Source organism: Talpa occidentalis, unplaced genomic scaffold (assembly GCF_014898055.3).
Source record: "Talpa occidentalis isolate TD23 unplaced genomic scaffold, MPIMG_talOcc4v2.1, whole genome shotgun sequence".
Classification (NCBI taxonomy): domain Eukaryota; kingdom Metazoa; phylum Chordata; class Mammalia; order Eulipotyphla; family Talpidae; genus Talpa; species Talpa occidentalis.
In genome coordinates this window covers 6355644-6427732 of record NW_026555331.1, presented here as the reverse complement: position 1 = coordinate 6427732, position 72089 = coordinate 6355644, and positions in this window count along the sequence as shown.

Sequence of the window (72089 nt, the reverse complement as noted above, 5' to 3'; positions counted from 1 at the left end):
TCTTCTCGCTGTGTGAGCTCAGAATCAGGTCAAGTAATGAACAGCCCTGTAAATGGGGCTTTTCCAGGGAGTTGCCAGACAGGGAAAGTGTGTAATGTGATAGGGATTGAACTTTCTGAAGAGATGCAAATCTGATTTGTCCTCTCCAGTGTCTTCTAGGCTGCTTGTTTTCACAGTTATAGAGACTGCAAGACAGCTGGTTTTCAAGGTTTCTGTGGAGAGGAGTGGAAATAGGGCAAGTTAAGACATCACAGAGTTCCAGATTCTTCCTGAGATTCAGCTAGTTTTTGCCTCAAATAAATGCTCCTTGGTTGTTGCAAGAAACTCGTTAGATTCTAGAGTTCTGAAAAATTTATTTTGACAATTTTTGCCAGTGTTCTTATTGCCTTTGGGGGGATATATTTTCAGAGGCCCTTTCGCTGCTGTCCTGGGACTCTGTCTCTTACTGATTGTTTTCTGCATAATGGTCCAGGAGAGTATTTTCTAAATTGTATATGATGCTTAAAGGTGTTTCATAGAACAAGGATTCTATGCTCAATAAAGTCTGCAAAACAATATAGAAGGCACTTTATTTTCATCTCCAGGGCCACATTCTTCTGCCCTCCTTGGTTTCAGACAGCCTTGGAGCAGAGGCCCACACCTGTGCTGGGGCGGGCTGGGCCTCCCTCCTGCTCCTGCAACAAGATCTCAGGTCTAGCCTCTGCTTCTCTGTCTCATGGCTTCCTCTAACCTGCAGCAGACCCTTGTCTTGTGTGCAGGTGTCCAGGGTGAGCAAATTCATGCTTTTGGGGTTAACTCTCAACCAATAGGAGGGGGGACCCTGCACAGATCAATCGCCCGGCAACCTTGGTGGTAACTAGCTCAGTAGCTTTTCATTGGCTGTGGCTTCTTCCCTGTCTCACCAGGCCATCGCTCTTGCTTCCTGTCAATCTATTTGGGAAAATCGATGTCTCAGACTTTGCTCTTTGGAAATGAAAAGAAGACGCTGTGGCTTTAGGAAAAGTTGACCAGTTATTTATGATGATTCTCAGGGATTTTTATCCACCATTTCAGATTATCATTGGTTAAGAGAAAGTTCTGGTATACTCTTAGCCATTGAACCCTTACAGATTATCTTCTTGAGGGCATGTGTTCCACGTAATATGTACAAATAAAAATGTTGTTTAAACAAATACAAATATCTGGTTGAGCTTAGAAGTCACTTAATGAGAGGTCAGTTTCATTCAGCAAAAGACATCTGGTCTTCAGAGGATACAGTGCTTTTGGGGGTGGACAAAAATATCATTACAGCACAATAAAGCTTTATAACAAGCTTGATAACACACATGCTCACGTGATAACCGAGGCATCTTGATTGGCAAGGCTCAGTCTGATACAGAGCTGATAGGTCTCTCCAGCAGATAATTCATAGTTTCTATTTTCTTTATTTTTTACATGATGAAAAATGCACACTTTCTGCTCTACAGCACAACAATGTAACTGTGACTTAGCTGATTTCATGTACTAAATGGCTCCATACTCAGCAATCAAAAAAGATAAACACATGCAGTTTGCAGCAACATGGATGGAGCTAGAAGGGATCATGCTCAGCGAAATAAGCCACAAATAAAAAGAAAAATACCGGGTGGTCTCACTCATAGCAGGAATCTAGAAAACCTAAATAAGAGACCAGGAAAAAGACTAATCAATACAAAGTAAAAATCAAAATCAACAAGCAACTATAAACCAGAGACACACTACGGGGGTGTGGGGGTGGGTCGAGGGAGGGGCGCAGTAAGGAAGGACTAGAGTCAAAATAAGGGGCGGGGGGTGCAATTGTTTGGGGAATATAACCAAAACGAAAATGCATACATTGTGCAAAGATGAAAAAAGATGTAAGAATTATATAAAATAAAATATTTAAATAAAATAAAATAAAATAAATGGCTCCATGTTTTAGTCCTTAAAATATTCCACTTTGGAGACATTGGATTGTGTTGGGATGTTGGCTTGTGAGCACGTGGGCTTTATGGGTGTGGCGATGACTTCTTGTTCAGCATTTCATGTTTTGGGGGGATCCTTTCCTCCCCCATCATTTCAATGCATCCAGGTGACAGGAACGGTTCTGTGTTTTTCGGCCACTTGGAGACATTTCCATTTTGGCAACACAGGAGGAGCTTGCGCCGGAGGTGAGCATGTCAGCCTGAGGCTGGGCGGCCGTTTGCCTGCCGTGTGGAGAGCGCTTGGCTAGAGTACAAAATAAAGCAGCCAGCCAAGAGACGACCGTAAGTGGACAGAAAGACGAAGCACTGCTGTCATTATGGAGCCCTTCTGTATAGCTGCGCCCGAGGCAGCTCTGTCCCAGGACTTGCAAGTTACATGAGTCAGTGAATTATCTTTATCTTTATTGCAACTTGCTGAGCTGGTTGGTCTTGGAATTCTGTCACTTGTAGCCACAATTCTTTGTTTCAGAAACTTTTTTTTTTTAATTTATTTATTTATACAAGAACTGGGGTACAGTCAGAAGGACAGGAGGGTGAGAGAATTCACCAGAGACAGAGTGGGGAGCAGAAAAGGTAGACGAACCGAAGACAATGCTGAGGGGAGCAGCAGGCAAGACATGAGAGGTCTGCTGTGCCATGTGGGTGTCTCCCTGGCTGGCCGGGACTCGAACCCGCGCTGCAGAGGCTGCGGACAGCTTCAGCACTCAACCCGTGCGCCCTCAGGGAGGCCCTTTTTTGGGAACTCTTTTTAAATGTGGTAACACTGGTTTATAACACTGCATGTGATTTAGGGGTACAGGTTCACAACCCTTCTGATGTGTGCTACCACCCCACACTCACCACCTGGCTACCAGAGCTCCGTTCATCCCCTACCACGGTCCACTGGGCCCTGTCCCCTCCTTCCAGGGGCCTCAATTCTGCTGTCAGATTTCTAGGATCTGTCTTGGTTAAGATGCCTTGTGTCTCTATGTCCTACATGTCAGTGAAATCATCAGTGTTTGTTTTTCAACTCGTGTTTATTTTGCTTAGCATAATCCCCTCCAGTTCCATCTGTGTCATTGCAAATGGAAAATTGTTCTGGTTTATTTTTGTAGTTGTGTGGTGTTCTGTTGTGTGTGCGGAGCACATCTGTAATCGGAAAGGCATAGGGAGTGCTGTGCCTTCCCCGCCCCCCACCCCTGTCTTGGAGAAAGGGTGTGCCGTGGAGCTAGTCACTAGGTCTTACCAAATGTTGTTATCAGGACAGTTTTTGAGAGAACTGTCCTGGCCAAGGCAAGAGGATGTGTTTTGAGCCAATCAAATATGGGATTAAAATCTTAGAAATATTGTTTTCCAGCTCTATATTATTGAGCACATTTCATCATCTCTTTGACCTGTGTCCTCCATGTAATGTGTGAATTACACCTCTTAACTTTTGTAGTTACTTTGACAAACACAGATCATTTGCTTTGCAAATGAATAGCTAATTGTTATGGATAGTGAATGCCTCTTGAGTTTTACCTGCTCCATGAAAACAATCTCTTAATAAATTCCTCCAAAGATTTTTAAGTTGTAAATAAACAAATGGAGCAAAACTCAAAACACTCAACCTCAGATTCTTTCTCTGCTGGTTGGAGGTCTAGCAAGTGAAGATGACAAGACATTGGTCCTTGGATATATATGATACTGTTTCCGTTTTTGCTCTCAATATCACCATCACAACAAACCGAGTAGTGAATGTTCATATGCATCAACCTGTAAATTTATGAACTTAAAAAATCGAGTAATTTCTCTCATTTGTAAGAGTTTTGAGGAACACTGTTTTTCTTCCAAAAATAAGGGGAGAAAGAAGAAAATATATACCTTCATCACTCCCACATTCCGTTGATAGTCCTCCACAGAATTTAAAGCAGATCTGATTATTCATTAAGCAAGAGCCATGAGACTGTTTGTGTATGACTGTCCACCCGGCTTTTATATTCCCTTTCCCATTTAACACAGCCTGGACACCCCCCTGAGGACCCACCTCGATGCAGGAGCCTCCTGAAAAGCTAACTTCCTCCTGCCAGTCCCTTGAAGGCCCTCCTTTGGCAACGCTAAAAAAGGGAAGTACGTGCAGGACCCCAGCCCCATTTTGGCCCAGCTCCCGTGATGGTTGGTCTGCCGTTGGAAGGCGACCAGTGGAGAGTGGAAACCTCGTGACACATCACAGGTGCTTCTCAGCAAGGAAGAACTACTGGTTCCCTGAAGGGAACGTACTTGTAAAGGAAGAAAATGTCCTAAAAGTGACACAGAAAAAATTTGAAAGACATCTTATTTTTAAAATTAATCTATTTTTTAAAAATTATGCTTATCGAGGGAATGTTGATTTACCACACTGCGTGTGTTCTGGGGTATAAAGCACCAGCAATCCTTCATCACAGTTCATTGGAGCCCCACACCCCATCACCTCCCTTCTCTCCTCTGGTGGCCTCAAATTTGCAGTCAGATTCCTAGGGTTTGTTTTTTCTATTCCTTTGCTCTGTAGCCCACATTTGAGTGAATCCACATGGTATTTGTCTTTTCTCCTGATTTATTTCGCTCAGTATAATCTCTTTCAGTTCCATGCATATTGACACACAAGGCAAGACTTCATCTTTTTTATAGCTGAGCAGTATTCCACATCTTCTTAATCCACTCATGTGTCATTGGGCAGTTAGGTTGTCTCTATATAACTTGGTTATTGTTGCGATGGACATAGGAGTACATACATCCCTTAGAATTAGTGCTTTCGTACCTTTGGGTAGAAGATACTGGATTATGCAGTAGATCTATTTTTAAATGTTTTGAGAAAATTTCATGCTGCTGAAAGAGGTTTTAATTTAGAAACGTAAGGTTAGACATTTTGAAAGCAAGGGTATTTTAATTACAGTGAATCATGATTAGGTTATAGTTAGAAATAGGATCACCTTTTCTATGGAGTCTCTCATCTATTAAACATGTTTATAATAATGGAACTTAAAATGTTTATAATAATGGTCTGAGAAATGTAATGACATTACATAATTAATTTATTATTTATTTATTTTTAATTCTTATTTATTTTTTGCACAGAGGAATTGGGGTGCAGGCCAGATGCAAAGGGTGAAAGGATTCACCAGACACAGAGTAGGGAGCAAAACAGGCAGATCTACTGAAATACATTGCTGAAGGGAGCAGTGGGTGAGACAGGAGAGGTCTGCTGTGCCGTGTGGGTCAGCTCCCTGGCCAGGGATCAAACTCAGGCTGTAAGGGTGATAGTGCTGAGACTGAACAACTAGGCCACCAGGGAGGCCCCACATAATGAATTTAGAATAGTAACTGCTATATATTAAATGATCAATAAATATTAGTTTCTATTTTTAATTTTCAGAGTGTACAAAGAGATAACATATTTATTTTGCTTTTCAAAACTTTATTACATGAAATTCATTCAGTAATTTCATTTAATATATATTTATTGGTCCATATGCAGTATATTCACGTGTAAATATTTAAGGTAGGTCAGTGACAAAACATGAAATCTCTAGTAGAGCTACCATTCCTGCTGGACTGCTTAAGCATTACTAACCTTGGCTTGCTTCTCTCTTTCCTCTCTACCTTTTAATAAAGAGTATAAAGAGTAGGATGAGGCTCTAGAACAGAATTGGGCCAACCACAGTCACAAGGCCACATTCCTTCCTAGCCCCCACTGGTTTCTGGAGGTCCGGTTTCGCTGGAATACATTCCTGCACATTCATTTACTTACAAAGGCAGATCTAAGTAGTCGAGGCAGAGATCAGGAGACCCACAGCTGAGATTACTTTGTGTTAGAAGAGTTGACCCTTATTAATGTAGAGTGTCACGTTTTCTAAACATTTTCTAAAGACTCTGGAGGGAGTATTCAACCCCTACCCAGAGAACGAAGGAAAGATTAACAAAAGACAAGGCATTTGAGCTGGGTGCTAAAGGGTGAACAGGACTTTCCTGGGGGACTATGGGGTGAACCATGTGGGGATGCAAGGAGGCACTTGCTGGCACATGCAGGCATCTGGCAAAGTGCTCTGGAGACAGAGCTGTTTGTGGAGGCACTGGGCATCCTTGGGCATCAGCACAGGGGGGCAGATGAAGGAGCAGTGCCAGGGTGGGGGGCCTTGCAGGTTGTTCATAGGCCCATGTGCGGGTGCAGGCAGGAGCTTGCATAGTTGGGCATTGACAGACAATGAGTCCAGAAAGCTGGTGTGGAAGGTGGGTGCAGTGCCCAAGCAGGTGAACCCTGCCACACCCAGTGGCTGCTGACTGTCTTGCTGCCTCAGAATATGGCGTTTCTTATAAAGCCTGTGACACTGCCAGGTGCTATTTCAGCTCCAACCTCTGTGGTTTGTATGGCTAGAATAAAAACGCAAGGTTTTGAAGACCTGGATTTGGGATTTGATTTCCTCATCCTCTTTGGCCTCTTGTGCTTTTGTTCTAGCCAAGAAGCCCTCCTTGAAGTTAGCAGAAAGTTTGGGTTCTTGGTGTGACATAGTTCAGACCCTTAGACATTCTATTTTTTAATAGATGGGCATGGTTGAGTTTTTGTAAATGAAAAAAAAAATCAATAAGTCTTTGATATCAAGACTTTGCTTTTCTTTTTTTTTTTTTTTGGTACTTTTTTTTTTTGGTCAGGAGTGAAAGTCATTCTGTACCAAAGAAAAATGATGTCCACAGATGAAATATGTTTTCACTGATGTTTTTTGATCAGCTCAATGCATACCAAGTGCTTCCAGGGACTTGGATCTTGCTGGAGCTGGGGCAGGCAAGTGGAAACCGAATTTGCGCATCTGCTGGCATTTTTGTAGACTCTGTGATTATTTTAAGGCACCTATTGGAAGTCAAAGTTTTCATGGTTTATTAAATTTAGAAACAGAGCTTGCCAGATAAATGGAGAAGCTCATCTGGAGGGCAGGGACTATATTCCCAGTCCTGGTCCATGCCAATTATTACAGACCTTTGGTGTCAGATCCTGACGGGTGATCCATCATGTCACCACTTGAAAACCTTTGATAGGTCTTCACTGCCTGCAGGGAAAAATTCAGATTTTTTAGACTGCCCTTCATGATGCAATGCAAGTGGCATCAACCAAAAGCTCTTGACTGGGAATTGAAGGGCTTGGGTTCATGGTCTAACTAATAGGCCTTCTTGCTCTGAATGGATCCCCAAGCCTCCCTGGCATTCAGAACCTCCATAAAGCAACTTTTCAGGCAAGATGATCTCTAAATTCTCTTTTCATTTTTTTGAAGTTTCTTTATCTGGAATTTTTAAATGTGTCCTCCAACCAATATTTACTAGATGTCTGGAATATGCCAGGAAATTACAATATGTTATTCCTTTTGCTCTTCTCATAATCCTAAGAAATATTTGCATGTTAGGAAAGTAGGGACCCAAGGTCACACAGCTGGGACAACTGTGACAGATGGAGCAAGGGTGCAGGTGATGGTGGCACACTCTTCTGCACAGCCTGGTGCCCAGTGCAGTGTTATAACTTGATGCCACTTAATCAAATGGAGGCCAAAAGGTCTTAATGCTGCAATGAGGGGGACATTGCTGTCTTCATTCAGGAAGCGCAGGAAGTTTGCAGTTTTATTTATTTTTGAAGATATATAAAAATGAATCTTTCAGGACAGTTGGCCTAGTGGAAATCATCTTGCTTTAGGCACAATAGGATGGATATTTTATCTGAGTTTTGCGTGCTTTGTTCATGTTGAGTAAGTGAGTGTATGATCTACTATTATATTCACTAGGATTCACTAGACTCTAAGTTAGGATTCAGAACCATGGATACCATTTTTATCTCCATCTCTAACTTATTATTATAATATTTATTATCACCTTGGTTCAATGGAATAAAATTCTAGGATGTCAGTTTTCTCATAAGTGAAACGAGATGGTTAGGGAGCAGATGATTCTCATGGTCTGATTCTATGAAACAACGGGAATACTGTATTAGTAAAAGTTATAAATATTGGACCTGAAAGACTCAGAGGTTAATATTTTGATTATCTGGAGTAACTGTTCAGCCTGAATAGTCTGGAGGCTAAGAAAATCATCAATTAACTTCAAAGCAAAAATGAGTCAAGTTCCAGCGGAAACAGGTTTAAATTCTCCTCACTTAAAACATTTCTATTCCATCAATTAAGGGGCTGGCTCTTCTATTTTCAAATTCTCTTTTTATTGGCATCCCCCTCAGCCTCTTAAATATGCCTTCATCTTTGAAATGATGCTATATTCCAGCCTGTGCTCCAACTCATCCAGTGCTGCTCATCCCCTTATCAGTCTATTCTGGCCATTCCTGGCTCTTGTGCACCTGTCATTAAGAGCGAAACCTGAAGCCTTTACCATGTCATTGAATTGCACTTTCAATATTGCCTCTGTTGACGACTCCAGTGAACACTTTCTGGACTTCTTCCTGGCCCTTGGCAGTGCAACTTCCTCCTTGAAGTGCCTATCCCCTTTGCTTCGATGTCCCCGTTCTCACAATCCCCGGCTGTATTTCATTGTACTCCTCAGGTCCAATATGTGTGTCTACCTCTGCTGCCCATTTCTCAGTATATCTCAGCATCCTTAGGTCTTCCCATTCTCGAGTGCTCCACCTGGATCGTCATGCATTTTCCCAAAGTCCAGTTAGCTCACCAACATCTGAACTTCAGATGTTTATCCAATCACCTCCGGCACGAGTAACTAACACCATGTATGATTTAAGTAGACATCACTCCACTGCCTCCAAGCCTCCTCTTTCTCTCCTGCCCATCTTAGGGAATTGACCTTTATTCATTCAGTTATCTGAGCCAAAATGGAGGCATCATTTTTGGTGTTAATAGTAACGTTAAGATTACTTAATAGTTTACCATGTGCCTGGCACTAATCTAAATCTTTGCATGATCATCTATTTAAAAGTAACAACAACAATCATGAGATTTGTGTTATTTGTATTTGATGTGCTATAACCCACTGCTAATTCTTCTCATGTATCATTCTTTGACATTTATGTCCCTGCCTGGAAAATGAAAGGATGGGGCTAAAAACTGCTATTGTTCCACTGTCATATAGTGCTCAGCTCTGGCTTCCAGGGTGGAATTCGAAACACTTGGTTTGAGAGTACCTGATAGTCCCTCTCTGTGCACTTGTGATGTTCTGCACTGAACCCCACCACTGTTATGCAGCCCCGATGAGGTGCAGGAGCCTGTCCTGCTCTTGCATCATTTACTCCCAATATTGAGCACAATACCTTGTATGTTCTCCAGAAACGTTTGTTAAACAAATAAATACATTCTTTTGTAAAGTTTCTTACAAGTGGATGGTTGGCTTGAACCCAGCCTATTCACATTGGAAAGCAATTACCCATTAGCTTCTATAGTCATATGTACAACCTTAAATTTGCACTCCTATTTATACAATGAAGAGGGACTATTGTACATATGTACCAGGAGATGTGTTGAGGAATGCTCACAGCAGCACTTGAATTCCTGCTAGAAGAGGTAGATGAAGACCCATGGAATAGTCACACATGGAATATTAGACAGCAGTGAAAATGAGTGAACCACACACAAAATAGAGCCAAATCTCAATACCATAATATTTAGTTAAAAAAGAAAGACTAGAAGACAACATGTAGTGAGATATCCTTTTTACAGAGTTGATATAAGCAACAATAAGTAATGCATAGTTTAGATAAAAGTACTTGTGTATAGATAGTTGAGTATGTGATAAAACTTTTTGAAAGTCTGAAAAACCCCAAATGTAGAGTCATTATTATTTTCTTACTTGTTTGGGCAAGAGAGCAAGGAAATGGAGGAAAAGAGTCTTTCTGATTAAGTTAATGGTAATATTCTTCCTCCTGAATTGGGCGACAGATATACAAATGTTCTTTACTGATAAAATCATAATAAAAGAAAGGAAGGCATGGAGCATGGGTGACAGTGTTTGTGGAGCCAAAATTCATCTCCTTTTGTGTGCTTTATGTCCATAAAACAAACAACACAAAAATAAAATCCTGATTTATATCTCCCTATACCCACAAGACATTGTTTCATTTCCCCTGACTCACATCAAGATTGTGTTAGGATTTAGAAAGGGATGTAAGGAATCAAAATGATAGGTGAAGAGAATGAAATGGATATTTCAGAGGAAAACATTTCTATCTATCTATCTATCTATCTATCTATCTATCTATCTATATCCATCCATCCATCCATCCATCCATCCATCCATCCATCCATCCATCCATCCATCCCTTGATCATTCCATGTGATCATTTATCCATCATTTCCCCACCCATCCCTGCACCCATCCACCCAGTGCCTCTTGACCTTTTACTCTCAGGTAAATAATGGGTTTAAAACTTGTTGATAAACTGTTTGGGGGAAGACCCCCCGCCCTTTCATCTTAGGCCTCTCCAGACTACGTCACCTTTGGAGTTACACACTTGCTCATCATAGAAAAGGAATACACACTTAGCCAGCAATGCAACTTTAGCCATTTTCTTTCTAAATGGGACATTAGGGAGGCTGTCATGCACCCCGTACATTCCGAAGGTGAGGTCCGGACGAGGCAATGAGCCCGCCTGTGCTCACATAGTAAATCCAGGCAGATCCTGGAAGCAGTACCTGTTTCTCTAGCCTGTTTTCTGCTTGTCCGCACGTCCTACTCACATATGGAGCTCTTCAAACACATTTCTGCCTGGGCCCACTGCCAGGGGGTGTGACCTCATAGGTCCAGAGTGAGACTTGGGCTGAGCACCTGGAACGAGTCTCCCAGGTGATCTGACATTCATCACAGCCGCCTCTCCAGCAGCAGCCTTCCCTGCCAGGCTCCTGTGGGTGCGTAATCCGCAGGTGACAAGGCCACATTGTTTCTGGTTCTGATGTGAGCACCCAGGAAGGAGTCTCCCCAGCTCCCCAAGACCTGGCAGGAGCCACGAGAGGCTGAAGAGCTATTGAAGTCACAGGAGAAGAGAATGGATATGACAGAGTCAAGCAGAAAAGCTGAGTTTCCCTTGCACATCATGCCCTTTTGAAGACATGACTTGCTCTTGACCTTTGTGCTGTGTTCTGGTAATTTAAAAAGAGAGACACTTCATCAATCTTCCACACTTCAGCCCTGGGATGGGAACTCTGAAGAGTCTGGTGTATTGAGAACAAACTATCAATATATCAGCGAGCTCTCTCCTGCCTGCCTTCCTTTCTTCCTTCCTTCGTTCTTCTCTCCTCTCTCCTTTTCCTCTCTCCCCACTTCCTTCCAGCTCATCATCAATCACCACTGACCGAGCACCCATGGTATTCTGGGAGAGAGCAATGCATACAGAGAGCTGAAAAAAAAAAAAAATGATCTGTATTTGAAGAAGTTCTTACATGTGCATAAATTGAGAACAAATTTGTGGGAATGTCTTGCCAGAGAACAGAGATGGCCAAGGAGCTTGGGTATGATTCCAAGGCAGGTTGCTATTTATGTATTCACATAATCCCTCATTTGTGTAAAATTCCCAAAATTCAGATTCTTTTTCTTACAGCAGTCTCTAAAATTGTATAAGCTTTTGGCTTTGCACAGCTGTGACCTGGCTGTGCCCACACTATCTGTTTCCACCATTCTTTTCCTGCCCGCCCGGTGCAGGTACTTGACACAGGTGACAACAGTGCATGCCCAGAGCACAGGAAGCAGCAAGGGGCTGGTGGGGCCAGAGGGTCCATGCTGGGGCACTGGGCTAGTGTATCGCCAACTTGAGAATCATCACATGTGTTCATATGTTCAGTGCTCTGAGAAATAGAGGCACCTGGGCAATTTTGTTAAAACCTGCATTTCTGGACTTAATTAATCCAGATTTAGGAAACAATTTCTTTCCTTTTTGTTATAAAACCTATTAACATTCCCAGGTAGCTGGAGGAGCATGGAGCTTAGAAATACACTGGCCTGGCTTAGCAGATAGTGGCGTTTGTGTTGACGCAGTGACTGTCTCTGATTCGAGGCCTGGTCAGATCCTGATCTAGATGCTGGAGCTCCAATGGCAAGCGGAAACATACATGGAGCTCATACAAAAGTCAGACTTGTTAGATGATTCGTTATTAACTGTGATACACACTGGACAATAAAAGCACAAAAAGAGCTAGGGAGACCCTTACACAGAGGCCCAGGAAAACATCCTTGGAAGGGCAAAAAAGATGTGAGATCAGAAAATTAGTAAGGGGTGAGTGAAATAGACTGGGGAGCAGCCACCCGAGAATTTCAGGCAGTAGGAAACGCATTGCAGCACCCCCATGGTGGAGACAGGCCAGAATTGAGGAACTAAAGAAGCAGATTGAGAAATTCCTCATTCCACTCTTTTCTGAGTCCTACAGTCTCCTGGATGTCTTATTTTTCTCCAGTATCACAAGGATGATATATTGAATATGTATTACCTCTGTGTTCTGCTGGATGATATTCCCATGTTGCTGACCTGAAGGCATTCCAGATCTGTGGAGGTGCGTTGTTTCCATGCCAACAGCATTGGGTCTACAAGACAAGTGCCATGTGCCCCTTTGGGAAGCCGAGGTGCATGATTTCCTCTTCACACCTTAGAAGCAGAAACTTCTCTGAGTTTATCACTTGTATTTCCATGGAAGAGTACAGAGTATTGCTTTTCTTCCTTTATTTTTTATAAAAATGATGATATGCATTAAAAACAAAAAAAAAGTCATGGAAATTCTTTTAAGGAAGGAATGTCGTATGTGAGAGAATCTACACAAAAACACCCTTGGCGTATAGAAGGTTCTCTTAATAAATTAACTTGTGGGATTACATGCCCATGGGACATTTGGATTTGAGGTGTCAGTGAGCCCTCCTGTCTTTGCCCCGAATGGATGCCAATGCTTTTGTTACTCTGTGCCCCTCGATGTGATTGGCATGTCCATACATCATTCTTTTATAGACAGTCCCTTGCTCAGCACCAATCTCGACACCTAAAGTCAGAGAAACCTTCCCATGTCTGCATCAGGCCTGCAGAATATTGCTGCCCACCGAGACCATGAGAGTGCAGGTGATTTACGTAAAATGTGACCTAAGTGCTCATCAATGTGTGATTGATATGCACACATGACAGAATATTACTCAGCTGTAAAAAGGTGAAACCTTGACACTCTCAATGAGTGAAATCAGACAGTGAAAGACAAATGCCGTATGAGTGCACTCATATGTGGACGATATAGACACAGCAAATGAATGAGTAAAACAAAACAAAAACAAATCCTGAGATTGATAAAAAAAAAAAAGTGGTGCGTACTGGAGGGGAATTGGCGGAAGGTGAGTGGGACAGGGAGTGGGGTCAGTTGGATGGCAGTGGGTGGAAGCTAGACCTTTAGTGGGGCTCATGGTGTGGTCCACGCGTTTACTGAGATGTGCAGCTGTCCCCTTGAAATTTAGTCTTGTAAACCAATGATTCTTCAATGTGAAGAGATTCCCAACATTTACAGGAAAAAACAGTGATTCCAGGGACATTAGCAAGGGGGGAGTGAAGACTGGAAAGCTATTGTTGAGTCCGTGGAAACTGAGGCGCTGGACCGGCTAGGATGGGCATTTCTGAGTCACCCCCACACTCTTTCCACTGGTGAGGTGCTCAGGTGTTCAGCCACCATCTCTGCCTCCTTCCTTGAAGAGAACCACTTTCCGAGCTGGTGTCCAAACAGCATCCTGGGTGTTCAGGAGACCCTCTGGGCAGAGGTGGGTTCTGAGCAGATGTGAGGGCTCACCAGGGGCATCCGCCACAGATTGCGTCCACGTGAACCTGACTTTGTTCCTGGTAAACAAGATGGCATCCTCAGAAATGGCACAAAAGGGGAGCAAATTGGCTGTGCATCTTGGACAGAAGTTGTTTAGGGAAAAGCGAGGCCCATCTCCTGAGGAGGCCATGACAGTCCAAGCCGAAGCAAGTCTCCACATTTAATCGCGGGGAGCAAGGCAGCCTGCTGGTGTTTCAGCTCCTTTTTATTTCCCAGGGTGATGCTACATTATTTTTTTTTTCAGGCTAATAAGTATCAAGAAAATGTAAGAATTATTTTTCTTGTCCTTTTATTTTAAAGTTGTGCTAACATTCTTTGACTTGTTCTCGCATTGTAACAAGACCTCCTTGGACTAGGGACGGGGAAATCAGTGGAGAAGGGCACTTGGGACAAGAGTCGGACAGGAGAGGCATTTTGCAGTTTAATCAGAGAGGGGAATGCACATTGTTTTTCAGACAGAAAGTATTGCATACGCTGAACATATCACAGCCGTAGCCAAGCTGGAGCTAGAGAGTGAGGTCTCCCAAATGCTGCTTCTTAGGAGCAGGGGCGATTTGTTTGGGGCTCTCTGCAAATTAGATTGGGAATTGATTATTATCAACTGACATTAACCTGGGCAGAGAGGCCTGGCTCTTTTTCTAGGAAATATGCTTCCTGGAGGTTTAAAATCGCTTAGAATATTAGGGGAAAAAAACAAAACCAGAAACAGGTGTAATGGTGAGCATGTCAACAATTATCTTTGACTTCATACTATGAATCATATCCAATGTCATTTTTCTGACAAGCTTCATGACCATCACTAAAATAAGGTTGTTTCCTGCATTGGAAAGAGCAGGGCCCTGAGGTCAGATCAAACCACTTGCAATTTCACCCACACTGCTAAGGTGCTTCTGGGTGCTGAGGGCTGAGGGAAACGAAGCTGGTGTGCAGAAGTGGGCATCCCTGGCCCTGCCTCCGGAGGTCACAGTGTAGAAGGACGATGGCAGTGATGGGGCACAAGGAGTTGGCATCCGCAGTAGTCTTCTACTGCCTGTGGTGGATGGAAGCAGGCCTTGCCTGATTCTTCATGGGAATTGCTGAAGACATACCTACGGCAAGATTGGTAAGAAGGGACAATTTAGACCCAGCTTCAGTAGGGTTTGCAATGACTCACGTGCCCGGATGTTTGTGATTTCGATGGCGGGGTGCGAAAAGCTCAGGTTAGGAGCATCGATGGAAGAGAGCATGAGTTCTATGCCTCATCACATTTGGGTCACCATGGAGCATTCTTGCAGAGATTCCCATATATGGTACCTGAGCAGAAAGTGATTCACTAAAATAAGGAGATGACGGGGTGTAAGAAGGCAGGCAGAGCAAGCGCATCCTGGGATGTATCATCGGAACACTTTCTTTCTGATGTGTTCACATTCTGCGCATTATCCTGCTTTTCACAGGCTGCTTTATTTATTCCCCATGACACTTCAGTGTGTCCCAGTGCTAGCCCCAGTTTACAGACAGGGAAGCAGAGACCTGGGGTGGTTGTGTGGGCGGCCAAGGTGTCACACCTGTCGGCAGGAAGAGTGGCTGCATCCGTGCCTTCTCCCTCCTGTGGTCTCGCCTCACTGAGGAATATGACATTCAAACGCCAGCGAGATGACACACAAACCTGATCTCGGAGACAGTCGTTTAGACGTGTAGCCGCGGCGGGTGTCCTAAGGCTTCACCCACAGTTGAAGGCGGCGGCCCTCTCCCAGCTACTGATCACGGGAGAGGGGAGAGCCCAGGAGGGGTGGGTTCTTCCAGAACCACCCACCACAGACATCACTGCTAGAAAGGTGAATGACTGTCAGAGAGAAAGCAGAAGTGTTGCTCCAGTGATTTTCCCTCTTAGAAATTAGAGTGAAATTTCTTCCCATCCTGGGAAATATAAGAATCGGAAAAGCTAGTAACCTCTTGATGAACCCGGGTCTGACGGATTCTTGGGTCCATTTTTATTATTCTGCAGTAGAGGGTAGCTGTCGCAACTTCGACATGAAACAACAAAACGAGACGGGATGGTGGTACAATAATCACAGGGTGTTATGGAGGCGCCAAGGGAATGCTGTTGGCCCAAACTGGGGAGGTTTCAGGAATTGATATCTGGGTTTTGTTTATTGATTGATTTAATCTTGGTTTTGGAGTTTATTAGGAAGTATTCTTGGGATAACAGCAGGGAAAGGAGAAAGCAAGTTGGGTTGGAAGAGCGAGCCGCTGAGCTCCGCGGTGGCCTGTCGGACACCCCAGTCCGCCCTCAGGGCCTCTCTGCAGTTACAGTGGCCCTCGGGCTGCCCCACATGCTGCTGGGGGCTGTACCTGGACGTGCTTCTTCCATCTGCCACTGGAGGTGGGATATTTAGAAAAGCACTACCTTGAGAACAGAGGATTTCTGTGTCTCAGGCAATCTCTGAAGAGCAGCGCACTCTGGAAGGAAATCTGGGGCAACTGTCCGTGTGCTGAACAACTGTCCGTGTGTCCTCAGCAGTTTTGTTCAAAAGGCACCTCACTGTTATTGGAAGAAAGACAAAGGCATTTCCAGCACAGGGAAGAGCACATCTCAGAGGTGATGGAAAGCGTACGACAGGCTAGAGGCTCCGTGGCCAGCGTGACTGACGCAGGGTGCAGGGGCAGGTGGGGTGAGCCTGGCCGGCGGAGCTGAGGCTGGGGTGGGGAGAAGCGGGTCTTGTTCAGGGCCTGGTGGCATTCGCCATGCTGGGAGACTCAGGCTCACCTCCAGGGACCAGGCCTGTGAAGCTGACGCCTTGCTACTCTCACTGATGGCCTTTCGCGGCTCGCACCTCGCCTTGGATGGAGCTGCCGTGTGCCCTGTCCAGACTGCAGCAGGGGTGGCCGTCCTCCCTGGCAGTCCACCTCCTCGGCCTCCATGCCCTTCCTGGGAGCTTCCTTACATCTGCCTTTCTGGACTGAGGGCTTCTTTTCAGGTTGCTGGACAGAGGCTATGACCCACTCCTTTTCTAGAAGCAAAGAGCCAGTCTGGGTCTGTGCCCATTCTGGGCCACAGCGCCCATGCTAGATCACACCTCCATTCTGGGTCACCGGTGCCTTGTGTTTGATGGCAAGAGAACACGACTCTCGCTTTCAGGTTCATGTGTAACCATCACGTGCTAAATAACATTTACGTGTTAACAAAAAATAAACTTCCTCTTCCTCCAAACCGCTCCCATTTGCGGAGCGCTCGGCCATTCCAGTGCAGAGAAGAAACTGGCAGGGACCAGCCCTTGCGAGGGAGCTGCGCCCTGCGGAACAGCACGAGGACAAGCCCTTCATCCTCTGTGGCCTCCTGGTTTCCAGAGAGGTGGAGGCGTTTGCAGACAGGGCAGAGCTGGGAGCACGCAAGGAGCCTGCCGGTGTCTGGACTGGCCCCACGGGCCCCAGAGCGCAGGGAGAACTGTCCCTGCAGACACTGGCGCCCCACACCCTGGTCATTCTAGCCTGAATAATGTCTAATTACACATTTCCATGGTTACTTTCAGAGACAGCAAGGAGTTCTCCAGCCCCCTAAAACATCACAAAGACGCGAGGAAGCATGTCGAAGAGACAGCAAAACAAAACCACACAATTACCATATTCAGGCAAATAATCAGAGGCGAAATTGGCAATGGAGGCATATTATCTCTCGCTAATTATCATCTTAAATGATGAAAACCTCCAAATGAATGGTGCTTTCTCCACCCCTGTGCGGCACACAGAGCTCCTTTTCCGAACTCCAGGAACTAAGGGCCTAATTATTTGCACTTAATAGCTCAGCCCCGACTCCTTGGCACCAGTCCCGTTTGTGGCTCCAAATGGGGGGCCGCGTTTGTCGCAGAAAGTGCAGTGGTTAAAAATAAAGCCCTTGCTCCCCGGGCCTCGCCTTCCCGCTCCTAGCTGAAGGCCCACTGTATTTAGGAACCGCCCAGTGAACAGCCAGCGCTTGGCTTCCTTCTGCCCAGCCCCCCCGGAGCGCCCTGCCTGCGCGGCCATTCCTGCCAGAGTCGAGCGCCAGGCGCTCAGGGCACCTCACCTGGGCGCGCGGGGCTTGTCCTGCTCCTCTGCCAGGCCTCCCCACAGGAGCTGTAAATAAACACTCTGGGACTAAGTACCAAGTACCCGGTACTAATCTCTTACTCAAGTACCACCTTCGGCCTTCTCACAGGACCCGGGGTTGTTAGTTCAGTGGAAATGAGCTGCGCTTTGCTTTCCTCTGTCCCCAATTCAGGGGACCCCAGGGCAAGGCTCGGCCACTGTCGTGGAGAGCGCGGCGCTGGGGGTGGCTTCACCGAGGCGCCTGGAACAAGTTCTGGGTTCTGAGAGCTCGTGGTCACGTAGAGGATTCACAATGGGGGGCAGAGACAGACTGACTGCTGCTGCTGGGGGCAGGTCAAGGTCACCTTCCTGAGCATCGCGCAGTAGCCTGGCCCTTTCCGACGTCCACTGTCCACTGCAGGACAATCAGGTCTGGCTTTCAGAGACAAGAGACGGAACTGCTGCTGTTGAGTGCTACGGGGGGAGCCCCGCCGCCGAGCACCTCAGTGTCTCCAGGCTCTGCCCAGTCTCCCCAGCCTGGGCTCCCCACAGCACGCATGCCATGCAAGCTCCCGCCTTCGCCCCACGCCCCCTCCTGCAGGCTGTGTCTGGGGAGCCCTGGACCATCCTCCAGGCCGCTCAGGCAGCATGTTGCCGGGGAAGGAAAATTGGCCTGAGAGAAACCTCGCCTTCAGTGCTGACTCAGCCATCACCAGCCCCGCAAAGGGACTTACTCCCTGGAGCTTGTTTTCTCATGGATGAAGACAGGGTGGTGACTGCTCCCCAAGGAGCCGAGGCAGCCAGTGCGTGGACTCCCAGATGGGGCACGGGGCAACGTGGCGGTCATTTTCCTGCTGCCTTCGTGGGATCAAACTGAATGAATTAGACTAAGAAGACATTCAAGGACTTGCTTTTGCATTTGAACAAGAAAGAAATCCTGCCAGTTGCAATGGGGTGGATGACCTTGCGGACATCACGCTCAGCGAGGCAAGGCAGACTGAGGACTACGGGATGATATCACTTCAATGTGGAACGGAAGAAAGCCAGGGTTACAGGAGCAGACAGCAAAATGGTGGTACCTGGAGAAGGGCGGGGTGGGGTTAAGATGGCCTCTAAGTGGTTAGTCCTACAGATCTAAAGCACAGCCAGGTGGACAGAGACAACAATATTGTCTCGTAATCATCAAATTTGCTGAGAGAGTAGATTTTAGTTATTCGAACCACACACAAGAATGGCGTGAAAGGGGACAGGTGCTCACCAGGCTACAACAGTGACATTGAAATGGCAGATGGATCAACATGTTGCACAGCTTAGATTACACCATGCTTTATGTCAAATGGATTTCAATTCAGAAAGGGTCTCCCCAGTAGTGCAGCAGGTTGAGCGCAGCGCTGTGAAGCTGTCCGAAGCCTCTGCAGTGCGGGTTCAATTCCTGGCCAGCCGGAGAGATTCCCACATGGCGCGGCAGACCTCTCCTGTCTCCTCTGCTGCTCCCCTCAGCAGTGTATTTCATCAGTCTGCCTGTTCTGTTCCCCACTCTGTCTCTGGTGAATCCTCTCACCTGCCCGCTCCTCTGACCTGTACCCCAGTTCTTGTATAAAAATGAGTTAATCTACAAAAAAAAAACAAGGAAAACCAAGAACACATCGAGGAAAGAAACATGCAAGGAACACAAGTTACAGGTTCCACCAACAAGACCTCAGCCTCCTTCTGTAGGCCCAGTCACAAGCCAGCGTCTGCGGAAAGGCAGGGCTGCGGGGCCTGAGTGTCAGCTGAGGAGTGGATTGTGCAGTAGGGAGACCCCAGGCCGCAGGGCAGTGGGCATCCCACACTTGCTGCCGTGTGTGTGGGCAGCTGGAGGGCAGGGGCTCACCTGTGATGGTCCAGCGAGTAGCATGGTGAGTGAATGAGCAAATGATTGCCCGATATTCTGGCATCCCTCCCGACGACTAGTCTAAATAAGTGGTTAATAAATGATTATTGCGTGTCAGAGTTAATGAAGGAAAAAGCTTTGCATTACACATGATAGGCAGTGCATGATGTGGAGAAAAATGCAGGAGATCTGGTGTCAGATGGAATTGGGTTTTATCTTAGATGTGCCTCTCATTTCTTCTCTGAGGAAACTTCAGGATGCCAAACATTGGTATCTACCCAAGACTTGGAATGGCAGGGATCAAGGGGTCACACAGCAAAATGCACTCTGTCTGTCTGTCTGTCTGTCTCTCTCTGCATATGAGTGGCTCAGAATGGGTTTCTGGTATGCCACAATCCCCTCCACTCCCTATTGTAATTCTCTGCAGGGAGTAGATGCTCAACTAAATTCTCATAGAACTTTCTGGAGGAGACCCTGCTTGAGGTGGGTTCAAGAGGATGAGTAGCTGTTGACTGGAAGTTAATGAGGACGAGGGAACCAAGATTCTGAGCTCATGGTTCATTTGGAGCAAAGAGAGATGGTGCTGGTAAGATAAAGGCCAAGCAGAGCAGGGAGGGTGGGTTGAAGGTGCAAGGACAATTGCAGATGCTGGCGGGAATGTAGGTGCAGCTGGAACATGACATTTGAAGTGGTCTTGACTCAGGTCAGGTAAAATGAAATCATTTCCCGAGACCTGGCATTCTACTGAAGGCAGTGCCTCAGCCCCTGGGGAGCAGTGGATGCAGAGCTTGTATTCCCTGGGCCCATGGTGCCCTGGGAACAGACAGACAAGGGGCAGAAAATGCCACGGTGGCGTGGGGTGAATGCTGTCAGGGTGAGTACAGGCGCGGCCAGTACAGCAAAACTCGCCACCGCCTGGATGTGCTCCCGTGGGCCCACCGTGTCACCCACGGAGCAACCCCGCTCCGCTCGGCTGGAGCCTGCCCCACCGCTCAGGACATGGCAGACAAATTGCCAATAATGGGCCAAATGCCAACCATGGTGGCTGTGTCCCACGCGTTGCTTTGGGTGTGGAATCTCTCTTGCTGGCTTCATGGCCCTGGAGAGGCAAGCTCACGCCTGTGGTTGCAGAGCTATGGGGAAGGGTGGGCAGGGTCCAGAGCAGGTCTCTGCCCGGCCCACCATGCCCAGGCCTCCCTGCCTTTTTACCTTCCATCTCCCTGTGCCCCCTGACATGCCGCCAGGCCGTTGCTTAGCAACCTCTCCCTGAGCCTGTGCATCCTGGCACAAATTGCTGCTATGCACAGGGAATGCTTTCTCCCGCTCCCCTCCTGCGTTTTAAGCAGAGCCATCCGAAAATAGGGCATTTTTTTCCTACTCTTTTTTTTTTTTTTTTTTTTTGACAGACAACTTCTGTGTAAATGTTGAAATCTGTGTTGTCTGTCAGGAGCAGTCCCTCTGAAAACTTCGCCGGAGAATGTATATTTAGTAGCGGGTGACAAAGAGGAAGACATTGAGTTGTCAATTATTCTGGTGAGTTAATGCAAAAGTGGGGTTTAAATCAAGCGGTTTAGGAAAATGAAAAGGGAAGCGAGACAGGCTGAGCACAGGGCCTCGCCTCTGGCGCCGCGGGGCTCGCTGTGTCTAACCCCGTCTGTTGCCAAGGGTGCCCACGGTGTCCTCCTAACCTCTGGGCACCCTGCCACGTCCAGGCTGCTCCATCGGGGTTCACGCTGCATCCTTGCCGGGAAAGACGCTGCATCCACAAGCAGAACGGCCGGAATTGGGATCCAACTGGAGAGGTTTTTTTTAAGCCCCTGTACTGCTGCGCGCATTGTTAAATCATCAGAGTGCTGAGTGAGCTGCCCTCCCCTAGACCCGCCAGTCCCCTGCAGACTCATTCTCAAGACCCTCAGGCCCGCTGATCCGCTCTGCCCCCTGCCCTGCCTGTGCGGGGGGGGTGGGTGGGTGGGGGGTGGGGGTTGAGGGGGGTGTGGGGGTGGCGGGGAGAGGGCTCTGGTCTCATCACATGCTCTCCTCGGGCCTGCCTGCTGCAGGATGCTGCCTCCTGCCCCGCAGTGCTGGTCTCAGCCAGGGCGGTGCTGCCCCTGGGGGCATTTGGCAGCGTTTGAGCTACTCTCGGGGCTGGCAGCTGGGGACTGGGTGCCCCTGGCTTCACCGAATGCTGCGAGACACAGGACCACCCCCCCACCCCCCGCAAAGAGCGGTCCGGGCCCCAGTGGCAGCCCCGGGAGGTTGGGAGCCCATGTTCAGTGACACCCGAGGGAACCGCGGGCTGAGCTGCCCTGACTCTTCCAGTCACGCGTGCTCGGCTGCAGAGTTTCCCTTCCTAGCTTCAAAGTACTAAGACTTTACGCTGTCCTGACTGCTTGGGGGGTGGGCCACTTGGCGCTGGATTTGCTCTGGATGTTTGCTCTGGATATCCTCTTGCCCGGATTCCTGAGTAGTTGTGATGGGACAATAAGAAGTAGATTCATTTTTGAGCGAGAAATGGCTGGAGATGTAGAGGCAGGACCACGGCTTTCCCATATCTGCGGCCATCACTCCCACTCACAGCGCCCCCATACCCTCCAGTCTAGTCCATCAAGTCCCCACCCCCCTCTCAGGGAGCCAGCCGGCCAGGTGTGGGGGTGAAAGCACAGGTGTCCTCCGTGGAAGCCGACGGAAGGGCAGGGCTTGGGGTGGCCTGTTAGGAGGCGCCGGAGTCCTGAGCTGAGGGCGTGTGGCCCAGAGGGAGGGTCCAGGGTGGGATCCCCAGGCCCCGGTCCTGGCATGGCAGGTGGGGGAGGAGAAACAACCCTCCAAAGGGGCGTGTCAAGGTGGTGGTTCTCGCTTCTTTGAGGAGAGAGTGAAGCCAGGAGGGCGACATGCACTGGGAAGAGGAATCGGCTTTTCCTCCCTGGTTTTCTCAGCTTCCCCAGTCCTGGTTCTGGAAGCCGCCGGCTCTGTTGTCCATGAGCCTTCCCACCTGCTGCCCACGCTGCCCGATTCCTGGCGTGTTCCTTCCTGCTGTGACCCTCTCTGGGAAGCCTGCCCCCTCCTCCTCTGCCTGCAGCCCCAAACCCCTGCCCACTGACCCCACTGGCCTCAGGAGGGGGTCCTCACAGCAGCTCTCCTCAAGGGCCATGCCCACCTCCTCACTGGACATCAGTCCAGCTCTGGCCCAACCTGGACATGGGTCCATGTCCACGGGCAGGAAAGAGGCCAACCTGCCCACTAATACCAGCTCAAGGCCTGCTGACCAGCGAGGAAAGCCTCCTAGCAGTGTCCCCTCTCTTACCACTGGGTGTGGGATTCAGTTATGAAAGCTTGAAGGGGGCCTCCCTTTGTGCCCTAGAGTATTACCTGAGTCTATCCTGAAACCATGACAATCACCTTGGTGAGGTGGGAGGCACACTGGACACTAGTGCAGAATGGAGAACTCTGCTAGTGTAGAGTGTTCGCGGTCCATCTGGTGGTGGAATGCTACCAGCTTACCTGATGTGGGAAGAGCAAAACTTCCTTTTAATGATGCTATGTTTCAGATGATGCGTTTCAGAAAGAGTATGAGTCGCTTCACTTGATTCAGTTGATTATGATTTTTAAAAATCTTAAAAGATAATAGTTGCATTTCCTGTGTTGGGGTCCTCTTCCCTTTGGTGATTGTTATATTTTGACCTCCTGAAATTTTTGCACATGCTGAGCAAACCCCGAGAGAAATAAATTGAGCTGAACGCCCTGGTCTGCTCGCTCTAGCTCTGCTTGAGGCAGGGAGCAGAGCAGAGACGATGATTTATTGGATGCTGGCTAGAATGGACCTTGCAAGGTCTCTACCCCACATCCTCTCTGGGAGCTGCTTACTCGCCCTTAATGACGTCCCTGAGAACGGCGACCCCCGCCGCTGGCCACACACACCCTCACCAGCCCCTCAGAGCCAGGTCTGCTTTGGATGATTGTGATTCTTGGAATAATTGTCTTTAAACGGGGCCCTGGTCCACCTTCATCTCCGTTCATAGCCTGATCTAAATTACCCCTGTGAATCCCAGAGATGCTTTCAATTTCTCTTCATGAGAATGACTCAAGGATCAGAAGTGGTTGCCTTGCTTCTTTGCTTTTCTTTCTTTCTTTCTTTTTTTTTTTTAAAGATTTATTGATTTGTTTATGTAAGAGCTGGGATACAGTCAGAGGCGCGGGAGGGTGAGAGGATTCGCCAGAGACAGAGCAGGGAGCAGAACAGGCAGCAGGACGGAAAGCACTGCTTGGGGAGCAGCGGGGAAACAGGAGAGGTCTGCCGTGCTATGTCTCCCTGGCCGGCCGGGAATAGAACCCGTGCTGCAGAGGCTGTGGGCAGCTTCACAGCGCGGCACTCAACCCGCTGCGCCACCGGGGAGAGCCGCTTCTTTGCTTTTCTAGGGTAATCAGCCAGACCCCAGGAAGGTACTTGGATGAATCAGGCTGATGCCCTTCTCCAGGCTGGTGCTTCCTTCCCATGGTGACCTGTTTCCTTTCCTGGGGCCCTGTGGTCCTGGGGTAGCTCCTTGGGCCACAACTTCTTAGCCTTGAGCCCTTTGGTCTGCCTAGGCCCTTGCTTCCTCCATGGTGACCTCTCCCCAGGTGCCTGTCTGTCCACCCATGTTGGCCCAAGGCTCCTGATGCTCATTTGTTCGCTTGATCAAGGCGTAGACCTATAGACTGACTTAGTTCAGGGTGCCCAGGCTCTCTGAGGTGAGACCTGTGCGGGGGTGGCTGAAGAAGGACGTGCTTTGAGGAGAACCACCGAGAAGCAGGTCCAACAGGGAGGCTGGCAGGGCTATAGCCAGGACCTCGGGCAGCTCTGGCGTGTGATTGACACTGCCGGGAGCTTGTCCACTGTCCACCTGGACACTGGGCAGCGCCTGGTAATGAGTGGCTCCCAGCCCAGAAATTTCCAGCTCTCAGTTTCCCCAGAAGAGGAAGCACCAAGGAGAGTCTTTTGAACAAAGTTTTGGGGAGTTCCTTTTGGAGAGAAGCAGAAAGGGGTTGGGCACTGCACTGCTGGCCTCTGCCACTGTAACCTACGTGGCCAGTGCCTGAGTTTCCTACCCTCTTATCTTCCCCCACCCTCCTGACCACTGCTGAGTGAAGGGGTCCAGCCAAGTTCTCCCCTGCTGCCTCCTGGGTCCAGCTGAGCGGATGTCACGGCCATCGGAGCATGTGCCAGTGCAGACGGGGTGTGGCCAGAGTGGGTGCTTGTTGAGAGCTTGAGCATGGAAGAGAAGAACAGCTCACTGTTGCCCCCACCACCACTCCTGGAGACCCCCACCCCACTCCCAACTTGCCTAGGACCAGACTTGCTAGTCCACACCTGACTTTGAGAATGTTCTCCCCTACCCCCCCAACCCCACAACGATCTTTAAGGCGAGCCATGGCACAGCCTCATCTGTCACCTCTGCTGTTTCATAACCGCGCGACGCGGTGTCCTTCCGGAGCTAACCTACATTCCGCCCGCTGCCACTTACGAAGCCTGTTCCCTCTCTCGTGGCGCCGGGCTCGTCAAGGGAAGATGAATGCCCTGCTCCCAACCACCCCTCCCTTCTTACAAAGTCACCCTCTGCCGTTACGGTTTGTTAGCTAGACGGTTCTGCAGAACCACGCTTGACTGGGGGGTCTTTCCTAAACACAACGGAATCTCAGATTTTTAGGCTGCCAGAGTTAGGACGGTGGCCCAGGGCCCAATCCAGATGGCTGGTGTCCATCCAGACACAGGCTTGAAGGGCCAGCTTCCCCGCGGTGCCTGGCAAGGCACTCAGGCTGCCGGACATTAGAGGCGTGCGGAACCTGGATACTGAGCCTGAAGCCAGACAGTAAACCTGTCCTTCCACACTTGTCAACAGCCGCACCACCCAGCACGCCCAGGGTCTGTGTGCACTCTAGAGTTTCCATGGAAGCTTAGAAGTTGTCCTATGGTTTGCTATGCGAGCTGGGTCCTGCCTCAGTTCAAGGACAGTCTCTTTCTCGACTCCACAAGTTCCTCTCTCACCAGAGTCCTTGGATCGAGGTTGGCTTTTCCTCCCTCATGAGAGCTCCGTGCACCAGACCAGCCAGGCTGTGCTGCAGGAACCATCCCCACAGCCCCGGAGCTTGCACGCTGGTCGACAGAGAGGACTCTACTCCCGGGGTCCTCTGGGGCCAGGCCAGGGGGACAGCCACCATCACAGATGCTGCCACCCGTCAGAGGAAAGGGTGGCTGGGATGACCTGCATGCGCGAGTCCTAAACCTTGTGATGACAGGTGACAGGTGCCGCTTCTGCTCACCCTTCATGGCCAGTGCATGTCCCGCGGGCTTGTCTAGCCCCACCAGGGTGGGCATAGCAAACCCACTACCCATTTACAAGCAAAGAACCTGCAATGGTGATTTTTGTTAAAGATTTCATTTATTTATGCATAGAAGAACTGGGGTGTAAGCCAGACGTACGGGGGTGAGAGGATTCACCAGAGACAGAGTGGGGAACAGAACAGGCAGATCTACTGAAATGCACTGCTGAGGGGAGCAGCAGGGCGACAGGAGAGGTCTGCTGCGCCCTGTGGGTCAGCTCCCTGGCTGGGGCTCAAACTCAGGCCAATAGCATTGACAGGGCTGAGACTTAACCGCTAGGCCACCAGGAAAGCCCACAATAGAGATTTTCATCTCATCAACACTTTTTCTCTTTCCAGAGAGGGAAAAGTTCCATAAACGATCAGTTAAAACAAGGGGACTAGCCAAGCACATGTGCTAATTCACTCAGTTTGAAGAGGAGCCAATGATGACCCGGGTTGGAGCAGTGATTTCTCCAAGAAGACACAGGCAGGGAGTCAGCGGCCCTGGCGATCCCAGATCTCTGGCTTATTTGTTCTTCCTTGTTGGGTCACAGTGTCACGAGACACATCGTGTTGCTGGTGTGGCCCCCATCCACTTCTGTTGCTGAATCAATAAGGTTGCTAACACTTTTAGCCTGGATGCTTGGGGCATGAGGTTGGAACTCAGTTCAATAACCTCTGGGTTTGTAAAATGGAAATGAGAGGAGTCTTCCACATGGGAGCGTGTGTCTGCATGTAAGCAGCAATGCTGCCTGCGCCTGTCAATCCCCAGCCTCGGGGGCACCTGGGGGAACCAAGCGCCTGCTGACAGGGCAGCACAGCACTGGGCACTGACCGTTGAACGTGGTCGTCAGACTGGACGGCAGCAGCATTTGGGATCATCACAGGAATTTCACAGGGAGGCTCAGTAGCCACAATTCATAGATGCAAGTATGAATGACCACAAAGATTCACTTACTCGTCGAGACAGCAGCACTGAGATCAGACAGAGTGTCATAGCATCTACGGAATCACTGCCCATTCGTGGTCATGTCATCAGTTAATAACGTTTTGGTGAGGAGAAGCTACAGGATGGGTCCCGGTGTCCCAAGCCAGACAGCTAGGGTGTGTAGCAGGAGACACTCCCACTGTGTGAGTGCCCTCCGTGAGGGTCACGTGGGGACGAAGTCACCAAAGGATGCATTTCTCAGAATGTACCTCTGTCTACATAGTGCTGGGTAGAAGATACCAGATTGCAATAATTCTGTCCATTTATTGCAGTTTTTGATCAGTCCTCCCCAGTGGGGACACGCTTACCCCATGGGGCAGGAGCCAGGCCTGCCTTGTCACCACCACGTCACAGCTCCTAGCCCTGGCCTGCCATATTATGGGTCTCCCACAAACAGGACCCTCTAATTAGTAGAGATCTGGGCTTCCTGGAACCCAGGCAGAGAGGTATCCTTAAGTTTCTCCCCTGGTTTAGTCACTTTATTTTCGTAGTTGGGTTTTATCCTCTGCTGTCTGCTTCCTTCTATAAGCCCCATCATTCCTTTGTCATTTCTGCAGACGGAATATCTTAATTTCAGTATTTTTACATCTCTCCCTTGCTCTTGCCCTCTTACTCTATCTGTCCCTACTTAGCTGGTGTTTGCTCTTTCTGTTCTAATGATGAGGCTATAGAAGGACCTGGTCTAAAGCTCACACCAGAACAGGGGCCCATTTCTGAGTGTTTAATTCTGAAGTCGGAATGCACCCCTGAACTGCATAACACAGCCCCATCTTTGATGTGGTGTCATGCAGTCTCATTTAGTATCTGCTCATTAATGCCCGAAATTCCCTTTAATTATTCCATCCATCCCATTTCAATTTATAATCTAACTGTGGAATGTAATAATTGGGTTTTAGGATATGCAGGCCTGACTGCAAATTGATGTCGCCTATAATATGCATTGGGTCTGGGCTGTCCCGAGACTTATCAATTTAGCAGCAATATTAACAATGAGCACACTTGTCAAGGGGGTCCTGATATCTGCTAGGTGCCAGGCACTGTGCTGCTTCTTCCAGAAGGAAACCCCAAATTGTCAGGGGAGAAGGCACATGCACAGAAAATCATTGTGTTGGGGTAACAAAGATAACGGTAGATGCATGTGTGGGGGCAGTGGAAGCCTGGACAAGGACCCATAATTCAGTCTCGTTGGGTGTGAGGTAAGCTCAGAGTGGCCCCCAACCATCCTCACCTTCTGGGATGCATGCCTGTGTCTCATGTCCCCCCAAGCAAACCATGACTTCCTTCTCCCCAGTAGGAAACAGCCAAGGTGACCCGCACTGCCTGATGACATTACTTGAGTGCGGCGAGGACACAGCGTAAAGGTTATGGGGTTTGTGTTTGGCGTGGGGTAGCATGGGACTTTGGAGGAGTGCCAGCTGTCAGACAGGGCGGTCTGGAAGGGCTCTCAAAGCTGGTGGAGGGACAGGATTGGTGGTTGGAGCTTGTGGAAGTGCTGAGGGGGGCAATGCTCCAGACACAGGGGCAGCTGTGCCCCCTGCGGAAGGGAGAGGGAACAGAAGTGCAGGGAGTGGGGAAGGACCCCACCAGCTTGCCCAGATATTTGAAGAGGGGGCCGCAGGAAGAGGAGCAGGAGGCTCTGACAGCACTGGGAGCAGAGCAAGGGCTCAGCACGCAGTCCGAAGCCACTGGGAGGCTTTGGGGCAACTCAGGTGGGGGACGAAGGTGCACAGCGCTTACTACCATGAGCTTCGTGGATCTGTCTCAGCTGTCTCATCAGAGGCGACCCCAGATGACAGGTGGCAAGGACAGGTGTGGAATCCTGGCTGATAACCGTGGATATCCTTCCGCTCCAGCAGGTCGGGATGCAGGGCCGGTCAGCACTTCCGATGGACATCCCGACGGACAGCAGCAGCAGCTGACCCTGACGATAACCAGCCTGTGGTTTCCCTTCCTGCTTTAACCAACATGCACATGTGCTTCCCTTACCCCAGCGAGGCTCCCCCACTGCTGCCCTATCACATGACCTCCCTGCTCCCGCGCTGCCCTGCCCTTTGGGGACCACAGTATTTTTCAGTCTAGAGCTATTTTTGTGTCTTGCCAGTTAGTTTTCTTTGGTTGCCCATATTCCACAAGTGAGTGAAAACACCTCGTCATCCTCTTCCACTCTCTGACTTACTGAGCTCCATCACCCCAAGATTCATCTATTTTTGTCCCCAAAGGCTAGATTTTGTCATTTTTAACAGCTGAGCCCATTTCGTGGAAGCTAAATCCCACAACCTCTTTACCCAGTCGGGTTTCCTTCTCCGCACAGGACACAGCAAATTTCAACTCGTGCCCTGGCAGAGGGGCTTCCTGGAATGTGCTTGGGTTGCTTCCCAGTGGCCACAGTGACCGCTGGCTCTGCTGACTTCAAGTGACAGATAGCGGACAGCTGCCTGCTGCGCTTCCCTGTCTGGCGGACAGGACCATCCCGCTGCTGGGGTCCTCGGAACGGCCTTCCGCTGGCCTCAGCCTGTGCAAGCCGGGGAGCCGGCTCCGTCCGAAGGCGGCCTGCGTCCCAGCTGGCCCAGATGCAGCTTCCTCAGGCGGGTAATAAAGCAGACTCAGCAGGACAATTTAGAAGGACATTTGTCTGCTTCCAGGAGCCTGGGAAAGAGCCCAGAGAAGTGATGATTCCTGTTAGATGCAGCCTCTCCCTGTGTTTGCTTTCGCAAGTGCTGCTGGTTTCCTTTTGTGCAGCCGCCTGCAGGGCGTTCTCTGTCCCCCTCCCAGCAGAATGGCCATGATTTGCTGAGCCGTTGACCTGATGCAGTGATGTCGGGGGCCACCGGCAGAAAATGTTTTTTTTTGCCTCCTCTAAATAGACTGGGTTCTGACCTCGATCAGAAAAAAAAAAAAAAAAAAAATCAGCGCGTTCCCTTACATTTGCATCTGGCCGCTCACCTCTCTGACACCACCTTTTCATTCCCTCAACTCCCAGCTAACTATTTACTCTTTGCCTCCCTGAGGCCTTCGCACTTGCTGTTCCTCCTTCTCAGGATGCGCTTCCCTGTGATTCTTGCATGAAGGAGCCCTGTCCTCTCTTGTCTTGCCGGATTTCACCTCTCTACTTGTGCTCAGGACATGTTCCCTGACAGGTGTGCTGTGGCTGCATCACGGTGCCCGGGTATGTGGCCAAAAGTCCTTGTGGATGTTTCCGTGAGGGTGTTTTGTTTTTCCTGTGGATGAAATTAACATTTACATCTGTGGACTCCAGTAAAGCAGATTGCCTTCCATAATGTGGGTGGGCCTCATCTAATCACTTGAATGTCTTAATGAAACAAAGGCTGACCTCTCCCACGCAGGGTCGGGGAGGTGTAGATTTTGTCATCAGATGACCATCAGATTTGAAATATAACCTGGGGTCTCCCCTGGATCTCCAACTGGCCTACAAATTTTGAATTTGCCAGTCTCCACATTGCGTGAGCCAATTCCTAAACTCAACCTCTCCTTGCCTCTGTTACCTGTATATAAGTGTGTAGACATGTGATGTGCATATGCTGGTTCTTTCTTTTTTTCTGGAGAACTCTGATCATCACACTCATGATGCTGCTTATGTTCTGGGCTGGTTTTCCTTCCTGAACTGGTTTCTTGGTTCTATCACTGCCCTGTTTCCATGAATAGCCCTTTGGGAATCCGCTTGTACAGAAATCAGCTTGCGCACCCATGTTGGCATTTCTCTAGGACACCCAGGCAGACGTGGAGCCGTCTGGCACGCCTGTTTTCACTTTGAATGTCATCTATCCTGCGCTCTGCAAAGCTGAAGTTCCCTCAGTGTGTATGAGCACCAAAAATAATAGAAATATGCATGAAGAGGGGCATCACTGTATGGCTGGGACTTGCCCTTCTCAAAAAAGATAGCACTGTGGATAGAGACAAAGTTCTGCATGATGATACTGTGAAGGGAAATTAAGGAAATTAATTCGCACAGCTAAAGCGGGTGTAAGATCCACACAACTGCAAACTGACTCAATCTATATACACATTTCTAAAAAAGGTTAGACTGACCCCTGACACTCAGGGTCATCTTGGCTGAAGAGAACAATGCGGATAGGAAAGGCTTCTGGTTATGTTTGAAATTAGCAAGTACAATGCTGTATTTATGTATCCCATGTGTAGTTAAAGTGAATAAAAATGAATTTAATGGAAATAAAAAATTAGACAGACAGGAGTTCCAGACAAAGTTCTGCCGCATCTATATAAATATCTGTGCCATTAATAAAACTGTCTCCAATGGATATTTTATCATCTATAGCTCAGAAGTAATGATACCCATTTTCTGAGCTCTGTAGGCTAAACAAGGTGATAGCAAACATTTATTGAACTATTGGTTTGTTTAATTCCCTCTATGCCCGCCTCCCCAATTTTTCCCTTCCCTCCCAATCCCTCCCACCTCCCTTCATGGAACTTTTAGTGAACAAGAGAAAAACAAATTAAAGGTATAATCACTACATTAAAACAAAGAGAAAGGTCTTAAATGTCACCACAACAAGAAAATTTCTAATTATGTGCTTAGACACAAGAAAGTTTCATAAACTATAATTGAACTATAATTTCTCTTTCCTTTGTTTTCTTGTGCTGCTGATGTCCTAAGAAACTGGTGCCTGATCTATTGTAAGATTTACACTTATGTTTCCTTCTAAAACTTTTATATTTTTAGCTTTTACCTTTCATTCTGTGATTTTTGTCAGGTTCATCTTTATCTAGGGTGTGAGGTAAGATTTCCCTTCATCCCTTTGTATGTGACTCCAGAGTGACATCAGCATCCTTTGTTGAAAAGTATTCTCCCCCACTGCCTGGTCTTGGCACCCTTCAGGAGGACACGCATCTTCCGATTGGATTAAGTACCGAAAATTCACCAAGCTGTCTTCAGTCTAATCCTTATGAAAAACATCCAAGTCCTTACCATTGTCTCTATTTTATTTATTTATTTTTATTTTTTTGTATAGAGGCATGTTTTATTTATTTATTTATTTGTTTGTTTGTTTTGTTTATACAAGCACTGGGTACAGTCAGAAGCGCGGGAGGGTGAGAGAATTCACCAGAGCCAGAGCGGGCAGCAGAGCAGGCAGAAGGACCGAAGGACACTGCTGAGGGGAGCAGCGGGCGGCAGGAGAGGTCTGCGCGCCATGTGGGACCCTCCTCCGGTGGCCGGGGAGCAGTCGGGGATTGAACCGGCGCCGCAGAGGCCCCTGGCAGCTTCGCAACCCAGCGCTCAACCGCTGCACCACCGGGGAGGGCCACCATTGTCTCTATTTTATAGCTAAAGAAAAAGAAGCTAGAAAAGGTGAAGAAACTTGCCCTAATATCGCATGGTTAATTAGAGAGAGGCCAGAGATGAAAACTCAGCTCTCCTGATTCCTGCTTCGTTGTTATGAGTTACATCCATCTGGATCGATGACGATTTTATTGTAAACCATTCTGCATTATTTAAAATGTAGAGGAATTATTTTAAATGGATGGAGAAACTCTATCAAATTTCCTACAGCCCTTGAGAGTTGAAACTACATTTTCAGTTTCCACATAATAATAAAGCTAAGAAGACTGTTTCATATATGAACTCATCTTGTCCTCATCACCACCTTATGGAGCGATGCTTCCATTGCCCCATTTGCATAGCCTGGGAGCTATTGCCATCGTTAGTTAACCATCCTGTGTCTTAGCTTCCTGAGGCTACACCCACAAACGTACCCTTCTCTTGTGGACATGCCAGAGGATTAAAAAGGTAACACATGTAAGACTCCTAGGTGCCTAGTGCTTGGTACAAGCCCAGAAAGTGCCCTCTTTGCTCCCCATTCTCAATGCCCAGAACTGAGTCCAGTTAGCAGCAGGCATTTATGAGTGTGGTTCTTGAAAGAAGAAATTTAGCTGGACCAGTCCACTCTGCGGGCTGGGAGGCAGGGCTGAGCATACTTAGACTGGCTGGCCAGCCTGCAAGGTGATGGGCCGGCTCACAGGCCCACCCTGACAGCCTGGACTGCAGCCAGGAGTGCTGGTTCAGTGCAGATGATGGGCAGCTGTCTGCTGAGGCAGAATTTCTGGAAGGAAAAAGAGATGTACCCAGAACTTTCCATTTTTGACAATCATGCTAGTAAATCTTAGGCAAAGTGGAGTTCAAGAGCTGCTGCATTTTTCTTATTTAATTCCCACTGAAGTCCCACAAGGGAGAGTGAGGGATCTTACCTTGCAGGATTAGAAAAGACAACTAATAATGAGCTGCCCGAGGCCAGGTGGCCGCTGGGGGGGGGGGGGGTCAGGACACCTGCATGCTCCCAGGGCAGCTGCCCTACTCTGCTTATACTTGACTTGCTCAGGGTCCCTGTGTTCAGCTCTCAGACTTAGAAACTTAGAAGACGTATAAAAATGGTTCCTGAACTCATAGTGGCTAGAATGTAATTGGGGACATTAGAGGCATATCCCAGAAAGGGGAACAAAGAATCTGGGGTGTTAGCACAAATTCACAGATAAGGGATGTGGATAAGGACTTAAAAGAGTCTGCAAGAAGGAGAGCTGATGTGGGCTACACTGGAGAAAATGCCAAGGAGAAAGAAGGATTTCACATTGATTCCCTGGAATGAGTCAGATTGTCATAAATAAGTGGGGGGAAGTAGGGGATCCTGTGGAAGGAACCACCTGGACAAAGATATGGGGGCAGAACCTGGAAGCCAGTGTGAGCACCTCCAGCCTGGGCCACATCGGTCACACAGCTGGCAGGCAGTAATGACTTGGGCCTGGCTTATTAAGCACATTTGAAAATTGGGTGAATTGCTTGATTTGGTAAAAAATTACATGGTACATTTAATCAGGCCTCCTTTAAGGAACAAATGTCATTAAACACCACTTAATTAGCTGCCCCTGCAGCCTGACTGGGTGAAAATTATATCCTTGATAAACTACAAAACATTTCTAAGGTCAAATATGGAGAATAAAAATACCACTGGATGCCCTCGGGTAATAGGTCCATAAAAGCTTGCCTCATTTTCATTCATTGAAAAGATTCATTCTGGGTTGCAACTAATCAGAACTTGATGGGCTTTCTTCGGGGCACAATCTTAAGACCCAGGATGTTGGTCTTTATGCTAAAGGATTGAAAAATAAAAGAGTCAGCAAAACAGACATATACACATTCAATAACACACTTGTTTATCAACCTGCTGATTTGTCATGGGAATAAAAATGTCTACTTGCTCTATTAACCCAGGATTCTGTGTATATTACAGCAATCTGAGGTCTGGATAGGTCCAGCACAAAGAAAGCAAATAACAGAGTATTTAAGAGACGAGTGGACAGAGCTAGTCTCTATGACATTAAAGAATTCTATATGATACATAATATTCACACAAACAAATTCACATCTCATACGAGCACAGATGAAAGAATGCCTGGAAACTAAAATCACCCTTGTCACCAGCAACACTGGATCAGGAAGCCAGGTGTTATCGTTATCACCTGTCCATGCCTCCGAGAGCCTTCCTTTCATCATCCCCTGCGCCCCCACCATATTGGTAATATGGCCCTGATTGCTTGGGGTGAGACTGATTTTCCAGGGCTGGATTTTTCCTGCCAGGTTTCCCTCACTCGACAATCTGGGAGCTCAACCTTGTTGCTGTGTGCGCTGTGGTTTCCTCTAACAGACAGCCCTTCTGTGCCCCCTGGGGGAGGGTGCCACCATTTTTTTTACATCTATCTTTGGTTCATAGGTGTTCGGAGCTACTGTGGGTGATGCTGCTATGCAAATAGCAACTCAAAATGGATAAAAGCCTTGGATGTAAGACCTGAAACCATAAAATACATAGAAGAAAACAGGCAGGACAGTCCATGAAATAAACGCCAGAAATACCTTTGAGGACTCATCTCGGGAAGCAAGGGGAAAAAAAGGAGAATATAAACAGCTGGGACTATATAAAACTAAAAAGCTTCTGTACAGCCAAAGGGCCAGTCACAAAAATGAGGAGCCACCCTACTGAATGGGAGGACATGCTTGTACACCCAACATCTCGTAAGGGACTGCTATCAAAGATCTACAAGGAGCTCACATGACTCAACAGAAACAAATTAAGCAACCCAATCAAAAAAATAGGCAGAAAGCTAAATAGACACTTCTTCAAAGAAGAAATTCAAATGGACAAGCGTGTGAAAAAAATGTCCATAATCATGTTTTATCAGAGAAATGCATATCAAATACACGATGAGATACCACCTCACATCAGTGAGAATGGTGCATATTAAAAAAAAAAAAACAAAAAAAAAACAGAAGCAAGAAGTGCTGGTGGGAATGTGGAGCTAAGAACCCTCTTACACTGCTGGCAGGAATGTAAACTGGTCCAGCCAGCATGGAAAGCTGAGCGGAGGTTCCTCAGAACCCTAAAAATGGGTTTGCATATGACCCAGCTATTCCACTCCTAGGAATCTACCCAAAGAATACAAAAATACCAATTTGAAAGGAAACCTGCACTCCTGTGTTTATTGCAGCACTATTTACAATAGCCAAGATCTGGAAACATCCTAAATGCCCCCAGACAGATGAATGGATCATGGCTGAGCACACACACACACGTGTCGCTGCTGTGTATTTGCCCCTGTTGCCTTGTGAGATAAATCCACATCTGTCTATGTCTGTAGTTATAGAGGTAATAAATGTAAAGGACATTAATAAATATCAAAACCAAATATTTTACATACTTATATGCTGTCGTGCATACATCTCTGTACATAAACTTGTATCTATATATTTAAGACCTGTCTGTGTTATTCCTTTAGACCCTTAACTCCCGCCTGCAGAGACTTCTGGCTTGTGGGTCCCTTTGTCCCAGGGCTATTGAACTGCCTGGCACAGAGAGGTACCCACATGTGTTTGTTCAACAAAGAAGTGAGTCCTGAGCTCAGGTGCCCTGGATTCTTCTTAGTTTTGCAATTTCTCCCTCTCTCTGATGGGGACAGCCTGCAAGAGGAGGGAGCTGGTGGGGACGCTTAGCTCTCTCTCAAGGAGATGACAGAGGCTCCCCGGCCTCCTGTACTGTGTGGGGTAGCCGATCCTTGTTTTTCATCAGACTTCTTATAAAAGACAGTGTCTACTTAACCTAGATTGGGATTCTGACAAGCCATCGCCCCAACAGAGAAAGCCTTCTAATTGCAATCAGCAAAACCAAGCCATAATTAAATGCTCGCAAATTGTTGTGTTAGTGGAAAACACATTTCCCATCTCTGGCTGATCGTGGGTCCCCACCCCAGTGGCACAGAGGCCAAATCCCACACCACCAGCTTTTGAGAAAGGAAAGAGTTTAAAGCAAGATCACGTGACAGAGAGAGGCTGAGCTCTCGGATCAGTCTCCCTGAAGATGGGGCTTTGGGCCTCATTTATTGGCTTGAAGAACAAATACAGGAAATGCAAGTTGGTAGAGTCTGGCTGCTTTCTGCAGAATCACGGTGTAACTCAAATCTGGGTTCAGAAGTGCATCAGACCAGCCACCCCTCACTTCTGAACATCAGCCCTCTCTCCACAAGGCAGGCGCCTTAGCTCCATCCTCCGGGGCTGTTTTCAGCCCAGGAAACCAGAGGCCCCCCAGGCAGTGCTGAACTTTCTGTGGGCCTGAGCTCGGAACCACAGCTGTCAACTTCCTCAAGCCTGGGCTTTGTCTCCTTGTTTCCGCCCCATTGCTGCAAGCCTGCTCTGCCGCTCTCACAGAATAAGCAGGACCAGGTCGAGACCATCCCCAGCACCTCGGTGTCCTCTTTTCTGCTCAACACTTTCTCAGCCAACATCCCTGCCCCACCCCTACTGGGCATGCTCCCTCCTTTCACTTCGTTTTTAAGTGTGGCCTACATATACTCTGTACATTGAAGATACCGTGCTGCGCATCTGATGCACGCTGGTCAGCGTGGACACGGTTTCTCCTCTAAAAACTGATGGGTAGATTTCCAATTGCTTCATTTATTGGCTTTCCCTTCCCTGCTTATACAACGGAGATGTAAGAATCAGACAAAGCTGCTCTGCGGGTTAGATCACAAAACACCGTTGCGGTGGGCCCTGGGGTCTCCGGGAATGGCTGTCCCCCCACCACCTTCAGGCGAGGCTGGGCCAATCTCCAGTCTCCTCGGTGGTGGCACATGTGGGTGGCGCAAACATCCGTGGAGGTGTGACGTCGTGCCTTACGTCATACACAGCTTTGCACACTAACGTTGATCTGAATTAAAAAATACTAAAAGAAAAACAAAACCAAAAAATGAAGTAAAACAATGAAATAGACGGATGAGTGACAGAAAGGAAGAGGGACGGACTGTGCCTGAGGGCTTCACTGCATGTCTGCCGGGAGAAAGAAAGGGTCGTGTCCTCGCAGGAATGGAGAGGCCGCCATCCCCGGCTGTGCCTTCTCCCCTGACCCATCAGTCCTGGCCCGGCAGAAGTTGGTTCAGAGGATGACGATTTAGCCCCAGTTAAGCTCCAGGGCCCCCAGGCCCAGCGGGTGCCGCTGCTGGACCACGCTGCTCCTGATGGCTTTAGTCTCAAGCATTTACATCCTTGGCTCCCTGGGTGATGAGAGATTTGAATGAATAAAGTTCCATTTGAAATAGACTTTTTAAAAATTATTTTCTTTTTCCCTCCTCTTTTTCCAGCGAGGCGAGCTATGTGGAGTGTTTATAACTAATCCTCACGCCTCTCGCTCACTGAACATTTGTTGAAGTTTTGTTGTTTTTTTTTTTCCCGCCTCTATTGTCCATGGGGACGAATATGAGGATCTGAGATTTAAGCAAGCTCGGCTCTGGGCGTGGGAGGAGGGGACAGTGACTTTTGCTGTGGGATTGGGGGGGTGTTCTGAATCAAACCCTGCCCCCAAAACATCTCCTTTGGGAGAATCAAGTGCCTGAGAATCTGCACTAGAAAGTTCTACTCTGTAGAGTTGTAAGCAGAGGGAACTAGTGTCTGGGCAAATGTGAAGGAGATGAACAGGCGCAGATTCTCAGAGCCTGGCATGGAGATTGAGGTGATGACACCCAGATGGTCTGCGCCTCAGTGGGGTGATGCAACCAGGGTCACAATGAGGCAGATGTGGGTGCTGACTGAGGGTGACAATGACAGTAAGACAGACAGTGATGGTGGTAGTGTTGGTGATGGGGTGGGATGAGGGCAGGGGTGTTGGCAGACATGGTCCTTGTGGTATGAAGGGCAGGGCCTGGGAAGCAGCTGGTACTGCCCCAGCAAGGGCGGCCAGAGCCCGTGCAGTCCGCCCGTGATCAGTCACAGCTCAGCGGCATCCGTCAAATGGGCATGAGAGCCGCACTCCTAGGCTGCCTTTCACATTCAGCAGGCTTTGTTTTCGCAGTAACACTGCTCGTATTACAGCACCATCACCACACCGGCACCAGTGTCACCTCTACCACCGTCACTCCCATTGTCACTGCTACCATCCCCACCACTAACACACCGACACCGCATTGCTGCCATCACCACCACACTCACACCACCGCGGACTGTGATCACCACCACACTCACACCAGTTCACCCCACCCACAGCCACACTGCCCTGGGGAGACGCGGCCTGGCCCGTCCTGGACGCCTGCGCCATGGTGCTCCTACGAGGAGCTGCCTGGATCCTCGGGCTCTGCCCTACTCCCCACAGTCATGCAGATCTGCCTCCTGGATTCCCTTTCTTCCGACTCACTCACTTCCCCACGGTCTCTCCTTACCTCCCCCGTTCCCACTGGGAAATTCATGTTCTCAGCCAAGGCAAAAGAATAGAAAACTTGCTCTTCAGGAGATGAAACTCAACAGGGAGAGATTCCGTCTCCCTCCCCCGTGCTCTCAGCGGCACCACCTCTTTCTTGAAATAATTCACATGGAGAGAAATCGCGCTCCATTTTATTCAATGTTTGGCCCCCGGAACAGCAAATCGGCAGCAGCCAAAGGCTCAATGGGCACCGACTTGGCCGGAGCTGCCGAGTCAGGCGTCGGCCTCCTGTGCTCACACAGCTCTGCGGAGGGGCCGAGCCCCGAAGCCACCCGGTGCCCGACGGCAGATGAGGGGATCAGGAGAGGGGGTTCACATGCCAAATCACATGTTGCTCAGCTCCTGTGAAGGATGAAATCCTGCCATTTGCCATAACAAAGGTGGAACTGGGGGATGATGCCAAGGGGAAGAAGACAAGGAAGAAAGAGAAATGCTGCGAGGGTTCAGCAGATGTAGAATATAAAGCAACGAAACAAAGGAACTGACGAAACTAAACCAAGACAAACCTTAAAAATCTGACTGCATTTGTTGTTGCTTGTTTTTTTAATATGTGCCATTCTCACTGGTGTGAGCTGGTGTCTCATTATAGTTTTGATTTGCATTTCCCTGATTGCAAGTGATGTTGAACATTTTTTCATATGCCTGTTGGCCATTTGCATTTCCTCTTCGGAGAAGTTTCTTTTTAGCTCTTCTGCCCATTTTTGGACTGGATTATTTTCTTTGTTTTTGTTGAGCTGTTGGTGAGGATGTGGAGAAAAAGGAACTCTCCTGCACTGTTGGTGGGAGTGCAAACTGGTCCAACCACTATGGAGAGTTGTGTGGAGATTTCTGGACCTACTAAACATAGAGCTTCCATAGGATCCAGCAATTCCACTCCTAGGTATTTACCCAAAGGACACAGAATCATTAATTCCAAAGGGCACCTGCACCCCTATGTTTATAGCAGCACTGTTGACAATAGCTAAGCTTTGGAAACAGCCCAAATGCCCCAAAATAGATGACTGGATCAAGAAGATGTGGTCCATATACACCATGGAATATTACTCAGCATTCAAAAAAGATAAACACATGCAATTTGCAGCAACATGGATGGCGCTGGAAGGGATCATGCTCAGAGAAATAAGCCAGAAAGAAAAAGAAAAATACCGGATGGTCTCACTCACAGCAGGAATCTAGAAAACTTAAATAAGGGACCAAGAAAAAGAATAACTGTAAGAAAGAAAAAATCAAAATCAACAAACAACTATGAACCAGGGACACTCTATAGGGTGTGGGGGGCGGGGAAAGGAGGTATTGGGGTCAAAATAAGGGGGTTGCAATTGTATGGGGAATATAAAAATAAAATTAAAAAAAAAATCTGACTGCAGAACTGAGGCTGCCACAAGAAAGGGCCTACGGGAGGGCGTAGGGGGTTGGGCCCAAGGACTAAGTGGAGGGTTATTGCTGATGGGTGTGGTGTGGGAACACACATCTGAAGAGTGTGAACCTGCCCCTTTGAGTCATAACAGGTGTCGTGAACCAATGTGACCCCAGTAAGATATAAATAACATCTGATGAAGAGGAAGACTTTTGAGACATTACTGTCTATTGAAGTAAATAAAACAGGAAATAATACTGTAATAAAACACCCTGCATTTGAACCTGATTCTTTGGGGAGTCTTGATAAAAATTTGGGAAACACAACTCCAGCTCCTAATTGGTGGCTTTGGGGGGGGTAAATGGTGAGAATACCTAAAAGAAACTCAGAGGGCACCTGTGTGCTTTATTTGGGAGTCCATGGGGTACAATGAGACCCTGAACATCCTCCCCCAAAGCCTGGGTGATCTCTGTTCCTCACAGGTCTCTTCCCCTCATGTCCAGGCCCAGAAGCTGCTTGTGCCCGGAATCTAGGCTCGTGGCCAGTGTGGGCAGAGAACCCCCACCCCCACGCAGCCCAGGAGCCTGGGCTTCAAGTTCCAGCAGACACTACACTGAGGTTCACAGATAGCAGCATCAGCAGCTGCTCAGCAACATCCCTCCATCTGTCCCCTCCTTCGCCATCCTGGCTATTTTCTCCCTGGTTGAATCACCGCCTCATATTATTTTGACTATTATTGCTTATGGCTTCTTCCCAGGAGAAGGTTATGATAAACCTTTTTCATCTGTCACTGTGTTCCCAGCTTTCTCACATAGAAGGTACTTAATAATAACACAGAGAATAAATAAATGTAAGTGAATTGAGGTCCTAAAAATGAACATAATTTATTTTTTATTTATTATTGCCAATTGTCAAAGTCAAAAGATAAGGAATTATCTGCCAGGCACTGTCTAGGCACTCGATCCCTGCAATGTTCTATGGGATTTATCAGTCCTGTGTTTCCATAGCGATAGCTGTCCCAGTGACAGAGCCTGTAGAAGGTCTTTCCACAATAATATGTTTCTATCCTTGCCAGACCCACGATTGGGTCTTTAGGCACTTACCCGATTTTTTAGATACAGGGAAATTTGGGTAGAGTGAAGAGACTTTAGAGACCGATGTGGAAGGGAAACATTCAAAAAGTTGTTTTCCATCTCCACATTTTTGTAGCACCATTTGCAAATAATTGCTGTGCGAATGATCCACAGAAATCTTACCGTTTCATTAAAACAGAGCTGAGAAACTACACAAAAGTCATTTTGAGGAAAAACTAGTTCTTATTTTTTCCTTTTCCTTGCAAATAATCACAGTGACTCAAAACAGGTTGGGTAATCTACTTCCGATTCCCCTGTGTTCTCGAAGCACCAGCCACACATTTCCGTGATTATGGATGTGAATTTGCACTTTTCACTAACTCAGACTGTCTTCCCCAGGGCAGCCTCAATTAATGAAGTTTTACTCGACTTGTCGCGTCGGGGCGAATTTATCCACTGGAAAATTAACAGAAAGACAACCTGGGGCTTCTGAGGAGTAATTAATGTGCTTGGAATTGCTCTGCAGCGCTAATTGCCCATTATAAAGCGTCCGGTCTGCGACTTTCCTGCCGGGCCGCCGCAGGCCGTCCAGGGTGCGGGCAGGGCGGGCGGGCTGGTATCGCCTGTGAATAACTCTGTTTCCCAGGCAGACACTTCCATGCCAGGGCCGCTGATTTATCTCCCCATTGCCAGGTTGAAGTCAGCTGTGGATTTAGGGCTGATTTATTTTGGCTGTGCTAATATGAGCCACGTCACTGGCCCGATGATTAAGCATTTGTGGTTGGCCATAAATTACTCTCGTTCTTTGCTCTAGATAATAACGGATTATTTCTCACCACTTCTGAGTGTGAATTATGGAGGACGGTTACTTCTTTAATCTCCAGCTCATCTCAGCCTGGAAGGCTTGTGCGGCCGGGTCTCTGCAGCCACTGCTTGGCAGAGGAGGAAGGCGTGAACTGCTGCTTCCCAAAGGGTATCTGGGTGCTCCCCTCTGGTGGGAAGGGAAAACCGGGTGGTGTCACCAGTTTGGAAGCTGGTGCATAAACACATGTGTATATAGAGTATGTGTGCATGTGCAATTGCATGTTACACGTGTGTGTATACATCATATGCATATGCATGTAGATCATAGGTGTGTGTATTTAGTGTGTATGTACACATAACGTGTATATAATGTACATGTGTATAGAGCATGTGTGTATGTATACGTCATGTGTGTACATATATAACATGTGTATATATGTAGATTATATGTTTTCATGTAATGTGTCTCTATAACATGCATATGCTATATATATATGTATTTATACACACATGCATAAATATACATTATTCAATGGCTCTTGATTATCCTAGCTGGGACTTCCTCTGGAATCTTTAGTTGTGGGGAGCATAAAAGATCCTTATTTTTTGTAATTAATATGATCTGATGATCATTGTCAATCACCACTGTTGGACCCTGACTCTTCCATACACTGTATGAAGTCTTTTTTTTAAAGATTTATTTATTCATGTATACAAGAACTGGGGTACAGGCCAGAGGTGTGGGGAGTGAGGGGATTCACCAGAGACAGAGTAGGGAGCAGAAAAGGTGGATCTACTGAAATACACTGCTGAGGGGAGCAGTGGCGAGACAGGAGAGGTCTGCTGCGCCATGTGGGTAGCTCCCTGGCCAGCTGGGGATTGAACTCGTGCGGATATCTTCATAGGTTGCGTCCCAATCCCTTGCGCCACCAGGGAGGCCCTGAAGTCTTTCCAAAGACCAGCTAACCTTGTCCTTAGACTGTCAAAGTTACTATTTTTTTAAATCATTTCCATTTCACAGATGAGGATGATAATGATGGGGTGCACAGACTGTTAAGGCCATGTGGAGGGTTGTGTATGACAGTCAGGCCCTCTGAGCTCACTGGGCCCAGAGGTTCCTCCCGCTGGAAGCTGATGAGCTTTCAGAGCTCCTTGGAAAGTCCCTAGTGCCTCAGATTTTAATGACCTTGATGTTTTGCACAGGTGAGGAAATGAATCTTCAGAGAAACGAATAAAAACAAATATTAGCAAGTTAGAGAGACTGAGACGTAGGCAAACAGGGCCTCACACGTGGGAGGGCTAGGCGACATCAGGCATGACCTGGTCTCAGCCATGTAAGCCCAATGAGCTTGGAGGGAAAGAAGATGTGCTGACATCCCTGGAGTTCTGATTGTGTGATTGGCCTTCAGGCTTGGTTGGATCCAGGGGCATCACAGGGACACCCTTTTCTTGGCTCCATCTTGTCATGGAACTAGAGCTGGTGGTGCCAGAGAAGGGGTGTAACGCTTTCTTCTCCAGCCCTGTATTGTCCCTCCGGATGATCTTGATATCTTACTTAGCTCAACTTTTCAACTCACAATCAAACAGCATCCTTGTGTAGAGGGAAGAGTGAGCTCTGGGTTGTCAGGCATTGAGGCCCAAGGTGAAGGAAGGACCACAGGAGAAAAATCAGATTTGACAAGAAAAGAAAGTGTGTGTTCTGGAAGGAGGCTGAGAATAAAAAGGAGAGAGGAATGTGTGCAAGGGAAAGATAACCTTGAAAGTTTCCCCTAAGACCTAGCGTCACTTGCTTGGAAGAGGTGACATTTCCACAAGTGGTTTGGTTTTTGTTGTTAATGTCTGTGTTAGTGGCATCCCCACCTGATGGATGTGGTGCAGCTGAAGGTAGTGGCACAGGAATAAGGACCTTGATCTAAACTGGAGCATTTTTCCTCTTGCAAAGAAAGTGAAATGCTAAGTGGACATCAAGGCCATGGTTCATGTCCGAGGACCGGAAAATTCATGAGACCACAGGATGGTATTGATGGGCCTGAAGCAGATCCAGGGCTGAAGACAAGGCAGAAAAGTAAAACAAAAAGACAAATCTGCAAGTGTTTTGTTAATGCTGAGCACTTTGCCGATATGTGAGATTGTACCTCTGACAGGTCAGTGATGGGGGTCACTGACTAGGCGGGGAGCCAGCCTTCCACAGCAGTGGGACAGATTGTCAAGGAGCTTTCAGGGAGGATTCCAATATGCATGCAATCCACGTGAGCGGGAGTGACCTCAGCAGACAGCCCATTCCTCGTATCACAAGTCACCTCCTGGAAGCTTCCCAACAGGCCTCCCTCTTTCCTGGGTGCCTCCTTCTGGGTGGGGCCAAAGTCAGAGTTGTCTACATCAGGGAGGCTTTAGGCCAGTAGCGTGATGGAGGACAGGCAGCAGGGCCGACATCTCCTAAGCTGACCTCGGGCAGGCAGAAGTCAAGCATGCATGTGGGACACGAAGCTGGAATCTTGCAGCAGCCATGATGCGCAGAGGTCCACTGTCCAGTGGGAGGTGGAGTTTGGAAGGAGAAATGTAAAAATGGAGGCTGTTTAGATGGTTGTGAATTCAGCTGCGTGGGAATGGTTAGGAGGGTCCCATTAAAGAGTGGAGGAATGGACTCCCTGCAGATACTACTAACTACCGAGGTAAACGGAGCAAGAAACAAGAAGGAGCAGCTGGAAGACAGGCGGGAAACACCAGCTTTTAGTACAAGAGCTGAGTGGCCCCTCGTCCAAGGCTTAGCATAGTGTATTATTATCACTATTATTTTACTGGTCAAAATTACTGTCATAATAAAAGATGCACCTTATAAATTTTATCAGTGCTCTTAACTACTATTATTAAAGGTCTACTCTGTTATAATTTGTATTAGCCCCTGAAGACTAGGTTTTCACCTTTGCTGATTTCTTCAGTTTCTAGCTTAAATTCCCAACAGTCAGCTGGTGGAGTAACATAAGCCACTAAACTCTTACATGCTCTAGGCACTGCCCAGAGGGAATAGGCCGTTTCTTTCAATGATTTATTAATAGGAAATAATGTTCTTTTCCCTTCTCCTGTAGCACCGCAGCTCTGCTTAGCCTTGGCCACGGTCCTTCCTGCCGCTGTCGCGATTACCGTTGGCTCGTGCGATCGTGGTGGGGGGCCGGGACAAAGGCAGACACAGAAACAGACTCATGTTGGCTTTGGGGAAGGTGCTTCTTACTCAAGAGAACAGTGTCGTGAAGGAAAGGCTGGTGTGAGAGCTCTGGCTGCCGGCAGCCCTACAGTGGGCTACGTCTGGTTAATTCCAAGTCCGCAGATTTTAACGTGTGAAGGCTGATTTGACCACTGGTCTCTGGCTACTTACAACTGGAAGGAATGATTCCCTTTTGTACTGGGACATTCATGGTCATTTCACTTGGAAGACTTTTTTAAAATAGGGCAAATTAGGATTTTGACTGAATGTTAACTGGGTGGTCTCTGCGCAGGTGACCGAGCAAGATGCAGGCACCAAAGCTAGAGAACCACTTAGCACCGTCCTGCCTCTCCTGGGCTCAGTGTATTTCAGTGTTCATGTTCATGCTTCATTTATTTTTTAAAAAATATTTTATTTATTTCTACAAGAACAGGGGTACAGGCCAGATGCGTGAAGGGTGAGAGGATTCACCAGAGACAGAGCAGGGAGCAGAACAGGCGGACTGACTGAAACACACTGCTGGGGGGAGCGGTGGGCACACAGGAGAGATCTGCTCGCCATGTGGGATTCTCGCCGGTTAGGATCGAACCCGCGCTGCAGAGGCTGCGGACAACTTCACGGTGCAGCGCTCAACCGCCTGCGCAACCAGGGAGGCCCATCATGTTCGTGTTTTAAAGATTATTGGACACGTATTTTGTGACTTGAAACCAGCATACACAGAGAACAAAATTTTTATTTTAAGCAAATAATTATTAATTGGGATGTTCCTCTGTGGTGGTGCTAGTCACCGGTTTATAGCGCGCGGCTGAGAACCAGCTCTGGCACTCCCTCACCGGCAGACATCGAGAGTGTCAGATAAAGCAAATGGCTTAGTGAAAATAAGAAAAGATTTCCAGGTTTCACATTCCTGACTCTGAATCTGGGAAGTTTGTGCTCCCAGGTCCCGGCCCCTGAGGGCTTGGCTGAAGCCTTTCCACACTGCTGTGAGCTCTCAGTTGGCGCTGAGCCTCCTTGAGAATCCACCGATACTTCTGCCCTCACACTAGTTTCACGGCCACATGGCTGCAGAAGTTGCTGAGCTCCCTTGAAGGATCCCAGAGGACCCCCTTCGCCAGAGGAGAGGCAGCCTTTGCTGTAAAGGTCCCAGGCCACGGGGTATTAGAGAATCAAGTCTGAAAACACATTCTTGTAACTTGAAAAATAAATTCTTGTCTGCCAACTAGAAACAGTCTACTAATGTGCCACATCCCACATGCATTTGGATTTAATTTGTTTGCTTTTTCTCCGTGATTGCTCTTTAATTATTGCAATGTTGAAACAACTCACTCTGTCTCCAAAAATATGCTACAGTAGGTGGGGAAAAGCTGAGGGGGTAAAGAACAGGCGGCCCAGAATCTTGGGTACCATCTGCCCCAGCATTGTGTCGACACTCATGTGTGTGTGTGTGTGTGTGTGTGTGTGTGTGTGTGCGTGCTGGGGGTATGTGTGACTTTTGTGCAGTGACTTTATTCCTCACAGCCTCACCTTCCAAAAGGTAGATGACGGTCCAAAGGTGACTTCCTGGCTGTCAATTTATGGTCTTTTAAAAAATAGCAGTGCCATATTTACAAAGATACGATGGATTAATTTGAAATCAATTAAGGTGGTTAGAATGTGTCAGCATAGGCAGGAAAATTCAATTCTGCTTTGTCCCAAATCGAGACAAAGTGACTGAGTGTGGTGTCTCCTATCCTTGCTTCTCCTCCTGTTCTCTTGAGATGATGAAAGTGTGAAGCCCTGAGCTTCGGCAGACTCGGAGGGCTTTGTTAACGCTGTGAGGACGTTTCATAGACCGGGATGCATTCACTCTGTCTTTCCCAGCTGTGACAACAATGACAAACGGCAAGTATAATAGTGGGCGAAATGGCTACACATTTGTATGAATGGTATTTCCCACCCATTTTTATTGGGCAACTGGAGTCTCACACAAATTGTCATTTATTTTGTCAAAGTTCTACAGCTTGGAGACGAGCTTGCGTCTTCTGGATGATCCAGCCATTGGCCCCAGGGGGAGATTCCTTTCCTCGCCTACTGGGCTGCTGGCACCGGGGTCTGAAGTGATTGAATTACAGCTGTAGTTTAACTTTTAATGGGAACCTCTTACTCCTGATGAAGCACCTCTCCTATGGTAACTAGATGCTCTAGACTAACAGAGCCTTGTGTTTCGGGGACAGGTACATGACCCATCAATGAGAGAGATGGTGAGGAGAACTATTCTATTTCTACCCCTTGGATCCTGGATCCATGTTCTCTACAAATATGTGATGGTTGCCTCAGATTGCATACCCATGTTCCAGATGTCTGGCGGCCTAATAAAGTACCCATTTATCCTCTCACCATTCTCTAGGTAAGAAGTCTGGGTGGACACAGCTGGGCTCTGCTTAGGGCTGGGATCCAGATGTGTGCAGGCTGTGCTCTTAACCGAAAACACTGCTGAGGGGAGCAGTGGGCCAGACAGGAGAGGTCTGCAGTGCCATGTGGGAATCTCCCTGGCCGGCTGGGAATCGAACCCACGCTGCAAACACTGTGGACATCTTCACAGCACTGTGCTCAACCCACTGTGCCACTGTGAAGGCCCCTTATTTGGAAGTTCTAAGGTGGGATCTGTTTCCCAGTTCATTCAGATGGTTTGCAGAATTCAGATCCACATAGTTTTGTCCTTATAAGGATTGAATATTTCAACAACCTTTTCTTTGAGTTCAATTAAGTTGCTAATGCAGTGCACAGGAATCAGGGAAATACATATGTTTAACTACATGCTAAACTCTATTTTATACTTTAGCCAACTATTGACCAGTCCAGCTCATCCTTCAACGTGGGTGCATTTCCTCTTTTGATATGACTCTACAGGTGTGGCTGCCACTCTGTCATTGACTCTCTTGCAGCAATTGTCACATGTCTCCATTTGGCATTTGTCCTCTCAGTCCCCTGGCATAGCCATTGCTATTGTGAGGTAATAAAAATGGATATTGGATTCTGCCCCCAGGTTCTGGCTCAGAGCCCCTGAAATCTTTGTAATTACCTAAGTGATAAAAGCATTGGAAGCATCTCTTGTTCTCATGTTTGTCTTCAATTCTGTTCCTGACACAGGACTACTGAAAACCCTGTAAATTCCTAATAAAAGCAGGGGTGTGTCTTGTTTTATCGAGGTGACTCTGGGTGGCCTCTCAGGTCATAACCTGGGCTTGCAAATGACACCTGGACTCTGTGTGTGTGTGTGTGTGTGTGTGTGTAAGCAGTCCTGTGGAACTGAGCTCTTAACCTAAGAATCTGACTCTATCTCCAGATAGATAGTGTCAGAATTCAGTGGCATTTCAGGAAAACCAGATAATCTCATAGAACACTGTCTGAGGTCGCGGGGGATCTCCACATATTTAGTAATAAGAAGTGTCAGAATTGGGCCTCCCCATTGGCGCAGCGGTTGAGCGCTGGGTTGCGAAGCTGCCCGCAGCCTCTGCAGCGCCGGTTCAATCCCCAGCTGCTCCCCGGTCACTGGAGGAGGGTCCCACATGGCGCGCAGACCTCTCCTGCCGCCCGCTGCTCCCCTCAGCAGTGTACTTCGGTCCTTCTGCCTGCTCTGCTCCCCGCTCTGGTGAATTCTGTCACCCTCCTGCGCTTCTGACTGTGCCCAGTGCTTGTATGTATCAATCAGTCAATCAATAAATTAAAAAAAAAAAAAAACACTTTAAAAAAAAAAAAAAAGAAGTGTCAGAATTGAAGTGTTGTGTGTGAAGGCAAAGGAGACACACAAGGAAGAAACACATACTAGAGAAGATCTGGGTTCTTTCCAACACAGGAGGATGAAAACAGACTTTTCCTCTACAGCTATCATTTTCCTATAGCATGTCCTATTGTCAGCTTAGGCTATAAAAGGCCATTACTGAGCTTCCCCAAGTTCCCCTCTCATGGCTGAGAATTCTGTCATGTTAGTAAAAGACGCTTTTCACTGGAACAAGGAACAAAGACCTAGCTCTGGGTTGCTGTCTTTAAGTAGGATACGCATTCTAGTAAGCTCACCCCACTGACGGTTTTCAGCCTTCTCTTCACCATCAGTCACAACAATGCTGGCATCTCTACTTCATGGACTAATAACCATTCATTTCACACTTCTAAGAGCAACCAAATCAGTGGTAAGTACCTTTCCTTGCCATTTGCTTGGCATCTTGTAGCGCATATTTCAATTATGTCTGAACTTTCCCTGATCTATCTTTAAGGTCATCCCCTCACCTTGATCTAGCCCCATATGTACACTACCATATATTGGCCAATTTTGCTCCTCTTTCAACATGGGGTGCATTTCCTCCTTTAGCCCCCTATTCTCCCCAGCCAGATTATACAGTTACATGACTTGTCATTGTGCTATTGACCAAGAGGAGGGGTGGGGGCAGATTCTGAGTGGGCTCCTATTTTTTGCAAGCCAAAGTGCCCTGCATTTTGTTCAAGAAAGATGGGGGTGCTAGCCTCTGTTAGGGAGCAATGAGCCACTTTTTCATGTCAGTGGAGCTCAACACAAAGTAGGAATACAAGACTTTCAATACCATCAACTGAAGAGTCCTATCCCAAGTCTCAAATTCCACTCCTTCCCTATTAGCGACCTGGCCATGTGCCTGGCATTGCAGATGCCCCAAGTTTGAGAATTCCACTTTCTCTGGAGTTCTTGTACCTGGGAATTAAATCCTCTGGAGGAAGTAAAAGTCCTTTTGTATGTCGCCAATGATCTTCTAGCTTCCATGCTGTTTTAAGTTGGTGATTAGTCACCCTCAGCCATTCACTATCTTGTTTCAGTGGGTCAATAAATAGCCCTCAGCAATAGCAACTAATTACCAAAATCTTCCAAGTGGCTACTTTCTCTGGAAACCTGAGCCATTGCCCCAGCCAGTGCACTACCTTCCACAGCGAGCCTGGCCCAGTTCCAGGGGAGAATCGGTGACGATGGTTCTGTTACAGACGCAGAGAGCCATCAGTGTCGCACCTAACACCCGTGACGGGTCTTCGTGACCATCCACCCAGCAAACAATCTGCTCGTACTTCCGTTAAGCACTGGCTTTCTTGCATCACCCCAGGCATCAGCCGCCTTAGTTCAGGTTCACTGGAATGCCTTCTTTTTTATTTTTTTTTTAGATTTATTTTATTTATACAAGAACCGGGGTATAGGCCAAAGGTGTGGGAGGGTGAGAGGATTCACCAGACAGAGCGGGGAGCAGAGCAGGCAGAAGGACCGAAGTACACTGCTGAGGGGAGCAGCGGGCAAGACAGGAGAGGTCTGCTCTCCATGTGGGTTGCTCCAAGGCCAGCAGGGATGGAACTGGCACAGCACAGGCTGAGGACAGCTTCACGGCATGGCGCTAAACTGCCTGTGCCACCAGGGAGGCCCTGGAATGCCTTCTGAGGTAGATGTATATGTGGCAGTTGTGTTCCTGCCCTCAAGAGCAACACCTGTAAGGGAGTGGGAATTAGACAGAGGAAGAGGCTGTCCTCTGACGTTTTTACAACCAGGGTTCAGCAGATCTTGTGGGGTCTGGAGCTGGGGCTTGAGGCTAGGAGATCTGAACTTGGTGGCCTCTGACTGAATAGCCATTAGATGCTGGTTACTCCCAAGGAGGGCATTTGGCTTTGGGTGAGATGACTCCCTCCAGTGACCAGCTGTTTGACATCAGCGTCCCATACTCCCAAGGCAGAAAGTAGACATCTTGGCCCTGCAAATGAGTACTGGGGAGCCCCTCCCAATAACCAGCACAGGTGTGATTTCTGCCTCAGGCCTGCCCTGGAATCAGCTTCAGCAGGTTGCTTTGCTGCTCTGGACCTCAGCTTCTCCAGCCATAAAGTAGAAGTTGCATGTGTGTGAAACCTGGATTCAATAATTTGTAAGCAACTTTCTCCCGAAATATGACTAAATGATGTTCCTTGAACGTTATGAATTTTCTTCTTTGGATGAAGCATCATAGATGGAAAACTATTGAGAAGTATCAGTTATGCCTGTTTTGACGTCCTTTCCTGTCACTGAAATAAAATCTTTGGGACCTTGATCAAGTTTCATAAACCCTGGCGCCTCAGTGCTTCCCACAGCAACATGGGGTGCTCATGCTGAGTTCTCGGGGCTCCTGGGAACTTAGATGAGAGGAATTTCTCTTACTGTTCCATCTCTCTTGGCTAAGGAAAGACTTTGATTTGTAATACCTTGCTGTATTTTAACGTAGAAGAACATATGTGTCACATTAGTCAGACTACATAGCTGACACACCGGGTCGCTAGTCAGCCATTTTTCTGCAAGCTACTAGCCATGTCTGAGAAAATCCACTCTGTCTACAGAGGAAGCACATCTGTGAGGAAAGCAGGTGTTAGCAGAGCTGGGGGAGAAGGCGGCACAGGTCATGTATGTGAGGGGAGTCATCTTGCCATTGGGCCTCCCTCTTGGTGATGAATTGCCCTCACACCTGCTTCATGAGCATTTCACTCTCTTCTGCTGCTTGGATGACTTGACTTGATGAAGTACAGTCCAGGGGGCATGTCTTCAGAGAGGGACCCTCAGGTAAGACCAGAACTTGTTTGCATGGAAGGGGGTGCAGGTGGGAGGGGTCTGGGCTCAAGGATAATGGTAGGCTCCTCCAAGGGATGAGGAACATATATTTGTGGTGATGTTCGTACAATGTTGTTCAAGGGAAGATGTCTGTGCAGGGTCAGAATAGAAGGAAGTCTGGTTAGTCATCTCAGGAGGGAATTCCAGACCTTCAAGAGCTCTGGGCTCCAGTTCTTTCCCATCTGTGACCATTTAAACCTCCTTTTCAGGGAGTTTAGGACATAGGTCTCCTCCCAGAATGCTCTAGAATAAGAAATGAGACTTGAATGTAATTTGCAAAGTCAATGATACAGCGGAAAGAGCACTTACTTTGACTTACAATAGAACTGACTTTGAATTTCTAGCTTTTAATTGCTTGTTGACAATTTAGGAGAAATGACTTATCTTCTCTGAGCTGAAGTATATTTGCTCATTAGAGATAATCAACCTGTTGTATGAAAGAAATTAAATCATAATATAAAACACCTGGAGAATAGCAGGTGGTCAACGAGCGAACGGGTCTCTTCTTAGGAAGTCACTCTGGTCACTTCCTGTTAATCCTCGCCTTCAGGGAGTCCTTATATAGATCCTCAACCTTGATCTCTTTGCCTAAGTGACTGGCCAGGCGCCTGTCTGAACACAGTCCAGCTTGCTTTGCCTTTCCTGTCTTTCAGACAAGTGTCTCCGCAGGGGCCAGCTATGGCCATCTCCCCTGGCATTGCTTCTTGATCTGGACTTGGGGTTAGCAGTAAATACTAATGCTCCCTACAGATTAGAAACCCTATTCACCTGGCTCTCGGGGGTCCATTCCCATGTATATTATAAATCTGTGTGTGAGGCTTGCGTTTTTACTTGCAATTTTACTCGCTGCATGGGCTACATGCCATGTGGGGGTGGTGGGGGGGGGGTTGGCTCTTCCCAGCTCCTTTTTCTATCTGCCTCCATGGGTTGTTTCGGACACCTCGCTGTCATCTCTGCCAGATTGGGATGAGGAATCAACATGGATTGTAATCAGAAGACCCATGTCCTGATCTGGGCTTACTAATAAGCCCTGGTGAGTCACGTTTCATCATCTGAGGCTGTTATGAGTGTTAAAGGTGATGGAAATAAAGGCAGATGACCTCTTGAGCTCCTTAAGCACCAATCATTATGCTATGCTTACCATGCATTTTAATTTTCATAAAATCCTAATGTCTTCAATAGGAAAGAGTCTATTATTCCCACTTATAGATGAGGGTGGGAGTCTAAGAAAAGACAGGATGAATAAAAAGCAAATGTGAGAGAAGGCAGAGAAAAAGAGAAACAGAAAGTCTCGAGCAGAGGAGACACACACAAAAGTTAAAGCAAGTAGAGCTTTGATTCGAACTCATTTTGTCCTTACATTGTAGAATCCTTTCTAAAACCTGAATGTACAAAAAGAAAAGAAATGGACTCATAAAATAAGAGTTTGAGTAGGACAAAAGCTAGGTGTGAAACCCCAGAGGGCATTGCTCTCCAACACCCTTAGAAAACCAAGCCTGTTGGTATTTTGGGTTTTCCACGAGTGTCTAGTCCGGACTCCCAGAACTGATATCGAAAGGCTAATGGCTGGAGTCCATCTACTGGTGGAATTATTTCAATACTCAGTCTATACCTCCAGACTCAACCAGTGTTTGCTGAGTGAATTGTGTGAACCGTCACAGAGCAGCGGCTGAGATAACGCGAGAGCTGCGGGCTGCTGCCCAGGTAAGAAGGGCTTACGTTTAGTTTCATGTTTTGTCTTTGGGAGGGAGAGTAGGTGGGTGGACATGACCATGATTTTGGAAGTGGAGATTACTTTTCTTATAAAGCTCTTCTTTTCTTTGAGTTCATTCCCAACAAATTCAGCATTTTCTGCCCAAACATTTAGCTTAATGGCTGATTGACATTCCAGGTAAATCAACCTGGATCACTTGCAAGTTTTCTTCTTTCTCCATAATCAGTCATCCTATTTATTCTGATTCTCCTTTATCAAATGGGCACCATCATACTCATACCTTTATCACAGAAGTGTTCGGAGTGAGGCCAATGACCTTTATACCTCTCTGTATTTACACATAGGATTTATTTTTGAATATTATGATGTTTTGATGGCTTAAGAACATTTTTGGCTGCAGAAAGACTACTCCACAGGGGCTAGTTAATTCTTAGAGATTGCAAAGGACTCAGCTTGGAGCACGCTTTTGATATGCAAACTAGCCAATTCAGATTTGTGCAGCCTAGGGGGTAATATTCCTCTTCCCCTAAACATCCCTCCAGGTACCAGGCTACTTGGGTGGGCCCTGTGGACAGAGTAGAACTTCCTGAAATTACTCCAGCTGGTCAATCATGAAATGCTTATCTACCCTCTCTTGCTTTTTCTGCAAAAGCTCCAATGGGTGCTGTGGTCTGGGCTTCCCAGCCTCCTGCCCCTAGGCCTCCTGCCCACAATGGTGGGTGCCTTCACACAAGGCCCTGCTTGACTTGCCTTTGCCTCTGATTCCAGGACCTGTGAGCATCATCAACCTTCTGAGTGTCTCCTGTCTCTTTGCAGGGCTCATACCTGTTGACCACCACATGGAACAATACAGCACACCTACTCTCTTCTAGTGGATGATTTTGCCATATATAAAACAAATTTACGTCTGCCATTCAACAGCCAGAGCAATCTTTCAAAATGAATCTTTTCCCAATTTTTACATTAGGAAAATGAGATTCAGAAAGAGAAACAATCTGAGCAAGATAACTCCGCTCAATAGACGCAGAAGGCAGGGCTCACACAGGGCTGGCCTTTTGGAATCTCCCAATTAGCCTGGATCCTTGGTAGTTCTGTTATAACAATAGTACAGAAGTTTCTACTGCTATTTTTCACAATTGTCAGAAGACACTGTGAAAGAGCAGCCTTATTTGGATCCCTCCCATGAACTGGACCTTATGTGATTTCACTTCTGTGAGACTGAGGTTATGGTTTCTGTATTACAGGTGAGAGCTTGAAGCCAGCTGGATGCATTTCTAGCCCAAGGTCATACTGCTGGCAAAACAAGAAGTGTGATTGGTGCCTCAGGCAAACTTGGGCCAGCCTGGCCCCCTCTTGCAAGACCCTCTGTGTCTCAGGGTGACGCGCCCCTCCTCTAGCACTTTTCATGATGCTGCACATTTTTTGATCAAAAATGCCCAGTGGGAACAGACACTGGGAGGCAATTTAGCCAAATATCCTCTTTAGCATATGATTTATTTACTGCTGCTAGGACAGCATTTTCTCCTATTCCTTTTCCTGACCCTCTTTGTTGCTTCCTGCCTTTTTTTTTTTCTCTTTAATTCTCGCCAGGAAGCCTCTTATCTTTGCTGATTTGGGGCCAGTACATCTGCTCCCCACACTTGATCGAAAGCTTGTGGGTGCCCAGGAGAAAAGCAAAGCTCAAAGCCACTCAGAAGCACCACTGTCTGCTCTGGGAAACATGTGACTTTTTCCTGAAAAAGTGGAGTGTCTCCTGATGAACACGCTTGGAGTCATCTATCCTCCCAGCCAAGGGTAACAACAATTTGGATTATCTTGGGAACAGGAAGTGATTTTAATAAAAGGGCTAGTGTGCCCTTGGTCTTTGCACATTTTTTGACATCTGGGAAAATTCACCGAGAGAAAGGGATCTGTATCAGAAACTCAGGAAAAAGGGAAGAGCACATCTAATGGCCTTGCGTGCTGAGCCCAGAGGGTTAACATGGTGACCTTCAACCACGCTCAGAGGATCACATGGCCAGTCAGTGGTGAAGATAGAACCACAATTCCCTAAAAACTCTGAGCATTTTCCTTTCCTGCCTGTCAAGTGGGAAGGATGATTTTGCTCGTCAGGTTTGATAGAGGCTACTTCACTGACCAAGATGGCGCCCAACAGAATAAGACCAGCCCAGCTGAACCCAGAACATTTCCTCCTACAAGTCCCCCAGGCTTCTTCCCTCACATCCTTCAGTTTTTTGCTCAAGTACTACATTCTCAGTGATGTCCTCCCTGTCAGTCCTGCTTAAGTTGTCCCTCCAACATTCTCTGTCTCCCTTCCTGCTCTAAATTTCTCTGTACCACTCACTGCTCCATGACGCATTATGTCTTATAGCTCTTTTCTTGTTGCTTGTATGTCTTTCCCTTTCACAGTTTAAGCACTGAAGGTAGGGATTTTCAACTGTTTGGTTCACTCTTGCATTCCCTGTGACAAGGACAGTGCCTGGCCCAATCCCAATATCATTGTGTTGAGACTAGCTTTCAACACGAGAAATTTGAGGGAACAAATTCATCCCATGGGACTCTTTATAACATTCTGATAAGCATTCAATAAGGAACCTCCTTGGTGGCCTAGGGGTTAAGTCTCAGCCTTGTCACTGCTATGGCCTGAGTTCCATCCCGGCCAGGGAGCTGACCCACACAGTGCAGCAGACCTCTCCTGTCTCCTTGCTGCTCCCCTCAGCAGTGTATTTCAATGTATCTCCCTATTATGCTCCCCACTCTGTCTCTGGTGAATCTTCTCACCCCCTGCACCTTTGACCTATACCCCAGTTCTTCTACACAAAAATAAATAAAATATCTTAAAAAGAGAGAGGAATTTAAAATAAATAAATAAGGCTTCAATCAATCCTATGCCAAGGGTTACATAATGTCAAAGCAAAATATAGTTTGAAACATTTGAGAGAAGAGTTCTTTTATATTTGAAGGCAAGAGTTTATTTTTACAGCCATTCATTTATTTCATTCTTCTATTATAACACAAGGATAATTTTATCAATAGTAGTCTTATGGACTAAATTCATTTAGTCCATATTGGATTTCTATTTTTTGGTATCATGTCTTATTATCATGTAAACCAAACTTTATAGGTGAGAATAGCTACATTCAATGTTTTGCAGTGTTAACCCCTTTCTTTTAGGTCTAGGGAACCCCTTCCCCCAGCACCTGAGAATGAACAACTTGCCTTTCACACCACATGTGGGAAGGTCACATTGCTTCATTCCATTTTGCATCAGAATGTAGGACCTTTGAAGTTGCCCTGCTTGCTCCCATTGAACCCCATTCAGAGAGCTTCTCTCTCTCAAGCTGGGCTCATGTGCACAGTCTAGGACCCTCTACCTACTTCTTGGTTTCTCTTTGCTCCCTGGCTCAGTCTAGTTTTGTCTACTTCCTAAATATTTTGGCTTAGTTTCTAGTATTGATCTTGTGCTGCCTTCTTGCTTGACATATTTGGCTTGCCTTGTTTGAACTGTAAGTTCTTTCTTACAAATCAAGTTTGCACTTACCCTGGGAACTTATACTTATTTTTTGAGATGTACCAGGATCCAGCCTTTTTTCAGGCTCTTATCCAAAAGAGTGGGTCTTTTGCCATCTACAGAAAAAAAATTACCAGTGAGAGCTAGGTAAGGTTGAACATGGCAAGCTTTTATTAGAGACTCATGCAGGAGGGGCCAGTGTGGCAAAGGAGAATATAGCCTGGTCCTCAAAGGGAGTTAGGAAGAGATATTTAAAGGGCAGGTGCAGGAGGAGGCAGCGAGGAGAGCAGATGCACCTGTGCTGGGCTGGGCTGTGCTCAGGCAGGCAGGTTACAGTCCAAATGAGCATGAGGGGTGTCAGTTTCCTCCCTCCAGGAAATTGTGAACTAATCACTAGTCAGGATCTAACACATTTTATCTATCATGACACCGATGGTCAGTCTGGTGGTCAAATTGTTTGGACAGGACTAGCCAGTCATGATCTAGTTCAGCTGTTCCAACAGGACTTGAGGTGACTCATCCTACCAGCTCTCCATCTCTTTTACCTCACAGTCTCTCACACCAGCCTGCCCTGCAGGAGAAGTTCTGAAATGTAAAGAGAATGTTAACCAAGGAATTACCAGCTTTTAAGCACATATTTGATTCTCTGCTAACATAAGGAAGGAATAAAGGACAGGAGACTAAATAGCCATGGCAAAACAAATAAACAAATATACAAAAGAATCTTTGTAAAAACAGTCAACAAATGGGTAGTTGGAGGGAACTTCTTAAACTTGCTAAAAAGTTCATCTATAAAAATCTCTCACTTCATGGTGAAAGGTTCAATGCTTTCCTCTTAAGATCAGGAAAAAGATAAGAAGTGTAAGCATGCCTGCTCTCCCCATGTATATTCAGCATTTACTGGTGAATAATGACAGGACAGTTAGGAAAAAAAAAAAAAAGAAATAAAAGGCATCCAAATTGGAAAATTAGTAACTCCATCTCTACTCTATCTCTAAAATTAGTAACTCTAACTCTATCACAGACGACACAATCTTATATGTAGAAACTACTACAAAATCCACCAGAAACTATTACAATTATCGAGTTTAACAATGTTGTGAAAACAAAATCAATATGCAAAAATTACTGTAGTCCTCTATGCTTACAACGAACAATTCACAAACAGAATTAAGAAAATAGCAGTGAACCATAGCAACAAAACAACAGTGAAAACTCTAACCTGTGACATTACAGAATAGTGCCGAAAGTAATTCAGGATGATCTAAATGAAAGAAAAAAAATGTTCCATACTCTTGGATTAAAAGACTTGACATTGTTACCAATCAAGATGGCAGTTCCCTCAAACTCATCTTCAGAGTCAGTATAATACCTATCAGAATCTCAAACTACTTCTTTGTAGAAATTGATAAGCTAATTAAAAAATTCACAGGGAATTTCAAGGGACTCAAAGTAATTGAAATAGTCCTGAAAAAGAAGAATAAAACAGAAAATTCACAATCCTGATTTCAAAACCTACATATGTATATATACACACACACATATATACATGTATATACATACATATATATAACCTATATATACATATATATAACCTGTATATATCTATATCAGTGGAATAGAATCAAGAGACTGGAAATGAATCTGTACACTGATCAGCAACTAATTTTCAATGAGAGTGGCAGAGCAATTCAATGAGAAAAGAACAGACTTGAAGAAATGGTCAACTGAGGGCCTCCCTGGTTGTGCAGGGGTTAAAGACAGCGCTGGACTGTCAAGCTATCACCAGCCATTGAAGCAGGAGAGTTTGATCCCTGGCCCACCAGGGAGCTGACCCACATGGCACAGCAGACCTTTCCTGCCTCACCTGCTGCTCCCCTCAGCAGTGTATTTCAGTAGACCTTCCTGCTCTTCTCCCCACTCTGTCTCTGGTGAATCCTCTCACCCCTGCACCTCTGGCATACACCCCAGTTCTTGAATGCATGAATAAATAAATCTTTTTTTTTTAAAAGAAATGGTCATCCAAATGGACACATACCAAAGACTGAAGTCTTCAATGCACAATGTCTTCAAAATGAACTTAAAATGGATTGAATATCTAAACAAAATAGTGAAAACTTCCAAGCTACAAAAGAAAAAAATAACTTTTATTTTTACTTTATGTGTACATATTACAAGTCCTCTTTACTCTTCCTGAGAGATCTGAGTATCATTTCCTTTTTGCTTAAATAACTTCTTTAAACATTTCTTGCTGTGTAGATTGATTATTCACAAGTTTTCTCATATTTTGTTTCTTTGAAAAGGTTGTATTTTTGAGGGATGTTTTAATTGTACACAGAATTTGGGTTGGCTTGTTTTATTGCATTTTGAGGATGTCATTCTATTGTCTACTGGTTTCCATTGTTTCTGCCTTCCCACTCTGGTTCCTCTCACTGCACATTTTCTCTTCAGCTGAGGTTTTACTGAGGTTTTACTTGTTCTACTGAGCAAATTGGCTGAGGAAATTATTGGACATGTAAGTTATCATCATCATCTTCATCATCATTTTCACTATTGTTACTTATCAGATTTGGGGACATTTAGCCATGATTTAATTTCCATATATTTTTTATGCCTTATGAATTATCTTATGTTTTCTAAGATCTGATTTCACATATGGCAAAGTGCTTGAAATTATTCTAAATCTCAGCAAGGCCCAGATCCTTAAATTATATCATTTCCCACTTGATCAGATTCAACATTGTATTGATTAGTCTTAAAGTTCACCAAGTATACTTTCCAATCTGATATTAACCCATCCAGTGAAGTTTCTTTCCATAACGTTTTTTTGTCTAGTTTTCATTTTAGTTTATTGTAATTTTCATTTTCTTATGGAAATTCCCCATCTATTCTCTCATGACTACAATTTCTTTCAAATGCTTATATATATTATGTTTTTTTAAAGATTTATTAATTTATGCATACAAGAACTGGGGTACAGGCCAGAGGTGCGGGGGTCGGGGGGTGAGAGGATTCACCAGAGACAGAGCGGGGAACAGAACAGGCAGATTGATTGAAACACACTGCTGAGGGGAGCAGCAGGTGAGAGAGGCGAGGTCTGCTGCGCCATGTGGGTCAGCTCCCTGGACGGGGATCGAACTTGTGCTTCAGTGGCTGCAGACAGCCTCATAGGTTGCATCCCAACCCCTCACACCACCAGGGAGGCCCATATTATGGTTTTTATAAAAAGTTTTTCTTTGCTATTGTCTCCTCCTCTGTTATCTCACTGTTATTACTATTAATTTATTTGTCATTTTTTCTGCTTCCTTGTGTATTTAGAAATCATTGTATTCTGCTTCTTGTGGATGACATTTTGTAGCAAGTAGGGATTATGTGGTCTTCCCTCACAGGGAAGACAGTTGAATTATTGGTTGTGTCCTCACTAGCCTGTCATGTTTGTTTTTATACTTTTTGTGAGAGGGTTGTCTGTTTCTCCCCTTCCTAGTAATGGATGGCCCTTACCAAGGAAGACTTCTACGAGGTTGTCTTTCTGGAGTCTCAGCTGAATACAGAGAATGCTCAGCACAACCTCGTCACTCTGGCACTCGGAGCCAATGGTATTGTCACTGTCATCTCTGGAGTGTTCTCCGGTTTTCTCCCATCAGCAGCTCCTATTTCTTAGACATATTGAGTCTCCTGCTATGTAGTCAATCCTAACTTTTTGCTAAAACTTACAATGACCCTCACACAGCTGTCTGGGCACCTCTCTAGCTACCTTCCCACCACATCCAAGAACACCATTTTATGCCACTCAGCTCAGCTCAGGCCCGCGTGCTGTTTAGGCTCTGCTCCGCACTTAGGAGCATGCACTTGGGGTGAGAGTCAGTATAGTCTCGGATCAGGTATTTTTCTTATAATTAAGGTGATGTTCTTCCTCTGCCGCTTCTCCTGTTTCTAAAAAACATGGCTCATCCTTGCTATTGTACTTGCTGTTTCCCACTATGCAGCCCTGTAGGGCAGTCGCAAAAGTCTGAGAACACCCTCTCATGTGGCCATGGTGAAGTCAGCAGCCTCTGAATGTTCACTTTCTACAAATAGATTTCATTTCTGGAGGTTGAAGCATACTTTTTATTTGCCCCTTAATTCTGATAATGTCTTGTTTTGCTCATCTTTATGATGATGCCTTTATTTCTTTAAACATTTTATACATGGTGATTTAATATTCTTGATCTTGCAATTTCAATAACTGCAATCCTTAGAGAATTAAATATGCTGTTTCCAATTTCTGCTGACTCTTGTTTATGGTGATTTGGTATCCTGGGTACTTTCTGATCTTTGATTTTAAGATTATTGCTTGTTCTTATTTTGTCACACCCTGCATGACCATCACTGGGGAACTTCTTCCAAAGTGAAGCTGTTTCCTCAGGCTCCAGGGGGTTGCTGCAGTCAGACACCCCTCACATGTCCAGATTCGTGTGGGAGCCCAGGTTTTCAGCTCACAGTTTGACTTGAGTCTGAGGCTCCCTGCAAATAGCTTGGTGTTAGCCTCCAGGTCATAATGCTGATCTCATCCCCCTTTTTTTGCTTTGATTAGAGGAAAAAAATAGAAAATATCCCTTACCTTGTGGGAAGGATAAGAGGGGTATCCTTCAGGTGGTTTACTTGTGTGCTTTGGGAGTAGGGGGGACTGTCAAAGTGAAAGAGACAGAAACGGACAAAACTTTGTTTCCCACATTTATCTCCTTTTCCGTATGAGGAGGGCTGCAATGTCTCAATTTTTATATTATACTTTGCAATTCATACAGAGTGGCATTCAAGATTATATTTTTTGATATTTACACACATGGGAAAATAGGTATTACCAAGAAGATCAAAAGGAATGTACTTTAGTGTCTTTTACAAGGAATTAGAGTCCCAGCTAGCAGAAAAAGAATGGAGAAGTTCAGTGAGATCTGGCTTATTGACAGCAAGAAAGATACCTGGAGGCTGAACTCCCAGTTTGGACTTCACGCGACCAATGTGTGGCTACTGAACACATGTTTGCTTGACCCACATGTTCCTATTCTTGTGTAAAATGGATACAGAAGTAATCTGCATGTACTAAGTGCACCTCCAGAGGTCTAGTTGGGGGCAGGGGAAACTAATCTGGCTAGTCAGACTGGGATTTAGAAAAAAAATGACAGAAAAATACCTGTCTAAAAAGAGGCATACAACAAATAAATGTAATATATTTTTGAATGAATGACTGAATGTGCCCATGTTGTGATAATCGTTGGCCCTTAGGGCTGTGGAGTTTGTTCTGTAGGTCGTCTGGGGAGGGGTGACTTTGCACAGGTAGCTGTTTCCCCTGGTTATGCAGAGAAAAGGACCAGGTGGGTTGGGCCAGACTCATCTGAGACCTGTCTGATCCTCCATCTCCACATGGTCCTCCTACACTAACAAGGCCATGGCCGCTTAGAGGAGATGGGTTAAGCAGAGAGAGTGCAGCATCAGACAGACCAGGGTAGGCTCTGGAACTGGCTACATTTCTGTAATCACACAGAACTTCAATTTTGTAATCTATAGAATAAGATTGGGAACAGCTTCCTGGCCATCATGTGGTAACATAGAAGGAAATAAAGATGAGTGTTTTGAAAGCCTTTTCTTATATGCAAGAGACTCGTGGTGAAGAGGCTGTGAGGGCATCGTGAACGCAGACTCAGCAGCATGAAGGCGTCAGCCGGCCAGAAAATACCAGAACAATTTTGTGTTTAAATTTCCAAGCAACTTAGCAGTGAGTCTGAATCACCAAAACTTTAAAGTATTTAAGGGAATTCATTTTTTATAAATTAGGTTAAACACCCAAAGAAAAAAGTAATTTTCCATTGTGCTACTTCCTGGAAGATATTTAACTATTGGGAGTCGTGATTCCCAGAATCCTCAGGCTTGTGAAAAATGGGGCCATGTGCATACTGGACCCGGGAGACTTCTCCGTCCACGCCACTGCTTCCTTCATACCCTCTCAGGGTTGGAAAAACCTAGTTGTTCTGGGCCAAGCAAGTCATGTTGGGCAATAAAGAAGAAAATAAATAAAAATAAGGCGAAATGATAAAGTGCCAGTAGGTTGAAAATCAGGTGATATAGATGCTTGTCCGGGCTCTGCCTGCCAAAGCCACGTGGCCCGTGCCTGCGTTACAGAAAAAGTCTAGGCCCCTCTCTCCCCTCTGGTCTCCTGTCTGAGCCGCCACACCTGACAAAAAATAATTTATTCCTTCCCGCTGACCAGGGAGGTCCCAAGCCCCGTCGTCCACCCTCCTCTTGGGACGCACCCCTTTTCTAGGTGTCCCAGCTTCCATCCTGCCCACCTGCGACGGTGACTTCTGTCGGATCACACCCGGCTGGACAATGTGCCTCTCCCCAGATGCTGTTTCCTGGCTACCTGCCTGGCCCCCTGTCGTGACCCTCATGATGCATGCTCAGCACCTAAGGGAGCCTGGGTGGTGTCTTGTCCATGCTGCTCAGGCCAGCGTGGGTCTGCTCGCTCCACAGTCATCCTGATCTTCCAGCTCTATTGCTTCAGGGAACTTCCTGCAGCCCCAGCCGTAGGCTAGCTCGCTCCTCCCTGGAATGTAATCGTTTTCCTCACATGTGGACCTGCACACCCTGCTCGCCATGTCTCACCTCCCTGCTGCCCTCCGAGACAGGGGATAAGGGTCTGAGGCTCACCATGTGGTCATTTGCATCTCTTGGCTGCCAGTTCACTTCGGCAGGTCGTTGTCGTCGGCAGGCCTCAGCGATGGCTTTGCTGGCAGACTCCCCCTGCGGAATCCCAGCTGGGGGGCCCCTTCTCCTGTGTCTCATGTCCACAGCTCTGTCTCTGTTGCCCTACCTTCTTTTTTTTTTTAAGATTTATTTTTATTTATTTATGCATACAAGAGCTGGGGTGCAGGCCAGAGGTGTGAGGGGTGAGAAAAAAAATATGGGGTGGGGAACAGAACAGGCAGACTGACTGAAACACACTGCTGAGGGGAGTAGTGGGCGAGACAAGAGAGGTCTGCCGTGCCATGTGGGTATCTCCCTGGCCTACTGGGGATCAAATTCGTGCTGCAGAGGCTGCGGACAGCTTCATAGTGCTGTGCTTAACCCCTTGTGCCACCAGGGAGGCCCCTCGCCCCACAGTCTTACTGCAAGACTCAGCTCCGTGGGTAGACTGGCGGGCTCGCTCTGTCATCCCCAGCATTCACAACAGCACTCGCCCCATGCTTTATTTTAAAGACGGATGACAGAACTGGTCTGTGAGCGCACTGTGGTGCGAACAGTGAGTGAATGGTGCATGGCCGCGTTTGCACCTGGGCTGGCGCAGGCCCGGCGTCCGCGTGGCCAAGCTCGTTGGCTCAGGTCGGACACCAGCACCACCCAGCCTCGCTGTCTTCCAGCCCCCGCGGCCTCCAGCATCGGGAAATTGCTCTCCGCTCAGGAAAGCAGCAGGCATCGAGTCCACAAGCCGGTACATAAAAAGATCCATTATCCCGGGAGCCAAATGTCACTGCTGGAACGGCTTCCAAAGGCTGCCAAAAAGAACATTATTAATAACAGTCATGATAATAATAGTGATCATAATAACACACATTAAATTTTAATTTATATGGCACCCAAGCTCTGCGCCTCTGGGAGGGAATCACTCTCCAGCAGAGGTGAAGGGAGAAAGCAAAACTCCAATTGAAAGGAAATATGATACAATTTGGGCCGAGAGCCAGGCGCTCAGTGACTCTGTGGGGCTAGAGAGAAAAGACTTCAGAGTAAGTCAGATTTGATGGGAGAGCTCCCAGCTCAGGGATGCAAGGGAGAGAGGTGGAAACATATGTTTTAGTCTCATTTAAGAATAAGCGCTCTTCATCCTTCAACTCAAAGCACAGAAAATAAACCCCGAAGCCTCCAAAGATGTAGGGGGGAGCGTGTGTCTGGTCAGGCAGCCCGGGTCGGCGTCTACACCACAGTCCACCAACCAGCAGGGCTGGGCTGAAGCGTCTGCAGCCCAGGCACTGCCCGCAGGTGACCATCAGATACATGAGGAGTGAATAAAAAGATAGTTCAGTGGTCGTTGAGATGCTCACAAGCTTTTCACAGATAGGAGAGAATTCAGTGAATTTAAAAGTGATTGAGCTGGGAACAGGAACCGCTGGTCTTTATGGTGGTGACAACTGTCACATGGGGTCATGGTGTCGTTTGGGTCTCGCCTCCTGTGGTCACAGTGTGACCTTGGCTATGTCACATAATTGCCCCCACTTCCATTTCAGAATTGCATTGAGAACCATTATAGGATGTAACTTTGTAGGTTAGAGACAACTCAGGAAGCGCTAGAGTCTCTCATTCAGTAAAAGCCAATTGATATGGCGGCACCTTCCGATTTTGTGCATTTCCTTGTGTCTTCTGTGTGTGTGCTCGGCAAGACCACTCAGCAAGACTTCTACCCTTCTGCCCTCTTCCCTTGTAATGCAGTGTGCCTCTGTTTCTCTGTGTCTGTCACCCTGACTGTGGTTGTGGTATCCTGGGGTTTGCCTGCGTCTCAGCCCCCCAAATTGCAACCTCAAATATGTGCAGACCTTTGTACGTCAATGATGCCTCATTACAGCTATTAAAATAAAAACAAAACTATGAAACATAATAGATAAATAAATTAGTACAATGAAGTATAGTTCACGATGGAAAAAAATAAGAAAGTCATTCAAGTAAGCCCCACAGATGTAAGGGTAGAATTTAACAGGCACCTTCGAGGCCAAGGTTCCCTGGAACCATTTTTTTTAGTTGAATGGATTTATGGGCAAATTCATCTGGAGACTGAGGATTTGGAAGACAGGAATCCTGCCTGCCTGCTCTCTGGAGAAGGGAGCAGAGTTGGAGGTGTAGAAGGAAGCAGATGATGAATTGATTCACAAGGAATCACTCTTTAGTCTCTTTCCCAGGCCACAGCCTCCTCCTGGCTGAATTCAAGGTGTACTCCTTTTTCTTTCATTTTTTTTTAAAATTTATTTATTTATACAAGCACTGGGTCCAGTCAGAAGCACAGGAGGGTGAGAGAATTCACCAGAGACAGAGCGGGGAGCAGAACAGGCAGACTGACGAAATACACTGCTGAGGGGAGCAGCGGGCGGCAGGAGAGGTCTGCGTGCCATGTGGGACCCTCGGCCGGTGGTCGGTGCCTGGGGATCAAACTGGCACTGCAGATGCTGCAGGCAGCTTTGCAGCCCAGCACTCAACCGCTGCGCCACTAGGGGAGGCCCTGTGCTCCTTCTTCTACGGCTGACCCAGAATCTGTATTCTGATCTCAATCTACAGTGGCTAAAGAGCATGATAGTAATTTTTGTGAATAAAAGCATGCATGCCTGAATCCAAAGCTTCAAACTATTGAGTGTACAATTAAACCAAGTCTTCCTTCCACACCAAACCTCTACTAGCCTTCCTCATTAGTAGCTCTTCTCTGTCCTATCCACATCTTTCTTCTTTGATGTTATTTTGAACTTGCTTGAATTGACATTGACTGTACACACACCTCACAAGCTGTCAAAATTCTCCCAGTATGTTATGATACTCATACCCAATAGTTAGGTGCTTGCATGCACTAGCCATTTTCTAAGGATTTTATATGCTTTACGGCAGAGAGTTTACAAACTGTATGGTTTGAGTCAAGTTTCTTAACTTCTCTCTGCACACCAGTGCCCTTGTTTGTGACATGGGAAAGCCTGGCCATCCTAGGGGGTCCTTGTCTTGCTGTGGGGTGCCTGATCCCTGGGGCTCAGCCTCACGATGGTGCCTCTCCTTCATGTCTTCTCCACCTAATCACAAAGTCTAGGTCTGATTCTGGTCCACCGAGCCTGTGTTGTGTGGCTAGGATGACCCACGCCATTGGGATCACTTGGGTTGGTTTACTATGATGGACAGACTAGCCTGACACATATCAGAGAAGTAAAATTATTTTGTGTTGCCTGGGCGCACAGCTGCTCACACTGATCATTATCCCAAGCACCAGGCAGGGCTTAATTTTCATTATTTATTCTCTCTTTAGAAATCCCCTGCATATTTTTGAACTTATGGGCTCTGCTAAGGAAAGCAATCCAGGTTCTTGATTTGCTTATCAATGGATACTTCAAAAATGGCTTGAGAAAAAGCGGCTTGGTCCATCAAGCCTCTCCTCCAGGCCAGAACATGACACCATGTAGTTACAGACAAACTTGAAGAACAAAGTCATAGCGCTTGAGGTTGATATTTGAAGCAAACAAACCAGAACTCCCTGCCCAGTCCTGTAGTGCTAAAAATAACTGTCCCAGGAAGATTGCAACCTCCTCTCTCACCCTTCTTGGCACCCCTCATCAAACCAAGGGTCATGTACATTCCACATTGAATTGTGGAATCTGCCAATTAATTATTTTCTCATTCATGGCCCCTTCAATATAAAAAAAAATTGAGATAGGGCCTCTCCTGGTGGTGCAGGTGGTTGAGCGCCGCACTGTGAAGCTCTCCACAGCCTCTGCAGTGCTGGTTTGATCCCGACCGGCCGGCGAGGATCCCACATGGCGCGGCAGACCTCTCCTGTCTCCCTTAGCAGTGTGTTTCGTCAGTCTGCCTGTTCTGTTCCCCGCTCTGTCTCCGGTGAATCCTCTCACCCTCCCGTGCATCTGGCCTGTACCCCGGTTCTTGTATAAATAAATAAATATTTTTTTTTTAAAAAATTAAAGTAATTCTTCCTTTTACATAATTCTACGTTTTACAAACCATGTTGATTGGATGTTATGCAACAAAAGACACACAAATCAGAAAAAAAAAATATCCTGAGATATGAAATACTATTAAACTGAAAGGAAGTATTAAACTAACATAATGGAAGACTTGATGGTTAATTTGGAAAATTATATTGAATTTAATTCAGATTGGAAGGACACTAAATGAAATCACATGGGGTTTGTAAAAAGGATGTTGACATATGGTAGGTCTGAAGAGTAATGAGTGATTCAAAGAAGCAAAGTGTGAGGAGAAGCAGAAGGGAGATACACGTATTTGTTTACTATTATTTCTTCCTGCTAAAACATAAATATCATAAAGGGAACCTATTCATCTGTTCTGTTCATTGGTGTATTCACAGAGCTTTGTTGGAAGTTAATCAATATCTTTTGAAACATGAAATGTTGGTTAACTAGGAATAAGGATGAACAAGATAGTTTTTAAATCAAAACTAAGGCTTCAATATTGATTATGATGAGGCAGATATCTGGACTTATTTCTGTATCCTATTTTGCATTTTATAGTTAAAGTTCAACATTGTTTTTTTTTACCTCTTTTTTCCACCTTCTGCTACAAAGAGTGAGTTTTATTTAAATCTATTTCCTTTTCTTGTCTGGAAATTAAACATAATTTTTGTAATTGTTTTTTGCCTCTCTTCAGTTGTGTCAGGCATTCGTCCAAAGTCAGAAGTGAGTAAGTACTTTTATCCTCCCTCATAATACAATGGCAATAAATCGTATGAGGCAAATTCACCTTGTTCTTAAAAAGATCCAAGTTATCATCCTCAAAATTTTTACTCTTATAATTAATGCTTGCTTACATTTATTTTATCCACTATGAGACACTGTACTTTTAGAAGTGAGTAAAACTGAAGAAAGAAAACCCAAAACACAACCTTCTGGGCCAATAAGATTCAGACACTTTCCTCAAAAGAATGATGCATTTGGGGTATCCTGCAAAATGAGGAAGAACATACAGTTTGTCTAATCCCAAGCATTTTTAAACCCACAGATTTATGAATTTTATTTGTTCACCTAGACATATTGCACTTTCCTCTTCCTTTATTTGGAAATGCATTTTTAATGTAGCATTTTTCAGTAAGAGCCTAGGAAAATTGATCTAAACATTATGTTGCCCTCACTTTTGAGTGGTAATTTATCTGACTCTAGAAATCTGAATTGGCAGTTATTTTCCTCAGCACTTTAATGACATTATTTCATTGTTTCCTGGCATCTGTTACTGATGAAAAGTCTACCAACAGAATATTTGTTGTCCCTGGAATTAAGCTATATATTTTTTTCTGGTTGATTTTCTTTGATGTCCTGAACTTTTGGCTTTTTTTTAAATCTTTTTTTTTTTCAATGTTGAGACTAGGATTTCTTTGTATTTTTCTTGTTGAAAACTTAGTCATCAAACTGGAAATACCATTATGCAAAGCTAACAAATTATGGTGATTTTTTGAGCATGAGCTCTTCTTGAGTTCCTCTTTGACGAATGTTGGACTTTCTTTAATCTCTACCTCTATCTTTGCTACTAACTTCCCACCTCTAGCTCTCATATTCATGAAGTTCCTGTCATATCTTTCAATAGAATGTAAGTTATTTTAATAACATCTTATTTCATTAAATGTATTCTGCATAAACATAACTGCTTATTAGATATTTTCAGATTTGCTTGTTTTTCATACTTTTTTTTATATGCTGTTTTAATCTTTATCTCTTTTATTTATTTATTTAATATTGTCTTTCTAGGTTTTTCTCTTACCATTTTCATTGCTGTCAATATCAGTTCTTGAGGTACTAATTCTTATAACCATGTACCTGATGATCCTTTATGTTTTCTTGTTTCTTTTTGTGATTGTTGACAGTTTTTAGCATTGTTTTGTTCCCTCCGTGGGAGTACTGTAGGAGTTTGCTAATCATTTCTGGAGGACTCCTGAGTTTTCACTGTACCAGATTAGGTCTCAAGAAATTTGTTTAGTATTTAGTATTTTTATTTTTAAAGGATTTAAAACATTATTTTGGTTTATTTTTTTAAAGAAAATTTTTTAGAACAGTTTTAGTTTCACAGCAATATTGAGAGGCAGGTACAGAGAGTCCCATAAACCCTTGTCCCACACATATACAACCTCCTCATTATCCACGTCCCCCACCAGAGTGGTACATTTATTGCAATTGATGAACCTACATTGTCACCTCATTCTCACTCCAATCCAAAATTTACATTTGGGTTCACCCTTAGTGTGAACATAGTGCATGCTCTGAGTTTGGGCAAATGTATAGTGATTTGTATCCATAATTATCAGACTAATTTTTAGTGCTAATTTGTTATCCGAATGGCACAAACCAGCACTTCAGTTTCCTGTTGGTGCCTTTTAACTGTATCTAAAACCCTTGTCAGAGTCAAGCATCCGTGTTATTTCCCAGAGCAATGAGTAGAGTTTTCCCCATAGGGACACCTTTTGGGAGGGACAACTCTTTTTTTTTTTTAATTTATTTGTTTATTGTGTGGAAGAACTGGGATGTAGGCCAGAGGTGTGGGGGTGAGAGAATTCACCACAGACAGGGTAGGGAGTAGAACTGGAGGCTTTACTAAAATACACTGCTGAGGGGAGCAGCAAGTGAGACAGGAGGGGTCTGCTGCACCATGAGGGTCAGCTCCAAGGCTGGGGATTGAACTCAGGCAGTAGAGGTGATAGCGCTGAGACTTACCCCCTAGGCCACCAGGGAAGCCCCAGACAGACAACTCTTTAGAAATCTGTCATTTGTGCAAAGATTTAGTTCTAACTCTTTGTTTTCATACACAAAAACCGTATCCTCTCTGTCTCCCTGGATTGCAGACTTCTGTTCTCATTTATGTTATGCATCTTGGGTCCCAAACCTGGGGTGCTCTTAGCACAGGTCCTGCCTTATGCTGATGTAGAGCGTCCTGATTTCCTCACAATTGAGAGCTCTCTTTCATTTGAGTTCACTTCTTAACAAACACTCTGTTACATTTCCAGCATATATCTGCCTTCTTAGCAGAAGGGGGCTTCCCTGCATCAGCTGCACTTGGTATTGTCCCAGGGATTATGCACAATGCTCATGTGGACCTTAGATTATCTTATTTAAAAACAGTAGGAAATGACCTGTAAATCCCATCTGGAAAGTAATGGAAAATATTACTTGGTGGTCAAAGAGATCTCACAGAGGGTAGCTTAATACAAACCTTCTCTTACCAATAGAGAACTTATATTTTCTCATTTTGGGGTAGTACTTTATTTTCTATATTATCTGAAATGAACAGGGATTATTTTTGAAATGATGAAAACTGATTTAGCATAATCAACACAAAGTTGAGATGAAAGAGCAAGACCCTGTGTTGGGAGATGTGCCCCAGTGTCTCTGCCCTTCATTTCTGATTCTGATGCCACCTCTGTGACACTGGAGCTTCATCTTTGAGCAAAGCAAACTTGGACCCTGATTTCCCCCTTATTTCTAGCCCACAAATTTGGGGTGAGATTTGATATTTAGTTGTCACTTTTTTTCTTCTCTCAAAAATACGTATTTGAAGAATTTATAAGAACAAAAGGATGGAACTTCTGTAAAAGAAGAGCTAATTCCTCTGAGCAGCAGGCATGATGGGCAGACAATCTTTGGGTGTTTTCCCAGAAGCTGAGTTTCTGGCAAGGCTGGCTTCTCTCTCCTAGCAAATGCCCTGATGTCTCGCTTTGGAAGATAACTCCTTCTTTACTTCTCCCCTGGCCACGCCTGCAGCGCCACCTGAAGCAGCATGAATAGTTGTGCTAGTCATGACTCTTAGTCAGGTCAAAGTGAATATACATATGCATACATGCATACGTACATACATACATAAATACATGTATGTGTGAAAATTCCATCTGAAACATAAAGTGACGGAAACTCTATTTTGACAGGGGAAGATTTCATCAGCCAGCTTGGGTAGGAGGACAGCCAGACCTCACTCTCACAGATGTACAAACAGCTTTTTCAGCAAGGGGAATGGGAAGGAGGTTAGAGGACGCCACGACAACTAAGTAGAGCTGGTGCTTTCTAGAAGCATGAAGGCGTTCTATACCCAGCAAGCATTCAAGCGAGTTTTCCTCAGTCCCCAGATGGATGTTCCTTTTGGGCTAAGACATTGTATCCAACTTCCTGTTCCCAGCAGGGATGTATTTTTGACTCCAAAGTTTTATTATTTTATTTTTCACTTGTAAACACTTGCAACCAGCAAATTTTGGCTGTGTGAATGCTTGCCTAAATAGAGCTACATTTTCTATCCTCTTGTGGCTTTCAGGATATCCAAAAGACCACGTTCTGGTCAGTAGTATA